Source organism: Arvicanthis niloticus, chromosome 4 (assembly GCF_011762505.2).
Source record: "Arvicanthis niloticus isolate mArvNil1 chromosome 4, mArvNil1.pat.X, whole genome shotgun sequence".
NCBI lineage: Eukaryota > Metazoa > Chordata > Mammalia > Rodentia > Muridae > Arvicanthis > Arvicanthis niloticus.
Genome location: NC_047661.1, coordinates 77822156 through 77894244, shown reverse-complemented (window position 1 = coordinate 77894244; position 72089 = coordinate 77822156). Strand labels below are relative to the sequence as shown.

Below are 72089 nucleotides of genomic sequence, written 5' to 3'. Positions count from 1 at the left end.
AGATGTCCTGCCTGCAACATATGCTGGTACAGTAGTAGCAAAGGGCTTGTGGGAGTAACAAAACAGTGTCTGCTTTGATTTAAGACCCATTCCATAAGCTGGAACCATACCCAGAGCTCATATCCAGAACTGCTTGAGTGACCAGAACAAAGGCTTGTTAGTAAAGAGACCTAAGGTAAAACCAAATATTACTGTTCTGAAAGGGGAAAAAGAACCAATGAAATGACTCCTAAAGACATAGTGATATTTCTAAGATCAGTGCATGGCTCAACCACCATTAGAGAAGCTTCCTCCAGCAGAAGTGGGAACATATACAGAGAACCACAGCTAGACACTGTGCAGAGAGTGAGAGACTTTGAAACACACAGTCATAAATGGGAGGTTTCTATCAAATTCCTCCCCTAAGGGCACTGGAAACCCCATGGAAGAGGAGGCAAAATGAATGTAGTAGACAGAAGGGATGGATGACAACAAGAAAACAAGGCCCTCTAAAATCAACATGATCCACACACTTACGAACTCACAGGGACTGATGCAGCATGCACAGGGCCTGTACAAATCTGCACCAAATCAGGTCCTAGAGCTGAAATAAAGAGTATAAATATGCTACCATTCATAAGACAGAAGCAATCTCCAATTGATGCACTTGACAAAGAAAATTTACCTTGATCTAAGGGAGTGTCAGTATCACAGCTAATATACTGAAAGAACACTCTTTGCCTGGGAATTGATTAGCCTTAGTTTTACATTTGACATAACCTAGAGTCATCTAGAAAGGGGAAAACTCTATTGGATAATGGCTTTCATTGAACTATTAAGCATTGTCTTCATTATTAACTGATGGAGAGTCCAGCCTCCTAAGCTTGTCCTTAGATGAACAGTTAGACATTCCTAGAGGCTGGTACATCAAACAAGGGAGTAGAAGTCTTGTTTTCCTTTCTCTTTCCTCAGCCTGTACATCTCTTCCTCTGTATCCTTTGAAATATCCTCCATAGGAAGCTGATAAATGTGAGCTGGGGTTCCTGAAGTCAGAGCTCTGAAGCCAAAAGACCTAATCATATACAGAGAGAGTTTGTAGAACTCCTAAGTATAAAAAGCATCTCATAATCACAGGTAAGACAATGCAGAATTTGTAATTGGCATTGAAGGTTAGAGGGACAACCTTGGAGCACAGTCTGATGCAGCATCTCAGTGACAAAGATAACCTAAGACAGAGATTATACATATGGTGTCTGATGCAAATGGGTTTTGTTTTTATTTTATTTTCTTGTTTCATAGAGAACATCCCACAAGATTTGGCATCAGAGAAGTGGAGACTTATAAGAAAAATGTTTAAAATTAGTTTCAGGGCATTTTTTCTACTATGTAAATATAGTAAGAATTCCATGTCTCTGTACACATTGAACCACTCTTTCTAGCCCTCCACAGGACCACCTTCCATCAGTCTGCTCCCTCTACTATCTGCTTCCTGTATTGACCATGCCTGGGTGGAGCTGCCTGGTGACAGGAGCAGGAGGGTTTCTGGGCCAGAGGATCATCAGGATGTTGATGCAGGAGGAAGAGCTGCAGGAGGTCAGATGCCTGTTCAGGACATTTGGTCCAAAACATGAAGAGGAATTATCCAGTAAGTGATCTAGGAACTGGGGGACATGGAATGGGTGTGGGGAGGGCATCGTTATCTAAAACATAAAAAACAGGTGGATCTATAGACAATATTCACCATTGGCATGGCACAAAAGTCACTGCATAGTTGGATAAAGTGAATTCAAGCCTGACCCACAACTGGAGAGGAGGGCTTGGGCAGGCCCCAGTCCTTCAGGTCTCTCAGCATTCCACTTCTCTGCCATTTATTCTCAAAGGAAGTGACTGAGCACTTTGCTGGAGAGGGAATTTATTATTTTCTGTTGTCTCTGCCCAACCCCAGGTCAAGGGCAAGCACTGTGTTGATAGTATAGGTTTCCAGCTGCTCCATTCTCTCATCCCTCTGTGGAGGTAGCTGTGGAAGGGCCTCAGCTCCTAGTGGGAGGCCATACGAATGCCACCTCTTCCTCCATACCCTACTGAGTTCATTTGCACCCATTGTTTAGATCCCACCCACCATCCCTTGGCTTTGTCAAAGTGAGTCGATCATATCACCTATCAGAAATCCTGTTTTGATTTTGATTGTCCCTCCTTCCCAAGATGATCCTAATCCTGGAGGTGATCAGACTAAGTCCTATGTAGAAGAAAGGAGATGGAGGTGTTTCTTGCTTACTTTTCTGCTTTTAGGATAAGACACTGTGCGAGGCCGTTTATAGAAAGAAGAAATTATTGGAGACTTTCAGTTTCAGAGAGTTGAAGCCTATGACCATCGCAGCAGGGATCATGGCAGCAGGCAGATGGGCATGACACTGTGGCAGTAGCTGAGAGCTCATATCTAGATCTACAACCACAAGGCAGAGAACTAAGTGGGAATGATCCAAGTCTTTAGAAGCCCCAATGGCTCCTCGAATGTCAAACATCGTCCAACAAGGCCACACCTCCTAGCCTTTCCAGCAACTTGAGACCAAGTATTCAGAGATATAAACCTACTGCATTGAAAACCCTCAAAATAGATTTGAGGTTTAGAAAGACTGGTTCTCTGTTCACAGTTATCGGGATTCCATTGTCAAGGTTAGTTTCATCTCTATGTAGGAATGATTCACATCTCAAGAATCTGGGCCAGTATTGTTGGGTTAAAAGTAAGATTCTTCAGAGTTTTGAGAAGCAACAGTTGCAAAATTTTAAAAGAAACACACAGGCAAAAAAACCCAATAATAACAAAAGAAATTCTATTTTTATAATATTTTAAGTCACAATACCCTAAATTTTTTATACAATTCATTTTTTCTTTGAGGAAATTATAAAATAAATAATTTTATTATTTTTAAAGTTTCTCATAATGTTGTATCAGCATTATAATTGATGACATACATTCAAACATACCAAATATCCTGAGACTTATAAACCCTTGGAATATATACAAATGCATATGTTCAAATATAGGTCTAACGTACACATTCCCTGGATTTGCAAGACCTTCTGAAATCCCAAAGTCAATAGTAAATCAAAAGGGTTTAGTAGGTAGAGAGATGTCTCAGTGGTTAAGAGAACTGGATGCTGTTCATGGGACCTGGGTTCAATTTACAGCACCAATATGGCAGCTAAAAACTATCTGCAACTTCAGTTCTAGGCAATACATCTACGCACATAAGACAAAGTGAATTAATCTTTTCTTAAAACATAAAAAAAATAATTTTTAGTTTGTAAAATATAGAAAAGGTTAAAATATTTGGTAAAATTACACAACAAAATAATTACAAGAACATAAAAAATAAATAAATAAAAACACAAAGCACGAGAGATTTCTGAAGCTGGATTGGCCACCTGAACCAGAGAGGAGGCAGAGAATTGTCACAGTTCTCCACTAAGATGAGATGTAAGAAACCTCAGTGTGTTTTGGTTTTCTCCCAAGTAATGGGGATTGAACTCAAAGAAATTTTATTACTGGGATAACTCAATTGGAAAATGAAGAACCTAAGATCTGAGTACAGAGCCAAAGTTCCCTGATATCTGTTCAATGTCTATAAAAGTCATCACTGTTTGATCTCATATGCATATGTCTCAGAAGTCACAGGAGTCACTTAGACCACAAAATCTAAAGGGTGACAATCCATGATGCACAGGAAGGCCATTTGGTACTACACAACTAGATAGTAGGTGTTGGTTAGGATTTCTGGAGTCTGATCCAAGTGATTTAATTTAAGCATAACACAATTTGGTGAAAATATTCCTAGTGATAATTAACACAATTTCATGTGTACAAAGAACATCAAATCAATCTGCTTGAGGAACAAGTAAGATAAATAAAGATCAGACATGACCACATTGAAACACATTGTAAAGTCCATGTGATACCTTCCATAAAGATGGGTTCAATAGATTAATTAACAGAAATAACCTTTTGTTAACAGTCTGGAGTGAGGGAGGTGTCCAGTGTGGGCTCAAGACACAGAGATTGTACGAAGTTCAACAAGCTAGAGTGTACATGTGCTCCCAGCCTTCTGGGCAGATACCTGGTTATGCATTCCTTCCCTTAAATGCACCACTCTGTGACTACATTCCAGAGTCATCTGTTTGGATATTTGCCCATAAAAAGTAGCATTATTACAGTGTGTGACCTTGTTGGAGGAAGTGTGTCAATGGTGGGCTTTGAGAACCCTTATGCTCAAGCTATGTCCAATGTTGTAGACAGTCTCCTTCTACTGCCTGAGGGTCAAAATGTAGAACTCAATACTCTACCAGCACCATGTCTGCCTGCATACTGCCATGATGATAATGGACAAACCCTCTGAAACAGTGGACCAGCCCCAAATGAATGTTTCCCTTATGAGAGGTTCCCTGGCATTGGTGTCACTTCACTGCAATAGAAACCTTAACTAAGACATGAATCTTTCTCTACTTCAAGGCTTTCTTGGGGTTGCAGACAGAGAAAGAGCCTACAGTAGACAAATCCAGCAGAGACTTTTCATCTGTCCAAAGAATTTCTCCAGCTCTGGATTTCTACTTCTCCCTCTATAAAACTATTCTTCAGTTGTGTTTTAAATTCAGTCGACCTGACTCTCACAAGAGTTGATCCCAGCCAGCCTTAAGCTTAGAGTTCATGGAGAAGTGAGCATGTATTGGAAGGAGGCAGAGGGACAATAGAGCCTTCACTAGGCAGATGTGTGTCCTGACACATGTTCCTGAAGCTTTCTGTGGTTCCCCAACCTATACCAGGAACATCAGAATCGGAGATATCATGAGATAGCTGGCAAAGGAAATAGAAAATATAGAAAATCATCTGCAAAATGGGAAGCTGCAGCCAGTGTGGGGAGTGGTACAGACTGCATGGAAACATGTTAATTTTGTGAACTGATTTGTATGACATTGTGATTGCCTATATCATTCAATAAATTTCATCTTTGTGTCTACCTCTTCTGGGTCCTCCACACTGGAACTCCAGGAGACATAATCTGGTTAACCTGTTGCTTGTCCATATTTCTCTCATGTTTTCACACCTGTGCAGTTTATAACCTATGCCCTGACTGCTGTTACAGCTTCCCAAGAAAGGACTCTGGCTCTGTTTCTTCTTCATGATTTCCACATTTCCTATCAATTAAATCCTATTCTTCCTCCTTACATTTCTGTGCCTCTCCAGCTGCTTTAAGTAATGTAGGAGTTTCCCATATTTCTCTGTTTATGTGCAAGGCAAAAATGGCATCTTACTCCTCAAATGCATTTCTACAAAAAAGATGGGATATATACAAATGCTTCTTCCTTCTCTACAAATGCTACATTCTGATTTTTGAGCATTTATGCTTCCTTCTTTAGAAAGGCCTCCCCAGTGTCTTCTCCATGACTGCCCTCGAAGGCTTAGGTAACTGACACCTGTGTCAGGAAACTTCCATCCCATGCAGAAAGCTTTCTAAACCATGTTGTGTGTCCACAGAGCTGCAGACAAAGGCCAAGGTGACAATACTGAAGGGTGACATTCTGGATGCCCAGTGCCTGAGGAGAGCCTGCCAGGGCATCTCTGTTGTCATGCACACCGCTGCTGCTGTTGACCACTTTTGTACTGCTTCCAGACAGACCATCCTAGATGTCAATCTGAAAGGTACAGTACCTGAGGAAGAAATGGAGCAGGTTGGAAATGAAAACCATAAGACAGGTTGGGGAGGGAAAACACTAGTTTGGAACATCTGGAAGAAGAGTTGGAGAGGTAGGAAAATTAGGTTGTCCCAACAGGATTAGGACAGAAAGAAAAAGGCCAACCATGGGATACCTGTTATGCTCAGGATATATCAGATGCATCTGCTCAACAGCCCACCTGGCAGATCTCAGTACTATTGTCTTAAGTGTTTATAAAAAGAAACCAGGCAGAGAGAGGAAGAAACAGTGACATCAGAGGTAGTCAGTAGGACTGAAACGTTATAAAGCCACACACAGAACACTCCAACTGCCAGGAATGATCTCTAGCCTCTCCACACCAAAGTGACTGGACTCCATCTCCTAATACTTGATGTCCATCCACCCACTACCTCTATGGACCAGACACTGACCTTTCCCTCCCTAGAGAGCCTTCAGTGCTGCTGTGTATGACCTGCCTGGAAAAAATGAGCTTGTTTCCTTTTCTTTTCTTTTTTTTTTTTTTTTTTTTTTTAAATTAATTTTTTATTGGATACTTTTTTACATTTCAGATGTTAGCCCCTTCCCCCATTTCAACCCCACCCAGAAACTTCCTATTCCATCCCCCTTCCTCCTGTTTCTATGAGGATGTGTCTTCACCCACTCACCCACTACCACCTCCCAGCCCTCAAATTCCCCCACACTGGGGCATTCAAACCAAGCTCTTCCTCTCCCACCTATGCCCAACAAGGCCATCCTCCCCTACATATACAGCTGGAGCCATGGGTCCATCCCTATGTGCTCCCAGGCTGGTGGTTTAGACCCTGGGAGCTCTGGTTGGTTGGTATTGTTGCTCTCCGGGTGGGGCCACAAACCCCTTCAGTTCCTTCAGTCTTCTTTCTAACTCCTCCAATGGGAACCCCTTGATCAGTTCAATGGTTAGCTGTGAGCAGGCTCTGGCAGATCTCTAAGGAGACAGCTATATCAGGCTCCTGTCAGCATGCACATCCTGGCATCCACATCAGCTTCTGCACATGGGATCCATTCCCAGGTGGGGCAGTCTCCAGATGGCCCCTCCTTCAGTTTCTGCTCACACTTTGTCTCCATATTTGCTCCCATGAGTATTTTGTTGCTTCTTCTGGGAAGGACCAAAGCACCCATACTTTAGTCTTCCTTCTTCATGGGCTTCATGTCGTCTGTGAGTTGTATCTTGGGTATTGCAAGCTTTTGGGGTAATATCCACTTCTCAGTGCATGCCATGTGTGTTCTTTTGTGATTGGGTTACCTCATTCAAAATGATATTTTCTAGTTCCATCCATTTGCCTAAGAATTTCATGAATTCATTGTTTTTAATAGCTGAGTAATACTCCATTGTGTAAATGGAGCTCATCTTCTGTATCTATTCCTTTGTTGAAGGACATCTGGGTTCCTTCCAGCTTCTGGCTATTATAAATTAGGGAAATGAGCTTGTTTTCTTAACAGCAACTGTTTTCTGATTCCCACATTATCATCTCTCTAGCTCAGCATTAGTCTATTTTTGAAGAGCAATCCTAGGCAGAGCTTAGCATCCCCTCCTTAGATTTCCATCCCTAAATGCTTAGTGCCTCAGAAGGTAGATTTCCATTCAAGTTTAAATTAAGGACGTAACTATATAAAATAACCAAACTGACTCCTGACACCAGTCTTATTAGCACCATGATATTGCAAGGTCCTGCCTGCCATGTGTCCTCTGTAGGACCTCCAGTGAAGTGGCTGGGTTCTTTTCGTAAATCAGTGAATTGTTTGGGTATGCCCATGACCAAATACAAGAATCCTTTTAGTTCAACATAGCTACCTCTCCCTCTCATCATCACTGTAGGTGGTGCTATGGGTAACCAGATTCTCATTTCTGTATTAATTCTTACTTCATGACATAAATACACCACCCTTAGATGTCTAATAATAAAAGTGTGCTGCATCCCCAGCTGTAGTGGTACACATCTGTAATCCTAACACTCAGGACTCCTGATCTGAATAAGCATGCTTTCAAGCTCAGTCTGGGCTATATACTAGGACTCTATCTAAAATAAAATACAATAAAAATACATATTGTCCATACACTATGAGCAATACATCTGAGTGAGCATGATGAAGATTCTGAACTACATCTGACAATATGGTACATTGCATTTTTTGAATTAAAACCCCACTGTACTTTAATCTAATGAAATTCATAAAGATTAGTAACTCTTTCCTTTTATTTGGTGAAAAAGTCTTTATGAAATGAAGTTTTGTTGTTTCTGAGAATCAAAGTAAAGGTTCAATCACTTAGCAATATCAGCAAACTAATGTAGTGATATCGATTTTTAGAATGCATAAAGGAACACTTTTATAGAATAAAAATCTAGAAACATACTTTCCAAGGTAAAAATGCTTGTTACTTTTTGGTCAGCTGGACACATAGTAGTGACCTAAAAAGAGGAACCTCAACTGAGGAATGTCTCCCATAGATTGGCCTGTGGGTGATTCTGTGGGTTATTTCCTTGATTAGTGATGGGTAAGAGAGGGCTAGACTGGATATGACACTGCCCACTGGGCTGTGTCAAGGATGAGCAAGAGGTCCTGGCTTATATATGTAAGCAACAGGAGCAGCCATGGGAAGCAAGGGAGTGAGTAGCATTGGGACTTCTGCCTTTGTTCTTGCAGTGACTGTTCTGTGATGAACTGGAATTCTGACATATGAGCCCTGCAAACCCTTCCCTCCCCAAGTTCATTCAGTCATGGTGTTTATCACAGCAATAGAAAGCAAACTAGGACAGTTTCTCAGTGGTAAGGGCCTTGTCTAACATGTAAAAGAGCCTACGTTTGGTCCATAGTATTGAAAAAGAGTATAAGCACATAGACATACAGAGAGAGAGAGACAGAGAGAGAGAGAGAGAGAGAGAGAGAGAGAGAGAGATTTATAAATTAAGTAACCTCAATTTGTAAATCTTGAAATCCCTACTTTCCAGAATCTACCTGCCAACTCTAATAATTTTGGAGTTAAGTTTGGCTAGAGAATGGTAGGTTTGAGTCAAGATCAGGTGAGAATGTATTTAGCCTTTAGTAACCCTTCCACTGGGGAGATAACTAGAGACCAACCTGACCCCATTGCCACAGTGGCCCTTTGGCTTACTTCCTAGCACTGACGGTGATCTTCCTATGAACAGGTACGCAGCTCCTATTGGATGCTTGTGTGGAGGCCAGCGTGCCAGTCTTCATCTACAGCAGCTCAGTATCTGTGGCTGGACCAAACTCCTACAAGGAGATCATCCTGAATGCCCATGAGGAAGAGCATCATGAAAGCACATGGTCTGATCCATACCCATACAGCAAAAGGATGGCTGAAAAGGCAGTGTTGGCAGCCAATGGGATCATCCTGAAAAATGGTGGCAGGTTGCATACTTGTGCCTTAAGACTCCCACTCATTTATGGGGAAGAAAGCCAAGTCATTTCAACCATCGTGAATAGAGCACTCAAGAACAACAGCACATATAAGAAATATGCCTCATTTGGCGTAGTCAACTCAGTGTATGTGGGCAATGCAGCCTGGTCACACATTCTGGCTGCCAGGGGCCTACAAGATCCCAAGAAATCCCCAAGCATTCAAGGACAGTTTTATTACATCTCAGATGACACCCCTCACCAGAGCTTTTCTGATTTATATTATACCCTGGTCAAAGAATGGGGCTTCCGCCTTGATTCCAGGCGGAGCCTTCCTTTGCCCCTGCTCTACTGGCTTGCCTTCCTGCTGGAAACTGTGAGCTTCCTGCTACGTGCAGTCTACAACTATAGGCCATCCTTTAGTCGTTTCTTTGTCACAATAACAAATAGCGTGTTCACTGTCTCCTACAAGAAAGCTCAGCGAGATCTGGGCTATGAGCCACTTGTCAGCTGGGAGGAAGCCAAGCAGAAAACCTCAGAGTGGATAGGGACACTAGTGAAGCAGCACAGAAAGACACTGGACAAAAAGTCTCAGTGATGGGAAGATGGCAGGACATGACCCTGGGTGTTATCAGGTCCTCCAGAAAGGGACTTAGAAACAACCCAACTCTTACAATTCCATTTGACACACTGTCCACCCTGTCTTCAGGTCACCAAAGTCTTGCAAGTCCCTGGCCCAGTCACAACCCTTCAGCACTAAGTGCTTTCCCAGCAATGCACAAGCTGTTCCTCCTCAGCTGCTGTAACCAAAGGCTCAGGTGCTCGTATTGCATTGTCTGGAACCTCTTGTAGGTTAGAATTTCATCAGGGCTTCCAGTACCCCTCTCCATGTCCCAAAGCTATTCTTGTCTGAGAAAATTCCCATTCCTTTATGAAGCTCATAGAAAAGAACAATAAAATGTTTTAATGGTTAATCTGGAAAAGGTGTGTGTTTGGTCACTTTAGTATCCAGCTTTCTTTTCTATATCCTGTTAAGTCTATAGTCAGATCTGTAGAATCTGACTCCTACTTAGTCAGGTCCAAGCATTGGCCAAACATGTAATCTACAGCACTTCAGTTCAATACGTGTATTCAGCTTGAAGAAGTTACGAGGAGTCTGCTTCCCAATTCCCTGGGTTTTGAGGGCTGGAGGGGGTTATTATTAGGTTGTCTTTCTAGGGAATTTAGAAATGGACTTAATTGGAACAGGGAGGAATAGTTAGAATTGCTCACATAGCTGTAATCTATTGGTAGAAATTTTTATAATTGTAACTAAGCTGAAGTCATAATTTCTTATTATGGCACAGAATTTATTTTGATGCAAAATCAAGGGTTTCTTTGGTATAAATTTCTTCTATTGATACAACATTTTGAAAGTACAAGGCTTAAACCCAGTTCTTCTTAACTGTTATTCTAAACTGATCTGAGATGTTTGGCCTGTGAGTTAAGGGCCAAATAGCAAATACATGGCTCTGAGATTATTGTTATGGTCTTTTCTAGATTTTCATTAGAAATAGCTGAGAGTAGTTAGTGGGACAACAGTCCAGATTGCTTTACATAGATAGTTGTTTTTCAAAAATTTCAGAAGTCCACAGAATATGATGTTATAAACATTTCTCTATTAAGGATCATTTGACTAGAGACCTGTCTGCTCCTGACAGCTTCCCTTTCTTGGATTCAAAGAAGAAACTGAGCATCTATGGATTTACTCTAGTAGTGGTGAGACAGCCACTAGACAAGAATTGCTTCTTTTCATCTACAGACGAAATACTGTCCAGAAAAAGGACACACTTGTGGAATAGTTGACTGATAATCTCTGCCAAGACAGAGTAGTCAGCTCTTAAAAATTCTGCATTACTAGGTCTGTTAGATGATCCTGAGCCAGAATGCTGAAGACCAGATGCTCCAACATTTTGTAGTATAAAGGACTGTCCAGGTGATCAGAGGTCTCCATAAATAGGCTATGTTTTGGAAACTATGCTTTGTGCTTTCCATATTTTCAGTTAATTCAGTCATTCTTGGATTTCTGAAGGGGTCGAAGACTTACAGTCTCATAGCCAACCCAAGCTATTTACTTGGAGAGAACAAATTTGAGAGGATAATTTTCATATGGCATTCAATGTAAAGTCAGGACAAAAGCCAGGTGCAGAACTATAGGCTTATAAGTTAGGATACATGACAATGATCTTTTTATTGACAGTAATGTTGAAATGGATATTAGATTGATCTTATACCTTACAAGTACAAGATGTTAATAGCCATGCTCAATGTATATTTTGAGACAAAGTTGGTTGTTTTTTCTTTTAATTCTGACAGAATGGGTGAAATGTGGCAGAAATTTTCCTATCCTCTCTATTTGCAGTTGTAGGCCTATGATTGGATAAGCAAAGGGGAAGCAGAGCTAAGGGTGGCAGAGACAGGAACACAGGGAGAGATGCAGGAGAGAAAGAGAAAGGCAGTGGAAGATGGAAGCTGACATTAACAAGCTTGGCTTTAACCAGCCTTTGGCAGAAATGATATGAAAAGGTCAGGACAGATGGGATAACTTGTCTAATCTGTGTGGGCATCTTGTGATCTGAGAATTTGCTGATATATAATCTGATTGGTTAATCTTAAGCTTTAGAGTTTTACTTTACTGGGTTACTGGGAGGTGAGTCTGCTGACAACCAGGTGGTTATGGCTATGATGGAACTAGCAGAAACAGGGACAGGCAAACCAAAACTGGAAGCACAGTAACTGGTTGCTACATGGGCAAGCTAGTGAGAGTAGCCCATAGGAACACACTCAGGAGCTCTGGGCCCACCAGAGAGCTTGCTGAAACAAAATGGACTTAGTGTGGGAACTTGGTGGTTGATCCAAGAGCAAGCCAGACATATCTTTTCTAATACCTCCCACTGCATAGCTTTGCCTCAATCATCAACATTCCTTGCTCCATTCCCCATCAAGGCCTTACTGCCTGGGTATGCATTCCTGACATCCTTGTCCCATCCCTAAAACGCTCAGTGGGATGGTTCATCAATACTTGATGAACTTGCAACTTGAAGCTTCCTACACACTGCTTTTCCAGATGGGCATGGCAGGACACAACATCCCTTCTGCTTACAAGGTGCCCAGCTGGCCTGACAGCACATCCTCCTCATTCCCCTGACTGGCTAGAAAGTTTCTTTTACCTACCCTCTATCTTGTGCATATCTAATGACTTTGCCCATATTGATTCTTATATTACACTGCTCCTCTGCATAGCCCTGTGCCGGGGGTAAATTCACCATATATGCAAGGTAGGTGTGTGTGTGTGTGTGTGTGTGTGTGTGTGTGTCCCAAATTATATGTATGTCACCAATGCTTGACATAAGCATACAAGAAGGAAGGGAAGGGAGAAGAGAGGAAGAGAGATGGGAGGAGAGGGAAGGGAAAGGGAGCAGGAAAAATGGGGAAGGAAGTAAAACAAATTTAAAGAAATAGGCAGAGGCAATACAATAGAACAAATGAAGAAAGGAGAGAGAAGCAGACAGTTTTGAGTGACAAAGGAAAAGATGACTTCAACAAAAGCAACTTCAACATCTCAGTGCACCTGAACAAGTCATCACTGTGAGAATCGGAGCCATGAAACCTCACTGGAAGCATGGTGAAAGGAAGTATTCATTTACATTACCTGTGCAGGAGGGAGGGAGGGGGAAAGGACGGAGGAGGGTGAGGGCAGGAAGGAAAGAGAGGTGGAGATACAAAGGGAAGTAGACAGACCTGAGAAGAAAATGAGATTTCCATGAAGGCAAATGACGGCTTCAAAGATTATAAGGGGGATAAAAATTTGATGCAGTTCTGAAATAAAGCAATGCATATGGCATTGCTAATCTGTTTTAGAAATGAGGTCTGTCTTTAAAAAGTGACACATTTTAAATACTCTTCACCTCAGGGACATGTTCAGGGAAGTCAGTCTTTCAGGAGCAGAGTACTTTCCACAATACTGACAATCTCTGGAGAAGCTGAGAGAAGATTCTTCCCCCTTCTCTCCCCAGTCTCTCCCAGTCAGTGTCTCTCTAAATGGACCTGGCTACCCTGGAACTTGCTATGTTCACAAGGCTGGCCTTGAGCTCACAAAGATTCATCAGCCTCTGTCTCCCAAGTGCTAACATTAAAGATTTACATCACCAGCCTGAAAGTTCATGTTTTTAACTGCCAAGATCTCAAGATCTCAAGATAAATATAATGGGCCTAGAATAGAGGCAGATTTCTGAGGCCTGAAGAGTGAAGAAGAAGGGGTTAGAGGCTGAATACAAAGACAATGGTCACTGTCCCCAAAGGCAGGGGACTCTGAGTCACTGTACCCAAAGCCTGTGGAATCTGGGACACTGTCCCCAAAGGCTGGGGATGCTAGGTTACTGTAGACTGTCATAAAACTACTCTGCAGCCTTGAAGCCCCCTCTCAGGAACCTGCATAGTAGCTCTTCATCTGTTACTACAAGGTCCTGCACCAGTGAACTCAGCCCAGCCAGCATGGTTGCTGGGGCCTGCAGGAGAAACCTGAGGGCCTCTGGATTGTAGGTATTCTGTCATGGACGCTGGCCATGAACTCAGAAGAAGTCTCTAAAGTCCTTGCTTCTTCCTGGCCAGAGACTGGACATCACTGTGTAATTATTAGGAGAATATTCTCGTGGGCACAGGATCAATGTGCAGGGTCCTGTGCTTGGCTTAAAGGTCTATACAGGACCCCAGACTTAATTTTTCATTTAGTGGCCAATGTGTGCCACCAATGCTGTCTGTGATCATTGTTTCCAGCTTGATGCAATGGGCTCCTTCAAGTCCCTATTTATCAATATGGACACTGAGAATTTTGAAGTGAAGGAACTGGCCTAAGCCTACCCAAGCCATGGACACTGCATTGATTCCAGTTGGAACCTTCCACTGCCCCTACATTTCAGGCTTGCCTTCCTGCTAGAAACTGGTAGCTTCCTGCTACATCCAATCTACAACTATAGGCCACCAGTTAGTCTTCTTGGTCAGAGTGCTAAATCCCTTATTCAGCATCTCCTACAAGAAAGTTCCGTGAAATCTAGACTATCAGTCACTTGTCAGCTGAGAGGAAGCCAAGCAGAAAACCTCAGACTGGATCTGGACACTAGTGTAGCAGCACAGGAAGACACTGGACACAAAGTGTCAATAATGGAAAGGGGGAGGGACATGACCCTGCCTGTTATAGGTCCTCTAGCAAGGACAGAGGCACAACCCAGGCCCTACTTCCTTCCTTCAATACAGAGCATCTTAGAATCCTAATCAAGTCACTGAAAGCCTTGCCAGTCACTGACCCAACCACAAACCTTTCTGGAATACCTGCCCAGAGACACACAAGCATCTGTGCCCCAGCTCCTGGGTCCAAGCTCCTCAGCACCTCTTGTACCCCAGAGCTCTTTCCATGTTTTTCTCTCCCCATTCAAAGCACGTCTAGCCTTCAGAAAATTCTGCTTGCTTTATGAAATCCAATGGAAGTAACAATAAATATTTGTCAATACTTCAACTGTGGATTGTGTTTTTCAGTAAATAAACAATTCTATGTCCCTTCTGTGTCCAGACATGGCCATGCTGGAATCAGAAAGGGATCATGGATCTGAGGTGGAGTGAGAGAAAATCAGGACAGAGGCAGATGTGAGACTAATCCCAACCCATTGTCCTTTGAGTGTGCACTAAATGACTGCAATATTTTATTCTTTGTTCTAGGGACACTGACAGAAACAATCCTACATACAGAGTTACAATTTCTTCCAGAGATTCCCTCCCTGCTCCATACAGGAGGGGCCACAATCTAAAAGAAAGACCATTCTCAGAGTTACACATTTTCTCAGAGCAAAATCTTCATATGTCTTTTTGATGATTTTTGTTACAGCTTTTTCATAAAATTGTAGCACTGGTATGAGAAAAGTGGAGAGAAGTGAAGAAAGTCACTCTCTAGTCTAACTAGAAATATAACTAAACCCAATCCCTTTTACAAGCTACTGCCTGTTAGGTTGTTTTTTGTAAAGCATAGAAAATGGGCCCTTAGATCCCAGATTCTACAACCAGGTTCTGAGATTCTGACAAGCCTAGCCAGTAGAGGATGGCTTTCTGTAGATTCAGGGAGCTTCCAGCAGTTTGTGGGATAGGGAGATCCTACCATTTCAGAGCATAGTTTTATCAACTGTCTATAAAGAGATATTGGTTAAGACTTGGCATTGGGTTCCAGCCTGGCCTTATTTACAGGGAAGCTGTGCTATTGGGTTCTGAGGCTGGAAAGATCTTGTAAGGCCACCACGAATGGAGGACCACCTCCCTCAAGCTTCAGGAATTCACAGCAACCCAATAACTCACAAGACACTGTTCTTAGTGTAAACAGCAAGAGGAATATTTCAGAATCAGTCGACTAGGCCGAGACTCATAACCCATGAAAGGGCAGAGGAGTGTTGACCCTGAGGCAGGGGAGTACTGGATATATAAAGGAAAAAAAACACAAACGGGGGGGTGGGGGGGAGTGAGGGGAAAAACCAAGGAAACATAACATAAAAATAGTGGAAAATCTCAAAGAAAGTCCCAACCCATAATTTAGTCAGAGTCATATGGAAACATCTTGTACACTCATCTTTTGAAAGAATATAACCTTGTCCAACCATCTGTGCTTTGGGTCTTCCCCACCCACAGGTGGGTTCTCCTCCCTGAGGTCTGAGGAATGTTAATCAGCCTCTCCCTTCCTCTCCTCAATGTTAATCCAGCAAGTGTCCTCTGACTCAGGGATAATTTACCCCTCCCAGAATGTAGAATGTATCCCATGTATTCTGGGGCAGTGAAGGCCTAAAATCTTACATTTAGTTCTGCTTTCTTGGTGGAACTAGTATTTTTCATACGTTTTCTATACCTTTCAATCTCAAAAATCTGTCCTTAAAAATGTTCCTTTCTTCTCATTCACTTTATCCAAGAGTGCTTGTGAAAGGGTTAAAAATTTTCAAAAACTCCTAACAGACTGAACAGAACCAAGAGTGCCGGTGAGCTTGGTCATGATCTCTGTGTTTGAGGAACTTGGCTAACCACAAGATAGATGGCTGATTATGTACAGGCTCTTAGAGAATAGCCTATACAAAATGTTCCCCATGACTGTTTCTTGGACCCTGTCACAAACTGAATAATGGGCTGGGACTTTCCACAGGTACTCTCCAATAACCCTCCTTTACTCCCCCTGGGTTGTGGTTTCCCCCCCTGAGTTGTGGTTTTTTACTTTAAATTCTCTCTGTCTACAAAGCCCCAGGGAAAGACCCCATTGCCCCTGCATGGGCTACAGGTCTTGACCTCAATTGTTGATGGAAATATACCTCTTGCTGATTGCATCAAGTTTGGTGTCTTGTGAGTTAATGGGTGGCTGTGAATTCCTGAAGCTTGGGTGAGGTCCTCCCTTTGTGGGGTCCTTACACTTGCCTCTCAGAACCCTTGGCTTAGGGATAGCCAGTGCATTTAAACCCAATTTGTAAAGAGGTTTGGCTAAGAAACATGTGCATTTAGAAATGATATCATCTGGAAGTATCTTCTCTCCACACCTAGAATTAAATTTGTTGCGTGCACCTCTTCTGTGTCCCCTTCGCCCGCGAATAAGGACACGGAGGCAGTAATCGGGTAGTTACTACAGACGAGGCTTTACTTCTTGTAACAGCAAAAGCGGAAAAGACCCCAAGCCCAGGAATGGCACTGCTATATATACCCTAGAGTGGCGTGTTCACTTCTGATTGGCTGTTCACTCATCACCCCATATTACGCCCCGGGATGGGCAGTGACTTTGGCGCGCCTTTTGCCTTTTGCACCTGCGCAGTCAGTTGTTTACAAGTGGGAGGACAGGATGTCCGCACCATCTTGGCACTTCGGCTCCCAACATAAATTGACACCTGATTTGGCATCTACTGGGGAATTAACATTTTTCACCTGAAGTGAAGAAAGACAGAAAGACAGAAAGACAGAAAGACAGAAAGACAGAAAGACAGAAAGACAGAAAGACAGAAAGAAAGAAAGAAAGAAAGGAAGAAAGAAAGAAAGAAAAGAAAAGAAGGAAAGGAAGAAAAAAGGAAGGAAGGAAGGAAGGAAGAAAGAAAGAAAGAAAGAAAGAGGAAAGGAAGAAAGAAGATGGGAGGGAGAAAGACAGAAAGAGAGAGAGAGAGAGAAGAGGAAGGAAGAGACATGACCTAACTCTCAAAGGATATTAAAGAGGGAAATATGTTAATTAAACTCTCAGTGTTGTTTTGCAAACTCAGTGAGTTAGAGATTTGCAAAAAGAGTAGAAGATCCCATTTGAAAATAGATCAGAGCTTTCAATGGCCTCCCATGCTACACCACCTCTTCCATTCCATGGAACTCCTGGAGCCTTGCAGCAGACCCAGCTTTCCTCTCTCCTGCCATCCCTTGGTGAGAGTAGCATATGTCTAGAAACACTCTATTCCTTGGACTCTGAGTGGACACAGCTGTCTAGTGCTCAAGTAGGTGATTTGCATTATACTTGCAAATTCCCATTCAGGAATTTGTGGACAGGCTGCTGAAAACATCTGGTAGAATTTTTTGAGATCCTCAAGCAGGAGTTCCTTTTGTTACACAATTGGCTTATGAGAATGCAAATATAGCCTGCCGCACAACTATCAGACCATACAAAGCAAAGACAGACTTACATGGATACATTTGTCTTTGCACTGAAATTGACCCTCATACAATCAGGGTCTGGCCATGCCTGCTGCCTTACAAGGAACCACGGTACAAGCAATGCTTGCAGAGAACCGTAAAGACAAAAGCAGGCATGGTCATCTAGCCACACTTTACTCTAGATGGGATGAAATCTTGGACCCCATCTAGCTGCTGGCACTGCTCATCTTTAAAAAACTAAAAAGGAGGAATTGTGCCTTTCCACCAGCCTTGAGCAGGCCTGAAAGACCTTGGTTTATCACAATAGACCAAGTGATACCATCTAGGTGGAATTACCCTCATTGGTTGCACGGAACTTGAGAATAACTGCCCACTGGACTTGCCTTGAGATATCTCTGGCTGTGACCAAGGATGGATTCCCCCACCCATCTCTGGCAGAAATAAGAAAGTGTTTGTTTGGGGCCTTTTCCTTAAATTGAGAGCTGAACATTAAACTTTGAGCCTTGATCAGAGAACTTTGTCTTGGCTTCATCTTTTCTTGCATTCTGTCCCTTTCTTCATTTCAAGGCCCCCTTTCAGGAGAACCCAGTTGATCCATGGCTGCAGGCCACTACATTAACTTGACAATTAAAAGAACCTTAACACATGTGCTAACACCTGTTTGAAATTCAGATCCTGTCCCAACTTTATCTCTTGCTAACATAACATCATAGAGAAATATAGCTAACTTCCATATATATCTCTGAAAATGTTCAGGTCTCCAAATGAAGAGTGTTATTTCTAACACTGGATTGATTTATATACCATTTAATGATTGAATCTGAATAACTTGTCATGTTTAAGAACAATCAAGAGTCATTATAACTTCTCCTTTGGACTCTTTGTTCCACAAGGTCTAAAAACTTGAAGCAAGGCAGCTTGTCCCATCAGGGTATATGTAAGCAATGGTGGGTTGGGAACACATGTCCAATACTGCTTCGAAGTCACCATTGTCAGGACACTCAGCAAGCTCAGTCAGCATCATTCTTTGTCCTGGCATCAGCAAAGGACACTGTCAATAGGACAAAATGCCAACAGTCAGATTGGGAAAAGATCTTTACCAATCCTACATCTGATAGAGGGCTAAAATCCAAAATACACAAAGAACTCAACAAATCAGACTGCAGATAATCAAATAACCCTAAAAAATGGGGTACAAAGCTAAATGAAGAAAATTTAGCTAAAGCTAAATTTTAATCTGAGGAATATCGAATGACTGAGAGTCACCTAAAGAAATGTTCAACATCTGTAGTCATCAGGGAAATGCAAATCAAAACCACCCTGAGATTCCACCTCATACCAGTCAGAATGGCTAAGATTAAAAACTTGGATGACAACAGATGCTGGTGAGAATGTGGAGAAAGAGAAAGACTCCTCCATTGCTGGTCGGAGTGTAAGCTGGTACAACCACTCTGGAAAGCAGTAGACAGTGTGAGGAGCGGGTGCACTCGAGTGCCTCTTCTTGGCTCAAAATTGTGAGGAGCAGGTGTGCTCGAGCGCCTCTTCTTGGCAGTTTGTGCACCGCACGCTTTTCCCTAACTGAGCCACAACTGCAGAACCACTGTGCAGACTCGCTGCCACGCAGGATCAGGCTGTTTGAGGTGCACCAGTGAGGCATGACCATGTGGCAGGTGCTGATTGGGACAGGCAGGGGTATAAAAACGACGGCTGTTAAGAAGCTGAGACAGAAGGGCATCCAGAGAGAGGGGAGGACAGAAGGGCATCCAGAGAGAGGAGAGGACGGAAGGGCATCCAGAGAGAGGAGAGGACAGAAGGGCATCCAGAGAGAGGAGAGGACAGAAGGGCATCCAGAGAGAGGAGAGGACAGAAGAGCTTCTAGAAAGAGAGGACAGAAGGGCTTCCAGAGAGAGAGGAGAGAAGGGCTTCCAGAGAGAGAGAGGAGAGAGGGGTTTTGAGAAAGAGAGAATGGTTAAGGATCCTGAATAAATTGCTTTGAGAAGAACTCCAAGTTGCATGTTCCTGTCTGCTGGTCAGATAGAAAAGCAACAAGTGGTGGCCAGTACAGGGAGTTCAGAACTCAACGCAATCAGGGCAGCTAGCTGGTAAGTTCCCAGGTAAATGGGACAAAAGAAAGCTCTCAGTTCAGAGACTATAAAGTTCTCAGGCAAGTGGGACAAGTTAAGTTCTCGGATAGGAGACAATATAAGTTCCAGGTTTGGGGACGAGTTAAAAGCGAAAGAAAGCGTTCTTACAGGCCGTGGATAAGGTTTCGGTTTTGGAAAAGGACCTTAAGACGGCCGAGGAACGAGAGGTACTAGTCACGAGAGTAAAAGGCACTCAATACCAACCACAGTTTTTCCAGAAGTATGAAACCATCTTTGCTTCTTCCCCCCACCCCCCATTAGTATCTATCGAAGGAACAAGGTCAGCAAAAGTTTGGGTGTTTTTAAATTGACTTAAGAAAGGGTAGTGAATTGATGCATACTTCTTAATTTTTAGTAAACTTTGGTACTAGCCTAGCCCTTAAATAAGAAGAACACACAGTATTTAAGGGATTTCTTTTTAATTGCATTAAAAATAAAAGGCCCTTGTGCTTCTAATACAAACATTGCACCAAGCAGAATGGGAAAGTCATCATCCTCACAGTCGCTGCAGCATGCTCTTTATGACTTGCTAAAAGCGAGAGGGGTTGGTCTTAAAAGGACCACCATGGGAAAATTTTTACAGGATATAGATGAGGTTGCACCCTGGTTTTCAGTTTCGGGGCACCTCACACTACCCAGTTGGGAGAAGTTAGGAAAAGATCTTAAATCGGCTGAAGAAAAGGGAGAACTAGCCAGCAGAGTAAAGCCTATGTGGAAACTGGTGAGATCTTGCACTGAGAATAGAGAAGGGAAATGCACTGTAGAGTTAGAGAAGGGTAGCGATGCACTAGAGCAACTGAAAGAGGAGCGATCTCAAAAGTCTGAGAACGAAGAAAGTTCTGAGGAAGAAGAGGTTTCCAAAGCCGAGTTAGAGAGGCTGGCACAAGACCTAGAGGAAGATATAGAACCCTCTGCACCAGGCCGTCTCGGCCACCTATGTACGCTCCTACTGGAGAATCAGGACGGAGTTTTTGCCCTGAAGCCTGGAGGGAACTATGGGCTCAGTGTTTCCCAGTATTTCAAGACACCCAAGGCAATCAGCACCATAAGCTTCTTGATTGGAAGGTTATCCAAAGACTGGCCGAGGGGGTCAGAGCATCCGGCATTAGTGCCGCTTTTGTGGTTTCTCAACTGGAGTCCCTCCATAGATATTGCATGACACCCAGTGATTGGCAGAATTTGGCTAGAGCTTGTTTATCCCCTGGCCAATACTTAGATTGGAAGGCCTACTTTACAGAGTTCTCAGTGGAGCAGGCTGCTGTAAATGCCACTAATGGCCAGCAGGCCTGGGACCAGGACATGTTGTTGGGCCAAGGCAGATTTCCAAATCAACAAACAAATTACCCTTTGCAGGTATATGAGCAAATCAATTATATAGGGACTAGAGCATGGAAATCTCTTCCCAATAGAGGTGAGGTGTCAGGAAACCTAACAAGATTATTCAGGGATCAGCAGAGCCATTTGCCGACTTTGTGGCTAGAATGGTGGAGGCAGGGGGAAGAATATTTGGGGATCCTGATGCAGCCATGCCACTATTAAAGCAACTGATTTTTGAACAATGTACTAAAGAATGTAGGCAGGCTATTAATCCTTATAAGAGCAAAGGGCTAGAGGGGTGGACAAAAAATTGTAGAGAGCTGGGGGGGGGTCTTTCTAATGCCGGGTTGGCAGCCACTGTTATGCAGATGACCCAAAGTCAAAACAACCTTAAAAGTGGAAAATGTTTTAAATGCGGTCAACCGGGACATTTAAAACAACATTGTCCCCAATTTCAAGTCCCAGATGGCCCCAGAGCAAGGGTGCCTGGTCTTTGCCCTAAATGTAAAAAGGGGAACCACTGGGCAAATGAATGCAGATCTGTAAAGGGTATCAATGGACAGCCTATCAATGCTGGATATAAAGGGGTCAGGCCAAAAAACTTGCCACGGGGCCCTCAAATATATGGGGCAATAGCTGAGAGTTGGCCAAGCCTGAGGCCTCCAATGCAGTGGGATCGCCACAGCGAGCCACAGCGGGAAGCACAGGACTCAACCTCTGTTCCACCTCCAGACTCGTATTAACACCTCAAATGGGCCCTCAATTGGTTGACACGGATTTTCAGGGACCGTTACTATCCAGCACAGTGGGTTTGATTATAGGAAGGAGCTCCATTCACTTTGCAGGACTTAATAATTCATCCTGGGGTGATTGATCCAGACTATACGGGAATAGTAAAGATTATGGTGTCCTCCCCTAGAGGAGTGTCCGCCATTTCTCCTGGAGATAGAATAGCACAGATGTTACTATTACCCAGTTGCCATGATCAATTTCCTGCAAAGAATGTTGAGCGAGGACCCAAAGGTTTTGGCTCTACTGGAACCAATTCCATATTTTGTTCCCTGAATCTTGATTCTCGGCCCTTAATAAAATTATTTATAGAAGAAAAATCAATTTCTGGCCTTTTGGATACTGGCGCTGATCGCAGCATAATCAGTATTAAGGATTGGCCCAAGGGGTGGCCTAAACAAAACTCAAATCAGATGTTAAGGGGATTAGGATATGCCAAGGAGCCTGAGATGAGCTCTCGATTGTTACACTGGAGAGATGATGAAGGACGTTCTGCAGTTTTCCAGCCTTATGTTATGGGCTTCCTGTTTCTTTATGGGGAAGGGATCTCCTGAAAGAAATGGGCTATGTGTTAACTAATGAGAAGGAATATAGCCCACAATCTCGTCAAATAATGTCTGGCATGGGTTACGTTCCAGGAAAAGGTCTAGGGAAAAGATTGCAGGGATGAACGTCACCCATGCCCGTAAAACAGAAGCAAGATAGAACTGGAGTGGGTTTTTCATAGTGGCCACTGAGGATGTTCTTCCCATGTCGTGGAAATCTGAGGAGCCCATGTGGGTTCCTCAGTGGCCACTCCCCTCAGAAAAATTACAAGCTGTACAAGAGCTGGTAAGAGAACAATTATTGTTAGGTTATCTGCAGCCATCTACATCACCTTGGAATACACCTATTTTTGTGATAAAGAAAAAATCTGGGAAATGGAGGCTTCTACATGATTTAAGAGAAATTAATAAACAAATTATTTTAATGGGACTGGTACAACGAGGTCTGCCTTTACCCTCTGCATTGCCCAAAAATTGTCCTACCATAGTTTTGGATATTAAAGATTGTTTCTTTTCAATCCCATTGCATCAAAAGGATACGGCTAGGTTTGCCTTTACAGTCCCTTCCATGAATCATGCAGAGCCAGATCAGTGATATGAATGGGTTGTATTGCCACAAGGCATGGCTAACAGTCCCACTATGTGTCAACTGTATGTTGATGCCACCTTGAAAGAAGTCAGACAGAATTTTTTGAAAATCAAATGTTATCACTACATGGATGATATTCTTATTGCTGCCCCTACCGAACAGATGCTTGATGAAGCCTATAGAGCTGTTGTATTAAGTTTAAGAAAGAAACAGTTAGTGATAGCTCCTGAGAAGGTACAAAAGGGCTCTGTGGTTAATTATTTAGGAACAAATATATCTTTAGGACAAGTAATTCCTCAAAAAATCCAGATTCGCACAGATAATTTGCGTACCTTGAATGATTTTCAAAGATTGTTGGGATATATACAGTGGCTTAGACCCTATCTCTCATTGTCTAATAAACAATTACATCCATTATATGATATTTTACCAGGTGATTCGGACCTCAACACCCCTAGACATTTAACTAATGAAGCTAGAGCAGCATTAACATTAGTGGAAAAGGGCATACAAGATGCAGCCTTGAGGCATAGAGATGAATCCCAGGATATTACATTATGCATATTGCCAACTGAATGTCAGCCTACAAAGGCAAGGGGCCCCTTTACTTTGGGTGCATCCAAAAATTTCTCCTGCTCAGACACTCACTCATTATCTAACTGCAGTAGCCCAAATAGCCATGCTTGGAATTCGTCAGAGTGTTCAACACTTTGGCATCCAACCTACAAGCCTAATTGTACCATATACAGCCGCTCAACTTGAAGTATTGATGGCCACTGTGGATGATTGGGCAATTTTGAGATGTACTTTTAATGGGACAATGGATAATCATTTTCCAAAGGACCCTATATTACAATTGATTAATGCTCATCCTGTGGTCTTTCCACGAATCACCCATAGAAAGCCTTTGTTAAATTGCACTACTACTTTTACAGATGGTTCTAAGACAGGATGTGGATTGTTTTTGGTAGCAGGATCGTTGCCTGTAACCATCCAATTTCCTCCAACGTCCCCTTAAGTTATAGAATTACAGATTGTGATAAAGGTTTTTGAATGATTTTCTCGTTCCTTTAATTTGATATCTAATAGTCAATATGTAGTAAATGCTATTAAACAATTGGAAATTGTAGGTAAAATAAACCTAAAGTCCACCATAGGAGAGTTGCTTACCCAATTGCAATTTCTTATTTGGAATAGGGAACAAACCTTTTTTATTCAACATATTCGTGCCCATACTGGTTTACCTGGTCCATTGACTGAAGGAAATGATATTGTTGATAAAGCTTCAAAGACCTGTTTTAATGTTGCAAATTTTGTGCTCCATGATTCCCTGGAGTTAGCAAGACACTTTCATAGCCAGTTTCATGTAAATTCTAAAACCCTATCATCTCGCTTTGGCATTCCTCATGCTAGAGATATAGTGAAAGCTTGTCAAGCTTGTGCCCCATTGTTACCCTAAATGGGAATTGGGGTTAATCCCCAAGGCCTATGCCCCCTATATTTATGGCAAATGGATGTCACCCATTTCCCTGAGTTCAGACGATTAAAATATATTCATGTATCTATAGATACTTCTTCTGGAATTATGTTTGCCTCCCCATGACGGGTAAGGAGCATTGCTTGAAAGGGGCAACCTAAGACAGGCACTCTCTGCCAAAATTAATAAATAAGGGGGAATTGTGAGGAGTGGGTGTGCTTGAGCGCCACTTCTTGGCACAAAATTGTGAGGAGCGGGTGCACTGGAGTGCCTCTTCTAGGCAGTTTACACACCGCGCACTTTTCTCTAACTGAGCCACAACTGCAGAACTACTGCACAGACTCGCTGCCACACAGGATTGGGCTGTTTGAGGTGCACCAATAAGGCATGCCCATGTGTCAGGTGCTGATTGGGACAGGCAGGGGTATAAAAATGATGGCTGTTAAGAAGCTGAGACAGAAGGGCATCCAGAGAGCGGGGAGGACAGAAGGGCATCCAGAGAAAGGAGAGGACAGAAGGGTATCCAAAGAGAGGAGAGGACAGAAGAGCTTCTAGAAAGAGAGGACAGAAGAGCTTCCAGAGAGAGAGGAGAGAACTGCTTCCAGAGAGAGAGAGGAGAGAGGGGTTTTGAGAAAGAAAGAATGGTTAAGGATCCTGAATAAACTGCGTTGAGAAGAACTCCGAGTTGCATCGTTCCTGTCTGCTGGTCAGATAGAGAAGCGACAAGACAGTTCCTGAGAAAATTGGACATAGTATTACCTGAGGATCCAGTGATACCACTCCTGGGCATATACCTAAAAGATGCTCCAACATATAACAAGAACACATGCTTCAGTATGTTCATAGCAGCCTTATTTATAATAGCCAGAAACTGGAAAGAACCCAGATGTCCTTCAACAGAGGAATGGATACTGAAAATGTCGTACATTTACATAATGGAGTATTACTCAGCTACTAAAACAATGAATTTATGAAATTTTTAGGTAAATAGATGGAACTAGAAAATATCATCATGAGTAAGGTAACCCAATCACAAAAGAACACACATGGCATGCACTAATTGATAAGTCAATATTAGCCCAAAATCTCACAATACATAAGACATAAGTCACAGACCACATGAAGCCCAAGAAAAAGAAAAACCAAAGTCTGGGCACTTCAATCCCTCTTAAAAGGAGTAACAAAATACTAACAAAAGCAAATATGTTAAATTCTTCATATGTTTTTTGTATTAGTCCTCTATTTGTTATGTAGTTGGTAAAAATCTTTTCTCATTCTGTAGCCTGCATCTTTGTAATAGTTCTGGTGTTCTTAGTCCATCAGAACACTTTCCCATTAGCTTTTATTGATTAATTATTATTGATCTTAGTGTTCGATCAACAGTGTTCTGGTCCCAATATATTTATCTGTACCAATGAGTTCACCCCTATTCCCCACTTTCTCTTCTATCATCTTCAGTGTATCTCATTTAGTGGCAAGGTTTTGATTCATTTGGAGTTAAGGTGTTGTTGTTTGTGTGTGTGTTTTTTTTGCAGAGTGATAAGTATGGATCTATGTACATTCTTCTACATGCAGCCATCCAGTTTTACTAGTTCCCAATGTCAAAGATGCTGTCTTTGCTTTCCGGTATGTACTTCTGTATTACTTATTAGGACTCAGTTGTCCATGAGAATGTGGATTGTGTCTGGGTCTTCAATTTGATTTCATTGATTGTATCTTCTTTTGTTCTAATATCATGCTGTTATTATTACTACAGCTCCATCAAACAACTTACAATCTGGAATATTGATATCTCTAGCAATTCTTTATAATTCAGGAATGTTTTATGTTTTTCATTTTTATAGGTATGTGTATTAATAGAGGATATTTGAAGAATTATATTGGAGTTTTGATTGGGACTGCATAGAACCTGCAGATTGCTATTGGTAGCTTTGATTTTTATTAGGTTAATTCTACTGACCCATGAGCATAAAAGCTTTTTTCATTTTCTAATACTCTCCTCAATATCTTAAGGTTTTTATCATACAATTTTTCACTTGTTTGGTTACAGTTACTCTAAGATATTTTATATTATTTAAGGCTATTGGGAAGGATTTTGTATTCTAGAATATTTTTCTCTGTTTATTTGTCATTTGAGTATAGGAGGCTACTGATTTTTGTGAGATAATTTTGGAAATTATCTCACAAAAATATCCTGCTATTTGCTCTAAGTGTTCATCAACTCTAGTCGTTTTACAGTGGAATTTTTCACACTTCACTATTCAATTATATTATCTGCAAATAAAGACATTTTGACTTCTTCCTTTTTAATATGTATCCTCTTGATCTCCTTTGGCTGTCCTACTGCTCTAGCTGAGACCTGTAGTAGTATACTGAATAGGTATGGAGAGCATGGGCAAGCTTGTTGTGTTCCTAATGTTAATGAAAATGCATTGAGTTTTTCTCCAATTCAGTTGGTCTTGGCTATGAGCTTGAGATTTTGTAGTCGTTCCATTGAGGTATGTTCCTTGTATCCCTCATCTCATCTATCTTCTTTGTATCCCTCATCTCCCCAGGACTTTTATCATGAATGATTGTTAGATTTTGTTAAAGGCCTTTTCAGCATCTAATGAGATGATCCTGTGGTTTTGGCTTTCAGTTTATTTATTTGGTGGGTTACATTTATTAATTTACACATGTTGGACAACCCCTGCTTTTCTGGGATTAAAGCAATGTAATCATGGTAGATTATCTTTTTGATGTATTCTTAGATTCAGTTTGAAAGTATTTTATTGAGAATTTTTGCATCTATATTCATAAGGAAAATTTTTCTGTAACATTTGCTCTTTGGTAGGTCTTTATGTGGTTTGTGTATTAGGGTAACTGTGACCTTATAAAATGAATTGAGCACTTTTTTTCCTTTTGTATTTCGTGAAATGATTTGTGAAATATTGACAGTAACACTATTTGGAAAATATGGTTGGAAAGTCCTTTGTTGAGATCACTGTCAGTTGGGACAATTTTAATGACTGTGTCTATTTTACTAAAGGTTAGAGGTATTTTTAAATTTCTTACATGATCCTGATTTAACTTTAATAAAGTGTTGTGTATTCAGAAAATTACCCCTTTCAGTTTGACAGAGTACAAGTTTGTAAAACATGTTCTTATGATTCTCAGAATTTCCTATGCATTTTTATATCCCCATTTGAACTCTACCTTTGTTAATTTAGTTTCTCTCTGCCTTTTACTTAACTTGTATAATGATTTGCTAATGTTATTGATTTTGTTAAAGAATAAACTTCGTTTGTCAACATTTTTTGTTTATGTTTCTATTTTACATATCCCAGCCCTGAGTTTAGTTCTTGTTGTCCACTCCTTGTAGGTGTATTTTTTCCATTTGCTCTAGAGCTTACATATGTGATATTAAGTTAGTCATGTGGTATCTTTTACATGGGTACATCTGTGTGCACCAGAGGTGTGCCTGGTGCCTTTGGAGACTAGAGGAAAATAATATTCGGTTTCCTAGGACTGAGATTGTACATGGTTGTGAAAATAAAAATTCCTGAAATGGAGCTGTGCCTAGTTATGAACCAAAAACTCCTGGAAAGAGTTACTGTGTAGGCAGTGACTGCTGGGCCCACTGGAATTTTAGTACACTGGAGAGACTGCTGTTTTTGTTGGGTCAGGATTAATTACTTTATCTTTGTCTCGTTGGCCTTATGGAGCATCCATTCTTTGCCCCACTTTGTATCTGAACTAACACCTCTTGATAATAAATAAGCGATTAACTTGGAACTGATTTCTTGTGATAATAACTACAAACATCCTAGAATCAGTTCACTTAGAAGAATATTAACTTCTACCAGTCCAATTGCCAAGAATGCCATCAGCTAGAATCTTAGGTCTATAGAATACTTTCCCACATCTTGCTACATCTGCCCTTCTGGTGAGCTCACCAATGAATGTTAACATTGCCTTGATTTATAACTTTCTTGTTCTGTAAAGTGAAAACAATCCTGTGAAGTTGCTTTTATGTTGGAATGTGTCATTTGGAGCTATCTAAATCTGTGTTCCCAGTCATGGTGACTCAAAATGGCTTCAGATTCAGCTTCCTCTTATTTCTTTTAACATAAGAACTGTGGTCCCCCTCCCTCACATATATGAATTGCTATCTGTGTGCTGGTGACAGGACATGGGTCTTCTGAAAGAGTACCAAGTGCTCTTAAAAACTTAGTCACCTCTCCAATCCCACAATTTACTTAGGACCCTGAATCTTAGAGTAAACCTATCTAAGAGCAAGTAGCAATTGTCAGTGCCACCAACCTGAAAGCCAGTGATGATATTGGGAAGCTGTAATAGTGTGGCTTTGAAGTCAACAGTCTAGCCCTGGTTCTACTTGTACTGTCTGATTCATGGTTCAATGTGATGTGAACAGGCTAGAGATTTTTATACTCTAGATTCAGGCAAGAGAACTCCCACAATGTCACAAGCATTGTGTAGCATGAGGTTAGTGGGAAAGTAGAATATCAGAATTCCAAATTTGTGTTGAGAGTAAACACTCCATTTTCAATGTAAGCAGTGACATTTCAAATGTGAACAAGATCTCACAAGTGGGCCAGAAATCGTTCCTGTTAGGCTTTGACAACAAGTTTGTGTCTGTATCTCTTTTCCTCTCCGAATTCCAAATAAAGCTCAACTCTAATGTAGTGAGCTAATTAATCAGGGAAAGGAAACTCCAAGGAACCCTCTGCTGCTTGATCCCAGGCTCCATTGTGTAAAACTGCACAGTGCATCTGAGTCCTTTCAAAGACATTGCCTCAGGGTGCTGGAATCAAATGTGGATGCTGAGAGAAGAGCTCCTGTCAGTAAAACCACTTAGAGGTCATTGGTGCTTTGGTCCAAGAGAATCTCACTGCTGCTTGAATTTGAGCTGAACTTGGCATTGTAAAAGTACCTGTTATTTGCCTGGTGCCATTGTTGTCTCTCGGGCTTACTGCCTCACTGTGCTTACTCAGGCCTTGTCCTGGAAGCTTCTAGCCTTCTTACAATCTACTCTATGCCTAGAATGTGTTCATCCTCTTAGACATGGGGCTGAATGAGCTCACCCTTCCTAGTTCTTTGTGATCTCTGGCTGGCTAGTTCTGACTCAACTCTCTCCTGGTGACTGATTCAATCGAGCTTTCCTTGGCCCCTGACTTTTTGCTCTGCTTGGCCTCAAACTAAATCTGGCAATCTCTTCTAATCTTCTGGGTCATCCTTCTCTGGCTAGTTCTGTCTTCACCTGTGTCTAGCTTGTTTTCTCTTTAACTTCTGTAAAACTCATTCAGTAAAGCTGCCACCTTCTCTTCTCCCTCTCTCCTCTTTTTTTCCTGGGTTCTCCCTTAAGCAGTGGCATTTTTCTGTCTGTTTTCATGAGAGGTGGCGTATCCTATCTTTTACTCCTCCTGTCAAATGAAGATTATATCACTCATCTCTTTATCATGACTGATAAAACAAAGTATTAATCTCCTTTAAACATTTTAAAAGACAAATCACTCCAATATTCTAATAAGAGAAAAAGCCCTACTAACTGCCTAATAATATGGACAGGAAGTTTTATTTCAGGAGAAGCTTTGTTTATATGTTTTCACAGGACTCTGTGGATGACAGACCAGTTGATTGTGCCTGGATTCCCCCATGGACATGGAGACAGAGACTTTCACAACTTCAAATTCATCTGCCAACATCATCTCTAGGTTTTCGACCTGTGTCAGACACCACATCAAAAGAAGACACTGAGGATATGGCTTCTGATGTACCAGATAGACTGTGTGTTGTTCCACCAAGTATATAAAAATTGATAATTATGGGTGTATCAATAACATTTTCTATACAATTTCTTTGAGTAATTGTATAAATTGCAGCCTGAGAGTTTTGTTTTATCAATGTATGCTAACTACCATATGTTATGCTACCTGCTAATTTCACACAGCCCTGGAGTGAAGGTCATACTATGAAGGCACTGATGTAGGCTACTAATTTCATTTTATGACCTAAAGGATTTATAGTTGAGTTCATCCTAGGCATTACATCAACAGTTTTAGGTACCTAATCATGGATGACACAATGTCAGGGTCAGATTATCAGGAAATCTTTATGATTCTAGTTTATTTCCAAGCAAATACCAATTCCCTAGTGCAGTCTTTACTGTTCCTGGATAAAGAGAATCATGTCATGAACACATGGACAATAAAAAGAGAATTGGGTGCCTTTTGATATCTTGTAGGCAACATTTCTATCCTGCACTTTAAACAGATCTCCGTCTCTCTGACTCTGTCTCTGTGTGTCTGTGTCTCTGTTTCTCTGTCTCTCTCATCTTGACCATGCATGTTGATTCTACAAAAGAACAAAGCTTGTACTGTATGGTTTGTAAACACATTTTTAAGAATGACAATTTGTCATTTTGTTATACAGAAGCAGTTTCTTTAATGAAATAAAAAGCCTTCAGTTATATTCAAGGACAGTTGAGAATCCATAGGCTTCAGATTCACACTCACCTGTAAACAGACAATTGGCTGGTGAGACAGACTTCATAAAGTTGAGACTGTTTTCCCGTTGTAAGGGCAATAAACATTGGAGAGGACCGTCCTGAGTGACTGAGCTATGATTGCTGAGCTGTGGAGAGGTTTAACATTTCCTTTGACTGAGATATCCATGTCTCCTGTCTTTTCTCCAGCACCTAAGATACTCTTTTCCATGTCTTGTACATTTTTCTTTTGACTCCCTAATTTTTTCATTTTTAGTTTTATCTCCAGTTGAATTTTCTTTAGAAATTCTATTTCTCCTTTTATATTTTGCACTTTCACCATTTCACTCTCTGTTCCTTTGTATTTTCATAAACTTAATTAAGGGATTTTTTTTCCATATGATCTTTAGGTTTCTAAAACATATTCACAATTGCTGTTTTGAAGTCCTTTGCAAAAATAATTTTAATTTTAATAAGTTTTCCCTTCCCAACCACTGTTCCCGGGATGATGACTCTGAGACTAATTATTAAGAAATAAATGCCTTGGCCATTAGCTTTGGTTCATTCTCTGAGTAGCTCTTAACTCTCTTAACCATTTAAACTATTCTATGCCTACCACTTGGTTAGTTACCACTTCTTCAGTCATGGCCTAATTCTTCATTTGCATCTCCTCAGTGTTTCTCTCAGCAATTCCCAGAGTTCATCTACCTGATGGTTTCTATCATGGTGTCTAGGCATCTAGGTTTGGGAACACTGAGGGGATTCTAGATGTTGATATCTTTGTTGGATGGTTATTCTTTCTTGGTTTCTGTAGCCCTTTCTTAATCTTAGGAAAGTGTGTTTTCTGTGGGTTGTCTGTTAGAGAATGCTTCTGCAGGTTGGGGGAAGGCAAAGAGGACTAGAGGTGTGCTAGGAAAAAAGCTGAGAGGGGCTTGTTGCCCTGCTACCCAAGGTCAAAAGCTACTATTGTCCATCAGCCCTCTGAGCTAGGAGCAAAAAAGGGCACCCCTTTCTCAGCAGGGCTTTTCCTTCTCTGAACTTGTCTGGGGAGCTGGAAACCTGCATACATACTGTGTACCCGAGGAGTTTTAGGTAGTCCTGTTGCTGAGATTCCTGGAATGCCTTCCCATGCTAATGAGGCACCTTAGTTCCTCACTTTTCATCCAATGACCTTTGCCATCTCTGGATATTTTTACCCCCTTAACCAAAATCATATAGCCATTTGCTCACCCAGAATAAAGTATATGTGGTATTATTAGTCAGGGTTCTCTAGAGTCACAGGACTTCTGGAATGTCTCTCTATGTTTGGGGCATTTACTGTGATAAATTTCAGTCTGTAGTCCAACTACCCCAACAAGGGTCAGCTGTGAATGGGAAGTTCAAGAATCTAGTAGTTGCTCAATCCCATGAGGCTAGTTGCATCAGCTGGTCTCCAGTAGAAGTAGGTTCCAGCAGATGTGCTGGTAAGTAAATGCAAACAGGCCAAAAAGAGCAAATGTTCCTTCTTCCAATGTCCTTATGTAGGTCTCCAGCAGAAGGTGTGACCTACATTCAAGGTGTGTTCCATCACACCTGGATCTGGGATTTGCTTTGTCCCAGGCTGACCTTGAACTCAGAGATCTCTTTGCCTCAGTCTCCTAGGATTAAAGATGTGTACTACCTTTTCTGTACCTACGTTTTTATGGTCATTTCACCTCAAGATTTCCATGCCAAGATCTAGGTCAGAAACTTTTGTCTTCCACCCTCAAGATCTGGATTACAGGTGAGCCCTCCAATTCTGGATTGTAGTTCATTCCAGATATAGTGAATCTGACAAGTGGGAAAAGCAATTACATGTATATAAGACCACCCCAAATAAAGGTATGTGCATATGCTAAGATAGACTCAGAGAACTGTTTCATTAAAAATCATCCAAGAGACCTTTGCCTGACAAGGCTGCACCACTAAGATTCTTGGAGAATGCTTTCTGTCTTCCTGCCCCTGGGGCACTGGCTCCCAGCCTGAATGGAAATCTGCTGATTCCATTCTCTGCTTCATCCTTCCAGCCCTGTGTGCAGCGGTATATGGACACTCTGAGAAGGAGAGAGCAGAAGGCAGAGAGCCACAGGGCCTTTAGGAAAGAGCCAATGGGATCCTGTCTACATCAAGAGATAGGGTCCCCAGGGAATTCGACCTCCCACCTCAAATGTTTTGCAATAGGATAAAGATCTGGAGAGACAGGGTTTCACTGGCTAGTGGGAACTGGGTCTGAAGCATGAGATGGATTCTCCAGTGAAAGGAGTTAAAGAGGGAGGAGGGCACTTGTAAGTCAGTTGTTACCAATCTGAGGGAGAGTGTGGAGTGATCATTGTGGAGGACAGGTAGAAGAGAGTGATTCTGTATCCCAAGCCTCTGCCAGATGTGACTTCTGGTGTTCCATGTAGAAAGTGCTTCTAGATATTGGAGGTCGAAAGAAAGAATGGGATTAGGTGGTTGGCTGTGCAGGGTGCAGGGGGTACAGGCAGAGAGAGGGCCCACAGGAATGAGAAAAGATTGGTGTTGTGCAAGGTTTGGAATGGTCCCCGGGACTAGAGTTGGGATAGCAGATCAGGTCCTGTAAGCTGGCTGTTAAAGGGTTGGTGGTGAGGCTGGAGAGAGTGTAATGAAGGACAGAAAGGATAATGCAAATCACCTACTTGATCAGTAGACAGCTGTGTCCACTCAGAGTCCAAGGAATAGAGTGTGGGGGAAGGTGTTGGTTCCATATTTGGTTCTTGATTGTGTCAATAAAAGAGGCAGAAGCCAATTGCTGGGCAAAGGGAAACCAGTGGTCCCAGGAAGAAGAAAAGGGACATGGAAAAAGGGGAATTTGGATCCTGGTCGGAATGAGAGGATGTAACAGCCATGTAAGATCTTGGAGGGCTGAAAATGGAGGCCTCCACCACTTAAAGTTGACTGCAATAGGCTAGCTATTAAGAGTTCATCAATTGTGCTATCTGGCTAATTTTAAAATATTTGAACTGTCTAGTGTCTTCCATAGGTAGAGCAAAGGTCAGCAGAAAAGGAGCACAGCTGGGGCAGTTGTTGAAAGCTTTGCAAAGCTAAGTATAAGAAGCTAGGGGAGCAATCACAGCTCCCAGAAGAAAAGGCCATTGAAGCAGCTGAGACCAGCAATGGCTGATCTCAGAGCCTAGCCAAGAGTGTGGGGAGAGCTCCAGAAAAGGCAGAAGAGTGTTTTTAAAAATTGCATTCAACATGAGATAATAAAAGTCAAATAGCAATTTTTAAAAAGTTTTGTAGTATAAAGACATTGTCTGTTTTTGAAGCCCGTGGCATTCCCTAAACTCCGTTATAGTAAAGCAAATGATGTATTACATCTTTGAAGGCTTCCCAGGGTAGGCAGAGGCATAAATAACATGAGAATAAGTATCCATACTTATTTTAAAAGGGGACAATTTTTCAAAAGATATAATATGTGTAATGTCTATCTGCAAAAATCACAAGGATGCAGACCCATCAGGGGTCCCCTTCATGAGGAGGGAGAGCTAATGTCTCCTGAGCACATAGGGACTCTTTGTTATCTGCCAATGTTTGCTTAAGCACATTCCAAATAATAACCACTATAAGGGGCATGCCTGATCTACCTTTCTACTTAAACCACTTCCTGATATCTAACCCTACCTTCTCCCATTTTTCCTCATCTAAAGTTCCTCAGTGTGGAAACCAGGGACTAATTGCCTGTACAAACTGAAGAAAACCAATCATCTGACTAGTGCTAAATCTTAATGCCTTTTTTCTTAAGAGTATACTTAATAACATCTGTAAGGAAGATTCTGAAGCCTACTTCCTTGTTCTAGCTTAAAATTTAGATTCCTGCCTGAAATTACTTCTTTGTTCTAGCCTAATGTCAGATTCTTGCCTGAAGCCCATTTCCTTGTCCTTGGCCAATGTCAGATTCCTGCCAAGCAGCTGATTTCTTCGTCCTTGGACCATGACAGATTCTTGCCAAGCAGCACCAAAAGCTCTCTGCCTATCCCCCTTTTTTATTTCAAAAACAAGACTGAGCCTGTCTTAGGTCGTTCTGCCAAGAATGCCCTCCTTACCCATTGTATTATATATTATCAAAAGTTAGGCTAGAACAAGGAAGTAATTTCAGGCAGGAATCTAAATATTAGGCTAGAACAAGGGAGTAGGCTTCAGACAAGAAAATTATTTTGGGCTAGGACAGAAAAGTTGGCTCAGATATTTTGGTCATCCTGATAAGCCCTTAGAAAGAGTTTTGTTTATTGCCTTGTTTGTTCTTTGACTATTTGTGTTTATTGTCTTGCTTGTTTCTTGACTATTTGCATGTATGTATTACTAGTTCCTCACCCTAGAACTGACCTTAATACTTGCAGGTAATTAAAATGGTATAAAAGCAAAAAGGACAAAGGGGGATGGGGTAGGGAACTTCAAGGGAGGGGAAATGTGGAAAGGGGATAACATCTGAAATGTAAATAATTAAAATATCCAATAGAAAATGAAAAATTAAAAAATGTTGAAAAATATCTCTAAATCAGTCACTTTTAGCCTGGGTATATCTTATAGCCACAGCAATATATAAACATTTATCAAACATAACTTATTCAGCAAAATATGTTGTTTTTCAAATACTATTTTCATAAACCTTATTTTTATGGTTCTGTGCTAAATTTTTATTTTAACTCTCAAAATAAAAATCATCATACAAAAGTCCATTTTAATCAAAAAAAAAAGTTCTATCTCTATATTACCTTGTTCCATCCTGAGGGATACCCACAAATGCACACAAATCAGAGCTGATGGCTCTATGTGTATGATGGGCACTGTGGCACCTTGTGTCAGCCTCTGCTGATGGCAATAGGAATCTGAACTCCAATTGCTCACCCTTGTTAACCCCACACTCCCTGTCTGAGGGGTTTGCAAGACCAATGTGAGAATTCTTCCTCTGTCGAAAATTATCTTTCTCAGGTTCCTGTTCCAGAAGCCAGAAACCTGCCAAGGACCCGTGAACTATGCCAGGAAACTTGCTAAGGTTCAATGGCTTCAGAGTCCTCTTCACCCAGGCACCCACCTAAAATGGCAGTTGGCTCCCTGCTCCATACCAGATTCCTGGCCTGGAACATGTGCCATACTTCCCACATAGAAAATGTAACCCAGAATAGAGTTCACCATGCAAATGAGGTATCTAGAGGCCCTGTGTGTTTAGCCAATGAGCGTCCCTTCTCACACTTTCCTCCCTGCAAAGGGAAATTAATCTCTGGCCCAACCAGAGAAGGTGAAATGTACCCATTTTCCATGAAAAATCAATAAACAGTTTAGAATCAGGAACTGTCTCTTTCTTCAAGAACAGCCATAGGGAGCATGGAGAAAGTCTTTATCTAGAGAGCCACCCTATCTAAGCCTCCCAAAGAATGACTCTGTGCTCCCAGACAACCTCTGCTAAGTTAAGGTCTTCCTTTGTTTAAAATGTTATTTTTTTATTAGATATACATTTTAGATGTTACACTTTTCCCCACCCCCTCATAAACCCTCTATCCCATCTCCCCTCCTCCTTTTTGCTTTTATACCATTTTAATTACAAACAAGTATTAAAGCCAGTTTAAGGTTGAGGAACTAGCAATACAATAGATGCAAATAGTAAAAAACAAAACAAAACAAGCAAGACAATAAACACAAACAATCTAAGAACAAACAAGGCAATAAACAAAGCTCGATGATCACAAAAAACTCTCACTGATGATCTAAGCTAGAGTTCCCCTCACCCTACCCCAGGCTCATCCTCAGCCCATGGGCCTCTTCCATTCTCTGCTCTTCCATGACTTTCCTCATCATGGTCCCAAGGACACCAGACCCTTCATACTTGAGTCCATGGCGTTTCCAGCAGTGACTGCATGCCCAGGAGCTTGGGAACCCCACCTTCAGCCTCCCAAGTCCTAGTCTGTGTTTTTCCCATGCCCTGAGTGGTGTATCAGTGCTTTGCTAGAGCCCAGCACCTGACAGCAGTAGCACAAGATAAATGCAGTCTAGCATCTCCATATTCTGCCTCCCCAAGTGGCCATTCCTACACCCCAGTGTCAGGCAGGACACAAAAACCACAGGGGCCAGCCCTGACAGGTCAGATACTGAGGTTTGCACACCATCAGACAAAGACCAAAGGCTGAAGATCTCTGACCTGGTAACTCTCTCTTACTGTTCCGGGGGCCAGAAGCTGATGGCAAGTAACTCCTGCTCACAGCAGCAGGGAATTAAAAAACAAAAGTTAGTTGCTTGGGCTGATATCTCTTTGACTCAGAGGCATTATGCTGATCAGAAGTGAAACTCAGAATTTATTAACTATTTGTCAGAGAAAGAAAGAGAACAAGAGTTAGACATGCAGAAAAAAACACTCACTCACTCTGGATGAAGCAGAGACAAGAAGTTTCAACAAACTTTCATTTCTGTTCTCACTATTTATATTTTCTCTAAAAATTACCTTATACAATTACCAGGTAAAATTATTATAGCAGGATAATTGATTACATGATTTTCTAAACACTTTACACCCCATAAATTCATAGTAAGTTTATAGAAATAGTTCATGTCATTGACTGATAAGACTTAAGGAATTACAGCAGAATTGTTTACATTTCTTGTCGTTAGTAATAGTACCTGACTAAACATTCATTATCTGTTACTAATATCATAATTTCATTATGAGTTCAAAGAAATAATTTTTCTGTCATGAGTTAGCATGGTTTTGTCAAGGGAAAATCATCAGCCTTCTATCTTATTATTTTAAATTTTGGTATAGATAAACTAGCCAATATTTCATTTTTGATACTTACACCTACAATATATTGTCCATTCTTAGTGTGTAGTGTTTAGGTACCAGATAGTGGCCTTGTTTCTAACCTACAAGAAATGTTTTCCTTGATCATAAATTTGTTCCAAGTCTGCTTACCGTGTCTACTGCAATTAGTACATGACACATAAATGTTCATAGAAATGTATTTGCAGCTTTTATTCTGTAAGGGTGAAGGTGCAATGACCAAAGCAACACCTTTCTCTAACTCTTCCCCTACCATTTGCTTTATATTGTTATAATGCCTTCAAAACAGATATAGTATCTTGTTGATTTTGACAGCTTCATCAGTTATGTTCCCTATACAGAAATGATGCATTGCACTCATAATTTCAGTTTGAATGAGTGGTTTTTATTAAATACATAGCTAGCAAAAGCAAAATTACCATGAAAAGACACAGAGAGAGACAGAGAGATAGAGACAGAAAGACAAAGACAGAGAGAAAAGAGAATGAGTTTTTTTATTAAATACATAGCTAGCAAAAGCAAAATTACCATGAAAAGATGCAGAAAGAGACAGAGAGACAAAGACAGAGAGAAAAGAGAATGAGTGGTTTTTATTAAATACATAGCTAGCAAAAGCAAAATTACCTTGAAAAGATGCAGAGAGAGACAGAGAGACAGAGAGACAGAGACAGGGAGACAAAGACAGAGAGAAAAGAGAATCAGTAAATAGCATTATCAAAAAAGGGGCTCACACTATCCAGCAGAGAAGACTAGAGTAGGCTAAGTCAGAGAGTAAGCAAAAGAAACTTTAAATAAGACCCATAGTACATTCAGTACAAATAACTAAACAGGCCCTACTGAAACAGTCCTTCTGGAGAGCCAGAGGTTCATGGTGATTGGACACATTCGCATAGGATCACATGTTTTAACCTGTAGTCCCTAGTGCTGGAAGTACTGCAGAAGCATTAGGAGGTATGGCCTTGTTGGAAGAGGTATTGGAGGAGGTATGTCACCGGAAGTGAACTTTTTTTAAATTTTATTTTATATTTTATTTACATTTAAGATGCCATCCCCTTTCCACATTTCCCCTCCATAGAACACCCCTGTCCCATGCCCCCCCCTTTCCTTTTTGCTTTTATACAATTTTTTTTAATGTTAATCAAAGGATTTATAAGTTTGGTAATGCTCAATCAGAAGCGTAACCCAATACCCAACCTAGATATAAAAACTATCTTTGACTGGTGGAGACATGTGAACATCTGCCTCCATGCCCCCTCTCTCTTTCTTTCTCTCATCACCTAGATTCTCCTCTTCTTCATCTTTTCTCCTTGCTCCATCTCTTCCTCTCAGTACTCCTTCCCACTTAGCTCCTCCTACATATCACTCTTCCTGTTAAAGTAGAACTTTTCTCTCAAAATACAATTAGAGCATACTTATTCCTAATTGTACCAGTGAGGTACAAGATAGTCCTAATACCCAGTCCATCATTCTGTTGAGTAACCAGAACCTCTGTCATCTCTTCTAACTAAAACACTTACTTTTGATCCTGGCTTTTTGGCTTTAGAATGAATGTCAGCTGAAAACCATCTACTCAGATCTTTTCTCTCAAAGTAAATAGCCAGGATTGGTTATGAGACTATAGGTCTTCAACCCCATCAGAAATCCAGAATGACTGAGTTAACTGAAGTTATGGGAAGCACTAAACATAACTTCTAAAACTTAGCCAATTTATAGAGACCGCTGAACACCTGAAAAGCCCCTATACTACCTAACTTGGAGCATCAAATCTTCAGCCTTCTGGCCCAGAATCATCTGACAGACCTTAGTGATGCAGGATTATTAAGGGCTGATTACTCTGTCTAGGCAGATATAATCAGTCGACTATTCTGCATGTGTGTCCTTTTCTGGACAGTAATTGGTCTGTAGATGGAGAGAGGCAATTCTTGCCTAGTGGCTGTCACCACACAACTGGAGTAACTCCAAGGATGCTCAATTTCTTCTTAGAATCCACGACAGGAAGCTGTCAGGAGCAGACAGGTCTCTAATCAAAATGAACATTAATATATAAATATTTGTAGCGTCAGTTCTATGGACTTCTGATGTTTTGAAAACCAACTATCCATGTAAGGTAACCTGGACTGTTGTCTGTTCACTCCTCTCAGCTATTTCTAAATAAAATATGGAAAACACCCTAACAATAAACTCAAAACCATGAATTTGCTATAGTCCCTTAACTCATAGGTTAACTGTCCCAAATCAGTTAAAAAAGTTAAAAAAGGGCTGGGTCTAGACCTTGTATTCCTAAATGTGTTATACAGGCACAATGCCCATGAGAGTATCAATATTCATCTCATTTTTATATTAATAAGACGCTCTTACCAATGAAAACCTTAAATTTGAAATCAAAGTAAATTTTGTACCATTTAAGAAATTATAACTGCATCTTGATAATAATTATACAGATTTCTACCAATAGGTTATGGCTATGCAATAAGTCCTAGCTAATCCCCCCTGTTCCAACAAAACCACTACTTTTCCCTAGAAAGACAGACCATTATTAACCACATTAGTCCCCAAGCTCAGGGAATAGGGGCGCTGACTCTTCTTTAACTTCTTCAAGCTGATTAAGAGCCTTGAGATTTTAGAAGAGGGGTTGGGGGGAAGAGTAAGTTGATAAGCCTCTGATGCTGTGTCTTCACTGAATCCAGATGGAATTCCAGGACATCGGAGGTTTGGGCAGGTCTGCTCAGTATGCTTGATGAGTAGATACACCAAGGCTGTGTATTCTGCAATATACAATTCTCAGAACAAGTTTTAGTATCAAGAAAAAAAAATTCCCCCCCCCCAAGGGGCTGACATTTTTTTTTTAAAGGTGTTGGTTCTGACAACTTTTTTTTTTCCGCTTGTTAAAATTGGTTGTAGTATTTACGTTTCAGATTTTATCCCCTTACCCTACTTCCTCCCACCACCCAGAAACCTCCTATCCCATCCCCCTCTCATGCTTCTATGAGGCAGTGACCACACCTACTCCCCCCAGTATCCCCTCCCCACCCTCACATTCCCCCCCCACTCTGTGTTTATTTTTTTATGGGACCAAGAAACTCCTCTCCCACCTATGTCCAACAAGGCCATCCTCCCCTACATATACTTCTGGGGGCTTGGGTCCCTCCCTATGTGTTCCCAGGCTGGTGGTTTAGACACTGGGGGGCTCTGGTTGTTTGGTATTGTTGCTTTCCACCTGGGGTCACTAACCCTTTCTGCTCCTTTAGTCCTCTCACTAAGTTCTCCATTGGGAAACCCCTGATCACATCAGTGGTTAACTGTGAGCATTGTCCTCTGAGTGTGTTAGTCTTTGGCAGACCTCTAAGGAGACAGCTATATCATGTTCCTCACAATATGCACTTCCAACCATCCACAACAGTGTTTAGCTTAGGTGGCTGTACATGGGATGAATACCCAGGTGGAATGGCCTCCTGATGGCCCCTCCTTCAGTTTCTGTCCCATGTTTTGTTTCCCTATTTGCTCCCTTGAGCATTTTTGTTTCTCGTTCCAAGTAGAACTGAGGCATCCCCTTTTGGTCTTCCTTCTTCATGAGCTTCATGTGGTCTGCGGGTTGAGTCTTCGCTAATCCAAGCTTTTGGGCTAACATCCGTGGAGATATGTTTGTGTAGCTACCTTCTTTTACAGTTTTTGAAAGATTACTTTCTTGCTTTTTCTAGGTTGTAGTTTCCCTCCTTGTGTTGGAGTTTTCCACCAATTATTCTTTGAAGTGCTGGATTTGTGTTGAGATACTGTGTAAATTTGGATTCATCATGGAATATTTTGGTTTCTCCATCAATAATGATTGACAGTTTTGCTGGGTATAGTAGTCTGGGCTGGCATTTGTGTTCTCTTAGGGTCTGTATGATATCGGTCCAGGATCTTCTGGCTTTTATGGTCTCTGGTGAGAAGTCTGGTGTAATTCTTATAGGTCTGCCTTTATATGTTACTTTACCATTTTCCCTTACTGCTTTTAGTATTTTTTTCTTTGTTTTGTACATTTGATGTTTTGACTATTATATGGCGGGAAGTATTTCTTTTCTGGTCTAAACTATTTGGAGTTCTGTAGGCTTCTTGTATATTTATGGACATCTCTTTCTTTAGGTTAGGGAAGTTTTCCTCTATAATTTTGTTGAGGATATTTACTGGTCCTTTAAGTTGGGAGTCTTCCCCCTCATCTATGCCTATTATCCTTAGGTTTGGCCTTCTCATTGTGTCTTGGATTTCTTGTATATTTTGGGTTAGTAGCTTTTTGTATTTTGCATTTTCTTTGACAGTTGTGTCAATGTTTTCCATGGTATCTTCTGCACATGAGATTCTCTCTTCCATCTCTTGTATTCTGTTGGTGATACTTGTGTCTATGACTCCTGATCTTTTTTTTTAGGTTTTCTATCTCCAGGGTATTGTCCCTTTGTGATTTCTTTGTTGTTTCTACTTCCATTTTTAGATCCTGCATGGTTCTGTTTAATTCCTTTTCCCGTTTGGTTGCATTTTCTTGCAATTCCTTAAGGGATTTTTGTGTTTCCTCTTTAAGGGTTTCTATCTGTCTACCAGTGCTCTCCTTAAGTTCTTTGAGAGTGTTATTTATGTCTTTCTTAAAGCCCTCTATCATCATCATGAGAAGTGATTTTAATTCTAAATCCTGCTTTACTGGTGTGATGAGGTGTTCTTGCTCTGATGGGGGAGCTGGGTTCTGATGATGCCATGTAACTTTGGTTTCTGTTGCTTACGTTCTTGCTCTTGCCTTTTGCCATCTGGTTAACTCTAGTGCTGCCTGTACTTGCTGTCTCTGACTGAAGCCTGCCTTTCCAGTTATCTAGCTTGTGTCTGATCTCCTAGGGGTCCAGATGTCTCTGTGATCTTTTCCAGCTGCACTGATTACAGTGGTACCTCTAGGATGCCTCAGGATATGGTGCCTCCAAGGTAGCAGTCCAGCTAGGTGTCTGCTGTTCTGGGTGCAGTGTCTCCTCTAGAATATCTCAAGATATGTTGTCTGACTCTCTGAGTTCAGTTTTTCCTCTGTGGTTCTGGATTGAGTGGACCTTCTAGTATGTCTCAGGTGGAATCCAGGGTCCACACAACAGCAGACCTGGCAGAGGTCTGATCCAGGCCTCAGATCCGAGAACTAGTTTCTAAGCCACTGTCCAAGTTAGAGCACCTGGGATCCCCACTTCCTCTGGGTTCTTGGAGGTTGGGGGCAGAGCTGCCACCCAAGATCTGCTCAGTGCTCTGGCCCAGACCGGAAGGAACCAGTGTTCCGGGCAGGGAGTGACTTCCTGGGTCCTTGTGCGTCCCAGTTACTCCCTGTTTAGGGCGGGCCCTCCTGTCTGCTTACCTAAGATATTGCCTGAGTTTGAGTGCCTGGGATCCCTCCTTCCTCTGGGTTCTTGGAGGTTGGGGGCAGAGCTGCCACCCAAGATCTGCTCAGTGCTCTGGCCCAGACTGGAAGGAACCAGTGTTCCGGGCAGGGAGTGACTTCCTGGGTCCTGACCGGAAGTGAACTTTAAGCCTTCCAAACATTCCCACTGCCCTCTGTTCTCTGCTGCCAGATCAAGAAGGGAGCTTTGCCTGTCATCAGGATCTCCAAACCTTGGAAACAAAATGTAAGTACAATTAAATGCTTTCTTTTATAAGTTGCTTTGGGTGTAGTGTTTTGTATCAGCAATACAAAGTAAAGAATATGCTGCCTGGTAGGGAGCTTTCTACTTCCTTGGAGGAGCTGCCCCACATAGGTAGATTTCTACCAAGAAAGAAGCAATACTAATTTCTGTTGGCAGTGTTTGTTCTAGTAGTTGTCAAGAACAAAAGGTTTCAAATAACCTTTACTCTTTTCTGTACCTTGTCTCAATATCAGAAGGGTGAAGGAGTGGAAATATTTTTGAGGAAAGGGTCTTAAAGGACTTTGAGATCAACATGCTTAAGGCTGACATCAGAGGACTAGTCTGCATCTCAGACTTGGCTCTCAATATGTGTAAACAGTGCTTGGGCATTTACCACTAGAAGCAGTAACAGGACATGCCTTCTGCTACTACATTCATCTCCATGTCTTAGCCACTCACTATAGAAGGCTGCTCACAACACCCCCTTGTCTTATCCATGACTAAGAGCACTGCCCTTATAAATATGTTGAGTGTCATTTACCATATTTCTGTGTGATGGATATGTCATACGTAACCTCTATGTCAACAGGCTTCAACTAGGAAGGTGACTCAGAGTGATTGAAGCGAATATAGGTGGACAGCATAAGCAGATTTTATCAAATAGCTACCAAAAGGAGGAAAGGTGAGGCAACAAGCTGAATGATTTGAATTCCCTCATTACATTTGAGTTGTGCTTTATTTGAAATTCCTCTTAAGAGGAAAAGTGATATAGAAACAAACCTAAAAAGATTGATTTTTGGCCCACTTGTGAGATCTTGATCACATTTGACATGACACTGCTTACATTGAAAACATAGTGTTTACTTTCAACACATCTTTGGCATTCTGGTCTTCTGCTTTCCTACCAGTCATATGCTAAAATATGCTTGTGACTTTGTAGGAAATCATTATCCTGAATCTAGAGTTTAAGAATCTCTAGCCTGCTGACATCACGGTGAACCATGAATCAGAGGGCAAAGGTAGTACCAGGGTTGGACTGTTGCCTTCAAAGTCACCCTACTACAGCCTCCCAATGTCATCACTGGCTTTCAGGTTGGTGGCACTGACAATTGCTACTTACTCTTAGATAGCTTTACTCTAAGTTTCAGGGTTCAAATAAATCATGGGGCTGGAGAGGTGACTAAGTTGTTAAGAGCACTTGGTAGTCTTACAGAAGACACATGTCCTGTCACCAGCACACAGATAGCAATTCATAAATGTGGGGGAGAGGGGACCACAGTTTTTATGTTAAAAGAAATAAGAAGGAGCAGAGTCTGGAGACATTTTGAGTTACCATGACTGGGAACACAGATTTAGATAGCTCCAAATGCCACATTCCAACACGAAAGCGGTTTTACAGAATTGTTTTCATTTTACAGAACAAGAAAGTTACAAATCGAGGCAATGTTAACATTCATTGGTGAGCTCACCAGAAGGGCAGGTGCAGCAAGATGTGGGAAAGTATTCTATAGACCTAAGATTCTAGCTGATGGCATTCTTGGCAATTGGACTGGTAAAAGTTAATATTCTGCTAAGTGAACTGATTCTAGGATGTTTGTAGTTATTGTCACAAGAAGTCAGTTCCAAGTTAATCGCTTATTTTATTATCAAGAGCTGTTAGTTCAGATACAAAGTGGGGCAAAAAATTGATGCCCCATAAGGCCAACTAGACAAAGATAAAGTAATTAGCAGCTCAAAACAGCAAAACAGCAGTCTCTCCATTGTACTAAAATTCCAGTGGGCCCAGCAGTCACTGCCTACACAGTAATTCCTTCCAGGAGTCTTTTGGCTCACAACTAGGTACAGCTTCTTTCCAAGAGATTTTATTTACACAACCATCTTCAATCCCAGTTCTAGAAAACAGAATGTCCTTGTCCTCTAATCTCTACAGGTACCAGGCACACCTCTGGTGCACACAAATGTATCCATGTAAAAGATAACACATGACTAACTCAATATCACACCTGAAAGCTCTAGAGCAAATGGAAAAAAATACAACTACAAGGAGTAGACAGCTGTTGCCTCCTGAACCGACCAGCAGACAGAAGACAATGGACACGGGATCTCCTTCCCCACACGGTTTATTCAGGAACCTTGAAGTATCTCGAAAGGCCTGAGCTCTAGCTCCCAGCCCTTAAATCTCTGTGTCCTCTCCAATCAGAACCTGCCACGCAGTCATTCTCGATTGGTGCTGAGCACATAAGTCACATGGTCTGATCTTATGTAAAGATGAACAAGCAAAATGCATGTGCAGTAAAGCCTAGCCTACATGCCACCCAGGCTTCCTGAAATGGTGAATCAACACGCCAGGGGCATCTGGCACCCAGCCAGGCACCATCTTGAGTTCTGCTCCCCACAGACAGCAAGAACTAAACTCAGGGCTGAGATATGTAAAATACAAACATCAACAAAAAATCATTGACATATGGAGTTTATTCTTTGACAAAATCAATAACATTGGCAAATCATTATACAAGATAACTAAAAGCAGATAGAGATTAAACTAAAGTTAGAGTTCAAATGGGGATATAAAAATAAACTGGAAATCAGAGAATTATAAGGGCAGGTTTTACAAATTTGTACTCTGTCAAATTGAAATGAAAATTTTTCTGAATACACAACTCTTATTAAAGTTAAATCAGGATCACATAAGAAATTTAAACAGACCTATAACCTATAGTAAAATAGACACAGTCATTAAAAGTGTCCCAACCAACAACAATAATCTCAACAAAGGATTCTACCAGTCTGTCCAAATAGGGTTAATGCTCTCAAATTATTCCACAAAATAGAAACAGAAGGAACCATGCCTAATTCGACTCATGAGTCCAGTTACTCTGATACACAAATCACATAAGGAACTAACAAAGAGCAAGTGTTACAGAAAAAAAAATTTTATGGATATAGATGCAAAAATTCTCAATAAATAATTTCAAACTGAATCCAAGAATATATCAAAAAGATATATCCAGTCTGGGCCTGAGCACTGAGCAGATCCCAGGTGGCAGCTCTGCCCCCAATCTCACAGAACCCAGAGGAAGTGGGCCTCCCAGGAGCTTTAACCTGGGCAGTATCTTAAGCAAGAAGACAGCAACACCCACCCCAAACAGGGAGTAACTGGGACTCACTAGGACCCTGTGGGGCAGAAATCTCGCGGGCGGGGGGGAAGGGAGGGAGTCCGGCGACAGAGTCTCACGGCGGTCCGGCACCAGAGCTTCCCGAGCTGCCAGCGGAGGATCTCACATTCATGCAGCTGTCGGTGGGCGGGCCGGCGGCTGCATCAACAAAGTTCCAGGGTTCCAAAAGCTGGGAATCAGGCGGAGAGACCATGGACACGTGGAGTCCGGTTTTCCAAAGCTTTTATTGTTCATGGCATGGTGAATTGATGCAGGTGTTGTGCGCTTCCCCCCCCCCCAAAAGCCAGGGGAGACCAGTCTTATAGGGAAGGGAGAAAGGGGAGGGAATAACTTAATTAGCTACGCCCCTGGCCTTTTGATAATTCATTAATATTTAAATCTCTGGAGGTAGAGACTTGTTAATCATGCCCTCTACCTGTCCTATGTGACCAAAGGTAACAGATTAAATGGAGTTACCTCGTCCAAGGCCCAACATCCCACCCTCTTTTCTTTCATAAAAGGAGGGGCAACTCCGTGTTAATGAGAGATGTGGAATACGTGGAAGTAGTCTGGAGTCCCAGAGCTCGGGGAGATAATATGCCGTCCCTGACAGGCAATGTCCTGTTGGGTCTCCTGGCTATCTCAAACCCAGCGCTTTATCAAGGGGGCCTAGGAACAGGGATAAACATCCTACCGTCCCTAAAAGGGTCTCCGGGGTTTAAAACCCGTTCAACCAGGCTATGTCCAAACCATGTCTCCACGGCCCAACATCTCACTGTTTTTAGTGAAAATTTTGGATGAGGTGGTCAAAATAAAACACTATGTAGGCCAGAGGGTGTAGCATAACCAAGTCAAGGGTAATGGGAATTGAGGGTAGGGTTTGGAAGGCAGGGAATCATTGAAACAATTAAATACAGATTGTACAGTTTGAGGGTAATGACATCTGATTAATCTAAATAGACATGTTTTTCTCACTAACATGTAACTTTAGCTATGTGACTTTGGCAAAAGAGTTCATTTGTAGCTGGAAGGTCTGGATCTGTCTTCTGTAGTGAGCATCTCTGGTTTCTGGCGTGTATCTCTGGAGCCTGGTGTGGGTCTCTGGATCTCAGCATGTTCTGGGGTCTTCAGTCAGATGAGACGGCTGGAAGAAGGCAGCTTGGCAGGTTCCAGGAGGTGGCGCTGTCTCTGGATCTCAGCGTGTCTCTGGAGTCTGCAGTCAGATGAGGTGACTAGGAGAAAGCAGCTTGGCATCTCAGGCAGGTTCCAGAGGATGGCTGGACTCTGTTGGATCTGTGGGTATACCTGTAGGATAATCACAGGAAGGAAGGAGCATCTCCAGTAGGGAGATGTCTGTAGGCTGGATATGGAGCATTAAATTGCTTGGGAACAAGCACCTTATGGCCTGTTGTTAAGATCCTGGAAAAGCAAAGGTGTTTGAGGAAAGTTTAGTCTTAGAAGGTATCTTTGAGTCTGTTTTTGGATGGCTGAGGGAGAAAAACAATGTTAATTTTGTATCTGGGATTGGCAGCAACAGTTTGCCTGTAAAAGAAATTAGTTGTTAATTAAGACTCAAGAAATGGTGATCAGCACGCTGACTTAACTGTGGAAGGAAATTAGATGGCTTTTAAACCTTGAAGAAATTATAAAGGTTGAAAAATAATGTTGGACATCTATCACGAGTATTAGAGAGAAAAGGCAGCATTAAAATAGAAAAAATAACAAATTTTTGGTTGAAAAAAACACAAGCATTGTTGTTCTAGGTGTTCCTGTTAGGAAGAAAAGGAAACGTTTAAAAATTTTGGTTGAAAAACAAGAACGTTTGTTGCAGGTCCTCCTGTTGGGGAGAAGCAGTAATGGCAGGTTTAGAAGCAGTGGGGAGAGGGGCCTAGCTCTGCCATGTGGTGTCTGGGTGCACTGGCAGAGAGGTTCTGCATTCCCGCTTTTCTTTTTCTTAACTGGTAAATTTTAAATGTAGATAAAAGTAAAGACCAACTTTAAAAAAAGTTTAAGGCAAGCAAGAAGTATTGGGGAGGGCTAAGAGTCAGAAAGAGTGAGAGTCTGTGTCTATGGGAAAGACACGTGGAAGCTGGATTGGAGTCAGCAGCTTTGAAAGAAACTGGCAGGCAGCACAGGGGGCAAAGGGTGCAGGCAGGATTTTAGATCCCCTGCTTCAGGCAAGCTGGCTGAGTTAAGTAGCTTTAGTCAGCTGCAAATGACTGAGGGTGAGGGGCAGCATAGGCTGGCTAAGGAACACTGGGCTGGGTAGCAAGCAGGGTTCCGCCCTGTTGCTTCAGGCAAGCAGGCTAAGCCAGATACCGCGGGAAGGGTAAGCCCCGAACTCTTGAAACAAGAAATCTGTTTTTTCCTCCTGTGTTTCAGTTGGAAGCCATCGCGCGGATTTAAGTAAGCCAAGGAAGCCTTTGCTACCTCCTGGCCAGGGCCACTCTCTGGTGCTGGTTCAAAGCTTCCCTGGCCTCTGCTTAAATCCCGACAGCCCGCAACAGGCGTTGGCAAAGACTCTATCTAGACTCTCTCTAAAACAAAAAGAAATCTGGTGACGCAGCAGCCATTTAAAAGCCATAAGGGCGGCTGCCAGTTCTTAAATCTGCGGGAAGGCTTGGCGCTCTTGGACCATTGTGGAATCCCCCAAAGCCAATAGGCCAAGGGAACGTTCCCATTGGACAAGGCGTTTCTCCTCTTTTTCTATCATGGGAAACTCCACCTCACGTAAATGTTCACCCCAAGCCAGGCAAATATATTCTTTACTAAAGACCCACGGGATAAGAATAGGCAAAAAGCAAGCCTCCTTGTTTTGGGAGGAAGTCCTTCAGACAGCACCATGCATCGCAGAGGATAATATTTACAGTCCAGATTCATGGAGCAAAGTAGCTTCCCTTATCAAAAACAGAGATAAAAAACCCCCTCGTGAGTTTTTGCCGATCTTAGCTGCAATTCGGCAATGTATAGGACCAACTAAAATTGGACAAACTGAGAACAACAACACAGCTCCCGGGGCCCCTCAGTTAAATGAACCCAAAAACATGAGCCCCCAAAATCACCCCTTTTCAGACCTCACAGCCCTTACCCAGTTAATAAGAGAAATAAAATCAATCTACCTACCCCTTCCCCCTTATGCCTTGGAGGAAATGAAACCATGTGCTCCTCCTGTCCCTCCCTCCCCCATCCAAAGGCAAGGCTCCATTAAAATACCAAAGGAGCTTTCCCCTGCCTCCCCACTTACTTCCCAACCAAAGATAAATCCCCTCCCCCTTCTCCTAGCCACAAAAGTGAGAGACCTCCAGAATCTGCAGATAAAGCCCTGCCAAATTCCGTAGTCCCTTGCAAACAACCATCAACTACTCAACAACTCTGCAATCTCAGGGACTCTCACATAAAAACTAACCCCGCCTCCCATACTACTCAGGAATCTGATGCAGAACTCAAAACTCAAACTACCTGAGCATTTCCAGTTAATATCAACCCCACCCGAGCTAAGCCACTTAATTGGTATCCACTCCAGGCCTCAGACCTAAAAGAACTCAGGCAAGCAGTGAAGGAAGATGGCATTCATGCACCGTTGACAAAATCCCTCCTGCAGAGCCATATTGCCAACTTAAACACCCCCCAAGACTGGAGAGATATTTGCCGTTCTGCTCTTCCTGGTCCAATGTTTCTAGAATGGGAGGCTTATTATCATGATGAGTGTCTTCAACAAGTCAGGCAAAACCAGGGAAGGGAAGATGACACTCCATGGGGTTTTAAAGAACTCTTTGGCCAGGAAGATTTCTCTACTGGGGCACAACAGGCAAGTCAGCCAGCAGGCTACTATGACCAGGTCCGCCTCTGTGCCATTCAAGCCTGGAATAGGCTTACTCCACCTTCAGGATCTCAAGACCCTGCCCACTCCCTACTCTCCCTTCATCAGAAGCCTGGAGAATCCCTGTCTGATTTTATCCTCAGAACTAAAATGAGCTTAGAAAGAAAAATCTCCAATCCCACAGCTAGAGACCTTCTTCTTAAAACCATTGTTTGGGAAGGCATGACTTCTGAGTCTAGACTAGCCTGCCAGGGTCTCCGGGAAGAACATCATGATAGGTGGATTGTGGCAACCAGAGAAATAGGAACTGCATCGCACCAGGTCACATCCATAGCTCAGGCATTTGTGGCAGCAGTAAAAACAGAGGGAATCTGCTTCAAATGTGGAGAGGCAGGACATTGGAAGGACGAATGCCCACTAAACTCCCCTTCTATAACAGATTCCAATCCCCCTAAGGTTCCCTGTCCCCGCTGCAGAAAGGGTTTCCACTGGAGGAGGTTCTGTACGGCTCGATATGATAAGGATGGTAACCGACTAGAGCCTTTAAACTTCAAACGGGGCAACCCTCAGCCCCGACAGTAAGAGGGAAAACTACTCCTGTAGAAGCCTTATGGGTGTCCAGCATCTCAGAAGGCTCCCACCCAAAGTTAACCATTAAAATAGATGATAAACCATTCAAGTGTCTTATTGACACTGGAGCGGACCGGACAATTCTGAGACAGCAAGAGGTCCCACAGAACTGGCAGTTGACCCCTGGGCCCAAGCTCTTAGGCATAGGGGGTACCTCTCACGCATTCATCACCAGAGAGACCTATAAATGGGAAGACCCAGATGGGGCTACCGGCCTTATACGCCCCCTGGTAGCTCAAGTAGCCACCAATCTCTTGGGAAGAGATATCTTACAAGCCTTAGATATGGTCCTCACCACGAAGCCAGAAAGAGACCACATTAAGATAGAGGATATTACTTATGAAGAAAATAATACCCAAGGAGACCCAAATAACCCCCCTCCAAATCACCCCCAATTCTAGGGGCCACTGTTAAATTTAGTACTCCCTGCCTTGACTGGCTCTCTGATGAAGCTGTCTGGGTCCCACAGTGGCCCCTATCAAGGGAGAAACTTAAGGCCCTCAGAGAACTTGTAGAGGAGCAGCTGTCTCTACAACACATCCGCCCCTCCCACAGTCCATGGAACACCCCTGTATTTGCTATAAAAAAGCGCTCAGGGGGGTGGAGACTATTACAAGATTTGAGGGCAATTAACAAAACCATGCGAATCTGGGGCTCCCCGCAAAGAGGGCTACCCCATATCTCAGCCATTCCTGCCAAAGTTCCTCTACTAGCAATAGACATAAAAGATTGCTTTTTTTCCATCCCTCTCCACCCTCGGGACTGTGAACGCTTTGCATTCTCAGTGCCCCCCATTAACAACTCTGGCCCAGCCTTACGATATGAATGGACGGTTCTCCCCCAAGGAATGGCTAACAGTCCTACCATTTGTCAGGAGGCTGTAGCCACTGCATTAAAACCCTACTTAGACAAAGGACTCAACGTCTATCATTACATGGATGACATCTTGGTCTGGGGAGATGCTTCTACCTCTCCCGCCCAACTTAAGGACCAGCTAATACCTTCCCTATCTGCCCTAGGATTCAAAATAGCCCCCTCACAAAATCCAACTTATTCCCCCCATTACATTTCTAGGAACAGAGATCTCCCTTACTTCAATACGTCCCCTCAAGCCCACCCTCTCCTTCCCTCAAAAATTAACTCTTGCCTCGCTACAGAGCTTCTTGGGCAACCTCAATTGGCTTCGACCCTGGCTTCACCTCCCCACAAGTACCCTTCAACCTCTCTTTAACCTCCTGAAAGGAGATAAAAATCCCTCCTCCCCAAGGACACTGTCCCCAGAAGCAGTCCAAGCCCTAAAATCCGTCAATTCAGCCCTAAATGATATGGCTCTTGCTAGATATGACCCAACAGTACCTGTACATCTCCTTATCTTTAATTCCTCCCCCACCCTTGTAGGAGCCCTTTACCAACCACAGGGGGTGCTAGAATGGCTCCATACTCCGATGGGTGGTGCACCCCGAATTCTAAATGAAGTGGATGCACTTGCCAATATGATTAAAAATGGCAGAGATAGGGCCCTACAGATCCTGGGAAAAGAACCTGACGTTCTTGTCACGCCCTTCTCCCTCTCTGATGTTCAGTGGCTGATCAAAAATCATACCCACTTCGCTATCAGCTTAATAGGATTCCCAGGACAAATTGACAACCATTATCCTGATGAAAAATGGGCCTCTGCCCTCCCTCTGTTGCGATGGCTACCCCCCAAACTATTCTCCAGAGAGCCCATAACAGGAGCCCCCTCAATTTTTACTGATGGGGGAAAGAGGGGAGCTGCAGCAGTAATATACTACTTCCCTGAAGATGAACCCCCTATCCTCCGATTCAAAGAGCTCCCCCACCACTCCCCCCAATATAAAGAACTATATGCCATTTACCTAGCTTTAAAAGAAGTCAAAGGCCCCCTTAACCTCTTTTCAGACAGCGTATATGCTGTCAATTTGCTTCCTTGGTTGTCAAGGTCATTTATCAAATTAGATGACAACCCACTTTCCCCTCTACTCTTAAAGGTTTCTGCCCTCCTACAGGAGAGAGCCTCCCCCATCTATATCCAACACATCCGATCCCACAGTCCCCTACCAGGTCCTATATCTGAGGGGAATGCACTCGCTAACCAAACTGCCTCAACCGGAACATTCATAGCCTCCACTGAGCAAGCTGACCAATTTCACTCACGCACACACGCAAATCTGAAGGGGCTTCATGCTCGCTTCCCCCACATCCCCCTTGCTCAGCTTCAAAGGATAATAAAAACATGTGCCTCTTGTGCATCCCTCATTACTACCCCAGCTTTGCAAGCCATGGGCACCAATCCCCGAGGCCTCAAATCTAATGCCTTATGGCAAATTGATGTCACCCATGTTCCCCAATTTGGTAAACAAAAATATGTTTTTGTCACCATAGATACTTACTCACATTTCGTATGGGCTACAGCCCAGACAGGTGAAAACTCAAAAAGGCTGATCTATCATATGCTCTCTACCTTTGCCATCATGGGCATTCCTCAGCAGATAAAAACTGATAACGGCCCCGCCTTCACTAGCTCTCAATTTAAAACCTTCTGCACACACTGGGAAATTACCCATCATACGGGAATTCCCCACAACCCTCAGGGTCAAGGAATAATAGAAAGGACGCATCAGACCCTGAAGGCCCAACTCCTGAAACAACAAGCCACCACTTATCCCCCTAATGTACAATTAATGATGGCCCTGACTACCCTAAACATATTTAACATCTACAAAACCTCCAAATACCCTTCTATCTCCCTTCATTGGCACACGCCAAAATTAGCTCCCCCTATCCTAGTACGATGGCGAGATCCTTTGGATGGAATTTGGAAGGGACCAGACCCCCTCCTCACAACCGGGAGGGGTTTCGCTTGTGTTTTTCCACAGGACCAGCCCAAGCCTATCTGGGTCCCTGCCAGAAATGTCCGACACCAACCCGCCAACCAAGAAGATGGCCCGCCTCTCACTGACAGATCAAGGACCAAGGATGAAGAGGAGAAGGCAAAGGAGTCGCCATGCCCAGAGGAGCAGTAGGATCTCCTGGAAGGACATCCATGACCTGATAACAGCTGCCCAGGCCATGTGCCCTCCACAAGCCCCCCTCTCTTCCATTCTCTTGGCAGTTTTCACCATCCTTCATGCTAACTCTGCTACCGCCCAGCCTCCCCCTAGCCTTCCCAACACCTACCATTGGAGATTCTATGCTAGGGAAACCTATAACGGACACAATAAAGTTATAGGAACCCAGGACTGCCCACTTGAAGGATGTCGAACCAAGATTGAGATCCCCCTACACCCGGAATCCATCTCCACTATCCCCAGCCCTTTTCTCTGCTTTCCTTACCGAAACACAGGTGAATGTCTCCAGGAGGTCTCCACATATGGAGGTTGCAGATATTGGAGCTGCAGAATGGAATCCACCAGTCGCGGTGGCACCATGCTCACCAACCTTAAAACTCATTTTCAGCTTTCCATCACTGATCCATGGAATGAATGTTGGCGAATCAGAGTCGTGGGTAAACTTTACCCCAATGGCTATGCCAGACACCCGGTAGCTGACCTACATGTCTCCCGTGAACTTGTCCCTGCCCCCAAATCAGCCTTTACTCATGCTAATATTATCCAACAGGAAAACCAGTCTCAGGAGGAACTACAAGCTACCCTTTCCTGGCTGCAATACATCCAATATGCAGCAGACCTCCTTCCCCTGACGACCCATCCCAATTCATCCCAATGCTTTTTCTGTGCCTCCCTCTCTCGACCATTATTAACAGCCGTTCCCATTAACTTTTCACTTCACGACCTCCATGGACCCCTGCCCACGAGGAAAACACAGGACATTCCTCTCTTTGACCTACCCCTGCCTCTTTGCCTTATAGGACCCTCCTCGAAACCCCATCTCACATGTGCTCATGACATCACCATTACCAAATCAGTATGTGTCAACCCTCCTGCCCTGCTCTGGTGCAAGGGCACTACAGGTGCCTGTATCAGCCCTCATTTTCAAGGCTCCTGTGCCCCCGTGATTGTTGTTCCTCAAGTTTATCTCTATGAACCTGAAGAGCTCGCCTTGCAGATGAGAGAAAACCGAAAGAAGAGAGAGATCTTCATCCCTCTGCTCATTGGACTAGGCCTTGCTGTCTCACTTGGAGCTACTGGAACTGCTGGAGCAGCTCTTGTCCAAACGCAGCATCTGGCTGGTGACTTCCAGGACAAGCTTGACCAGGCAATGGCCTCTACGACAGACAGCCTTGAATCTCTTCAACGCCAGATAACCTCTTTAGCAGGAGTTGCTCTCCAGAACCGGAGGGCCCTGGACTTGTTGACTGCTGAACAGGGGGGGACTTGTGTTTTGTTGGGGGAGGAATGTTGCTTCTATGTCAATGAATCTGGGCTGGTAGAACAAGATGTACAGATGCTCAAAGAGCTCCGGGGGAACCTCCGGGCTCGCTATACTCCCAACACCCCTACCCCTTGGTATTCAAACCCCCTGATGGCTTGGATCCTCCCCCTCCTTGGCCCCATACTAGCCATTGGAGCCTTGCTTCTCTTGGCACCCTGCCTCATTCAGTTTCTAAAACAACAGATGAGTAGCATTGCAAAGGTAACCACCAATCAGGTCTTAGTTCAATATCAAACTGTTTCTGACATAGGAGACATTTATTCCAATGACACCTCTACTTTATAAAAGAAAAGAGAGGGAATTGTAGGGCACTGAGCTGAGAGACAACCAGGTGTCTGGTTGAACGAGTTTCAAACCCCGGTGACCCTTTTGAGGGACGGTAGGCTGTTTGGCTCTGTTCCTGGCCCCCTGGTGCTCTCAGCTTCTGCCCTTTACCGCTTCACAGCCCCTCCCTCAGAGAGGTTGAGGTCTACGACCATCGGGTCACGTAGGAATGGTGCCCCAGGCTCTCCTCACATGCATATGAGGCATCCCCAAAACCTAGACCAAGCCAATGAGGTTACCTGTTGCTAAAACCTTCACCCACCCCAAACTGTATATATTGAGCCTAATTGACAAGTAAAACACACAAGAACCATCCAGGCGTCCATGAACTTCCTTTCGTCGTTGACCCGCCGCCACTGCAGCCCTTCTCTATTACCTGGCCGGCACTTCCCGGCTTGAGAGCTGTAACACTTCAGAGACTGCTAGGCTCTTCTGCTGTCTAGCCGCATTCCCCGGCTAAACAAAGAGCTGTACCGCTTGTGACCGCCGGCTCTCTCTGGAGCCTGCCTGGAGCGCCCGGCTGCCTTTCCGTCAGCTAGACTGGCTCCTTATCGGCCTGGCCCGAGCCTGGACCAGTTTAGCACGGAGTAGCAGGGCAACACCTGAAGAAGATTAGCCGGTGGACGCCAGCGGCCGGGGCAGGCAATCCCCCCCTCCCCACTCACGCCCTGCCACCAGCCGGGAGACCGCCGTGGGACATCCGCAGGACCAGGTCCCCACAGGACCCAGGAATTCACTCCTGGCACAGAGCACTGGTTCCTTCTGCTCTGTGCACAAGCACTGAGCAGATCCTGGGTGGCAACTCTGCCCCCAACCTCACAGAACCCAGAGGAAGCAGGCCTCCCAGGAGCTCTAACCTGGGCAGTATCTTAGGTAAGGAGACAGCAACACTCATCTCAAACATGGAGTAACTGGGACCCACTAGGACCCAGGAATTCACTCCTGGCCCAGAGCACTGGTTCCTTCCTGTCTGTGTCTGAGCACTGAGCAGATCTTGGGCCCCAGATCTAACCCCAGTAGTAACACCCAACCCACACAGTTCTGATACAACCAAGATAATAGGAAAGACAGGCTCTAGTCAGGGACAGGGCAGGTAGCACTAAGGAGATCCAGATGGCAAAAAACAAGCGCAAGAACATAAGTATCAGCAACCCAGGGTACTTGGCATCATTAGAACCTAGTTCTCACACACTAGAAAGTCCTGAATTTCCCATATCACCAGGAAAGCAAGATTCAGATTTAAAATCTCTTTGAATGATGATGATGATAGAGGACTTTAGGAAGGACATAAATAAGACTCTCAAAGAATTTGAGGAGAACACAAGTAAACAGGTAGAAGCCCTTAAAGAGGAAACACAAATATCCCTTAAAGAATTACAAGAGAACACAACCAAACAGGTGAAGGAATTGAACAAAACCATCCAGGACATAAAAATGGAAGTAGAGACAATAAAGAAATCACAAAGGGAGACTACCCTTGAGATAGAAAACCTAGGAAAGAAATCAGGAGTCGTAGACACAAGAATCATCAACAGAATACAAGAGATAGAAGAAAGAATCTTAGGTGTGAAAGATACCATGGAAAATATTGACACAACTGTCAAAGAAAATGCAAAAATGCAAAAAGTTCTTAACATAAAACATCCAGGAAATCCAGGACACAATGAGAAGACCAAACTAAGGAAGACCAAATTAAGGATAATAGGTATAGATGAGAGTGAAGATTCCAAACTTAAAGGGCCAATAAATATCTTCAATAAAATTATAGAAGAAAACTTCCATAACCTAAAGAACAAGATGCCCATAAACATACAAGAAGCCTATAGAATGCCAAATAGACTAGACCAGAAAAGAAATACCTCCCCTCACATAATAATCTTAACACCTCTCTGGGTGTGTTAACTTTGCAGACTAAGATTATAAATTTAAAGAATGCTGCTCTGTTGACCTTGGATGCTGCAGATAATGCCAATAAAATTATCCATGGCCTGAGGTCAGTATTTCCATTTTGGACAAACCTCAGGAATCGTATACATAGCTTGATCAGGCTAGCCCTTTTTGTCCTGGGAATACTCTTATTCCTGCTCATCATGTTAAAGCTTATCTTTAACAACATCAGCATGTTGGCAGCCAAAGTACATGGCTTTTACCTGAAAATGGACCCCCAGACAAAGTTATTAAATTAACAGGCTGGCAAGCCAAGGACAGGTAAGATTCTGCACAGAGCCTTACCAACTTAAGACAGAAGTGCTTTGCCTTTGATAATGCATATTCCATGACAGATAATGAAGCCATTCTTGTCAGAATGACCTAAGACAGGCTCAGGCTTGTTAATGAAACATAAAAGATTGAGAGGTGAAGAGCCTTTTGAGCTGCTTGGCAAGAAGCTGACATGGGCCAAGGACAAGGAAAGGGGCTGCTTGACAAGAATGTGACATTGGCCAAAGACAAGGAAGTAGGCTTCAAGCAGGAATCTGACATTAGACTAAAACAAAGAAGTAATTTCAGGTAGGAGTATAAATATTAGGCCAAAACAAAAAAGTAATTTCAGACAGGATTGTAAATTTTAGGCTACAACAAGGAAGTAAGTAGGCTTCAGACATGAAAATGACCTTGGGCTAGGATAGGGAAGTAGGCTCAGATACTTTGGTCATCCTGAAAAGTCTTTAGAAACAGCTACCAAGGGAGTGTTCATGTAACTAGGTTTAGTGCCTTGCTTTCTCTTTGACTATTTGTGCTTATTGTATTGATTATACCTTGACTATTTGCACCTATTGTATTGCTAGACCCTCAACCTAGAACTGACCTTATTACATGCATATAATCAAAATGGTATAAAAGCATAAAGAAAAATGGGGGGTATAAGATAGGGAGATTCTAGGGAGGAGAAATGGGGAAAGAGAATACATCTGTACTGTAAATAAATAAAATATCCAATAGAAAAAAATAATCTAGCATGATTAAGTTGCTTTAATCTCAGAGATGCAGAGATGATTTAACATATGTAAATCAATAAATGTAACCCACCAAATAAACAAACTGAAAGCCAAAACCACAGGATCATCTCATTAGATGCTAAAAAGGCCTTTGACAAAATCCAACAGCCCTTCATGACAAAAGTCCTGATACAAGGGACATACCTCAACATAATAACCACAGATTACTTCAAGCCCATAGCCAATACTAGCTTAAGTAGAGAGAAACTCAATGCATTTCCATTGACAACAGGAACAAGACAAGCTTGCCCATGCTCTCCATACCTATTCAATATACTACTAGAAGTCTCAGCTAGAGCAGTAGGACAGCAAAAGGAAGTCAAGAGGATACATATTAAAAGAAAAAAGTCAAAATGTCTTTATTTGCAAATAATATAATTGAATACTGTAGTGATGTGAAAAATTCCACTGGAAAACTGATGAAAACTTAGAGCAAATAGCAGGATAGAAAAATTGACCCACTAAATCTGTAGCCCCCTATATTCAAATGACAAATAGTCAGAGAAAAATATTCTGGGAAACAAAACCATTCTCGATACCCTTAAATAATATAAAATATCTTGGAATAACTCTAACCAGGCAAGTGAAAGGAGTGTATGATAAACCTTGAAACATTAAAGAGAGTACCAGAAGATGAAAGAGCTTCCATGCTATGGGTCAATAGAATTAACCTAGTGACAAGGTCAAACCTACCAAAAGCAATTTGCAGATTCTATCCAGTCCACATCAAAACTCCAACATAATTCTTCAAAGATCCTCTACACACACCTAGAAAAAAACTGAGATACGTAAAAAATTGCTGAATTATACAGAATAGCTGGAGGTACCACTACTCCCAAGTGTTAAGTTGTTTTATGGAGCTGTTGTAATAAAAACATCATGGTACTGGAACAAAAGCAGACACAATCAATGAAATCAAATTGAAGACCCAGACACAATCCACATACTCATGGACAATAGAATCCCAATAAAAAATACAGAAATACACATTGGAAAAGAAAGACAGCGTCTTTGACATTAGGAACTAGTCAAACTGGATGGATGCATGTAGAAGAATGCACATAGATCCATACGTATCACTCTGTAAAAACACACACACAAGCAACAACACCTCAACTCCAAATGAATCAAAACCTCACCACTAAACAAGATATACTGAAGTTGATAGAAGAGAAAGTGGGAAATAGGGGTGAACTCATCAGCACATGTAAATATATTGGGAACTGAACACTGTTGCACAGGAACTAAGATCAATAATGAACAAATAGGAGCTAATGAAACTGAAATGGTTCTGGTGGGCTAAGAATACCAGAACAATGACAAAGATGCAAGCTGAAGAATGGGAAAAGATTTTACCAACTACATACCCAATAGAGGACTAATAGCCAAAACATATAAAGAATTCAACAAACTAGATAACAGGAAAACAGCCCAATTGAGAATGATGTACAGGTGTACATGAAAAATTCTCAAAAGAGGAAACTCTAATGGCTTAGAAACACTTAAAGAAATGTTGCTCTTGCCTAGTTGTGAAAGAAATGCAAATGAAAACTACTTTGAGATTTCATGTTACACCAGTCAGAATAGCTAAGTTCAGTAAAACAAGTGATAACTTGTGGGAAGCCATGGCAAGGCCTTACTCTTGGCAAACACTCACCCTTGGCTCTCCTACCTACTATTCTTCTTTCTGCTTACCTTCCATGATTCACTTGTCAGTTCTTAGAACTTCAACAAGGCCTCATAGCAACCCACCTTCCTCTTGATCTCTAGATTTAGCCAACATCCTGCTAGATAGATGCTTTTAGAACCCCTGGTAATGGAAAGGCTTTGTGAGAATAACTTAGTTAGACCCGGCAGCTGCAGCTAGCTTCCTCCACCTGCAAAGCCCTCTTTCCTTTCCTACCCCTCCCCATATCTTGTTTTTAGAGTATATAACCTGTGTGAACAATAAAATTTTGCCAGCTTTTGATCAGACTTCTTGATTTGCTGAGCCTCTGTATTTTCTCATGCATCTCAGTCCCCTCCACAGGGTTTAAGGGGCCCACTTGATTGTCCAGCTGGCTGGGACAATAATTCATGTAAGTGAGGATATAGAACAAGGAGAAGATTATTCGTTGCTGGTGGGAGTATGAATTTTTAAAACAATATAGAAATCAGTGTGGCTTCCTGGGGATGATGGAAACTGACCTACCTCAAACTCAGCTATACTATTCTTGAGTGCATGCCTTAAAAAAAAACTCATTCTAATTCACAGACACTTCCTCAGGCATGTTGACTGTTGTGCTCTTGATAATAGCCATAATTTGGAAAAAAGTTAGATGTCCATCAACCAATGAATAGATAGCGAAAATGTGGGAAAGCCATTGGGAGGGGAAATGATATAATGAATTTTGTAGGAAAATCACTGGAATTAGAAAAAACAATCATCCTGAGTGAGATAACATTGATCCAGAAAGACAAATATGGTATGTATTCACTTGTATGTGGATATTGGCTGTTAAGTCATTGATAAGAAACCTACAAAATTTAGGTATACAGGAAGGAAACTGGGGGCGGACAAATAGATCTACCTATAAAAGGAAAAGGGGATGATCAAATATGGACAGATGGATAGAAGATTCTAGAGTGAGAGAATTAAGGTTAGAGCTACAGGTAAGAAGGGGAAGAGGGAGGGAAGACTGGGTGAGAGCTAAATCAAAGACCACTGGAGGGGGAGTGGGGAAATCTAATACAGTAGAAACTTCCTAAAGTAGATACATCTGTGAAAGTGGTCTAAATAAAATCATCAAATAATAGAAGAAACTGAACTAAAACTGGATATCTATTCTTGCCACCTGAAGCATCCAACACCAGAACTGGGTCAAATCTAACTGGATTGTTGGTAAAAGGGTTTCATGGGAGCCATTGAACAACATAAGCTGCTGCCAAAATGTAGGTGCTCTCCACAAACTGAAGCAAGGCCCCATAGCTGAAGTAAACCTCTACAAACCCATGAAATATGGAAAAGCCTTCGTTTCTGTGTGCTGGCATCTTTCCCATTGTTATGTATCCTTATGTTACCAAAGTAGAAATAAAAATACCAAACCAACCACAAATCATTTAATCTACAAAGATGTCCTGCCTGCAACATGTGCTAGTAGTACAGTGGCAAAGAGCTTGTGTGAGTAACAAGACACTGTCTGATTTGGTTTAAGGCTCACTCCATAAACTAGAATTCATACGCAGAACTGCTTGGGTGACCAGAACACAGGCTAGATAGTCCAGAGACCTAAGGTAAAACCAATTATTACTCTTCTGAAAGAGGGAAAAAAGTACCAATGAAATGACTCCTAAAGACACTCAATTGCTCATAGATCAGGACATGGCTGAACCATCATTAGATTAGCCTCCTCCTGCAGAGAATGGGAACACATAGAGAGAACCACAGCTAGACACTGTGCAGAGAATGAGAGACCTTGAAACACAGTCTTAAATAGGAGGTCTCCAACAAATCCGTCTCTCCAGGCATGGAAAAACCCATGGAAGAAGACGCAAAATGAATGTATGAGACAGAGCCAAGAAAGCAAGACCCTCTAAATCAACATGAGCCAAACACTTATGAACTCAGAGAGAATGATGCAGCATGCACAAGGCCTGCACAAATCTGCACCAACTGGAGACCGAAAGATGAAATAAGAAGTATACATATGTTCCCATTCATAACTCAGAACCGATCTCCAATTAATGACCTTGCCGAAGAAAATTTAGCTTGATCTAAGTGAGTCTCCGTATCACACCTAACATACTGAAAGAAAACTCTGGCTGGGGATTGATTAGCCTTGGTTTTACACTTGAAAGAGGAAATCTCTCTAGGAGAATGGGCTTCATTGAACTATTAAGCATTGTCTTCATTATTAACTGATGAAGGAGGGTCCAGCCTCCTAAGCTTGTTCTTAGCTGAACAATTAGACATTCATAGAGGCTGGTACAACAAACAAGGGAGTAGAAGCCTTGTTCCCCTTTCTCTTTCCTCAGCCTGTGCATCTCTGCCTCTGTATCCTTTGTAATATCCTTCATAGGGAGCTGATAAATGTGAGCTTGGGTTCCTGAAGTCAGAGCTCTGAAGCCAAAAGAACTAACCTATGCAGACAGAGTTTGTAGAACTCATAAATGTGAGAGGTTTCTCATAAGCACAGGTAACACAGCCCAGAGTTTGTAGTTGGCATCTAAGGTGAGAGGGATAACCTTGGAGCACAGTCTGGTGCAGTGTCTCGGTGACAAAGTGACCTAAGATAGAGATTATACATATGGTGTCTGCTGCAATTGGTTTGGGTTTTTATTTTATTTTCTTGTTCCATAGAGAACATCCCACAAGATTTGAGATCAGAGAAGTGGAGACTTATAAGAAAAATGTTTAAAATTAGTTTCAGGGCATTTTTTTCTACTATGTAAATGTAGGAATTCCATTTCTCTGTATACATTGAACCACTCTTTCTAGTCCTCCACAGGACCACCTTCTATCACGGCTGCCCCCTTCACTATCTGCTTCCTGTATTGACCATGCCTGGGTGGAGCTGCCTGGTGACAGGAGCAGGAGGGTTTCTGGGCCAGAGGATCATCAGGATGTTGATGCAGGAGGAAGCACTGCAGGAGGTCAGATGCCTGTTCAGGACATTTGGTCCAAAACATGAAGAGGAATTATCCAGTAAGTGATCTAGGAGCCAGGGACATAGACTGGGTGTGGGGAGGGCTTCATTGTCTAGAACATAAAAAAAAAAAAAAAAAAAAAAAAAAAAAAAAAAAAAAAAAAAAAAAGAGTGGATCTGTATGCACCGTTCACTGTTGGCAAAGCACAAAAGTTCCTGCATAGTTGGATAAACTGAATTCAAGCCTGACCCACAACTGGAGAGGAAGACTAGGGCAGGCCCTGGTCCTTCGGGTCTCTCTCCTATTCAGACCGTAGAGATCAGCTTTCTCCTTTGCTAGAAGCTCTTCTATGTCCTAAACAGAATGGACTTGTCAATATTTGCAATGTTGTGCAATATTGTGTAATGCTAACAAAAGATTATTAAACTAGAGACCTTAGCAGTGGGTCTCTGCCTGTTTTATATGTTACTCATCTGCTTCATAGATTATTTTTATTAAAGACTTGAGACAGACTGCAGTTCATAGCAGGAAGTACTTATACTATTAGGGTACATTTATGAAGACTGTAAGGAAGGGACAAGCACTGGGTTTATAGTGCAGGTTCCCAGTTGCTCCATTCTCTCATCCTTCTGTGGAGGTAGCTGTGGAAGGGCCTCAGCTCCTAGTGGGAGGCCATATGAATGTCACCTCTTCCTCCATACTCTCCAGAGTTCATTTACACCCATTGCTTGGATCCCACTCACCCATACCTTGGCTTTGTCAAAGTGAGTCGATCATATCACCTATCAGACATCCTGTAGTTTGATTTTGATTGTCCCTCCTTCCCAAGATGATCCTAATCCTGGGGGTGATCAGACTAAGTCCTATGAAGAAGAAAGGAGATGGAGGTGTTTCTTGCTTACTTTTCTATTTTTAGGATAAGACACTGGGCTAGGCCGCTTATAGAAAGAAGAAATTATTGGAGACTTTCAGTTTCAGAGAGTTGGAGCCTATGACCATCACAGCAAGGATCATGGCAGCAGGCAGATGGGCATGGCACTGTGGCAGTAGCTGAGAGCACATATCTAGATACACAACCACAAGGCAGAGAACTAAGTGAGAATTATTCAAATCTTTAAAAGCCACAATGACTCCTCGAAAGTCAAACATCCTCCAACAAGGCCGCACCTCCTAGCCTTTCCAGCAACTTGAGACCAAGTATTCAGAGATATGAACCTTCTGCGTTGTAAACCCTCAAAACACATTTGAGGTTTAGAAAGACTGGTTCTCTGTTCACAGTTATCGGGATTCCATTGTCAAGTTTAGTTTCATCTCTATGTAGGAATGATTCACATCTCAAGAATCTTGGCCAGTATTGTTGGGTTAAAAGTAAGATTCTTCAGAGTCTTGAGAAGCAACAGTTGCAAAATTTTAGAAGAAACACACAGGCGAAAAAAAAAACAATAATAACAAAAGAAATCCTATTTTTATAATAGTTTTCAGTCACAATACCCTAAATTTTTTACACAATTCATTTTTTCTTTGAGGAACTTATAAAATAATTTAATTCTTTTTAAAGCTTGTAGAAATGTTGTTCTAGAATTGTAATTGATGACATATATTCAAACATACCAGATATCCTGAGACTTATAAACCCTTGGAATATATACAAATGTATATGCTCAAATATAGGTCTAATGTAACATTCCCTGGATTTGCAAGACCTTCTGAAATCCCTAAATCAATAGTAAATCAAAAAGATTAAGCAGCAGGAGAGATATCTCAATGGTTAAGAGTACTGGATGTTCTTTATGGGACCTGGGTTCAATCTACAGCACCAATATGGCAGCTAAAAACTATCTGGAACTCCAGTTCTAGGCAATACATCTATGCACATAAGACAAAATAGATTAATCTTTTTTAAAACATAAAAAAAAATAATTTTTAGCTTGTAAAATATAGAAACAGTAAAATATCTGGTAAAATTACACAACACAAAAACATTACAAGAACACAAAAAATAAATAAGTAGAGACACAAGGCACAGAGATCTCTGAAGCTGGATTGGCCACCTGAACCAGAGAGGAGGCAGAGAAGTGTCACAGTTCTCCACTAAGATGAGATGTAAGAAACCTCAGTACATTTTGGATTTCTCCCAAGTAATGGGGATTGAACTCAAAGAAATTTTATTACTGGGAAAACTCAATTGGAAAATGAAGAATCTAAGATCTGAGTACAGAGCCAAAGTTCTTTGATATTTGTTGAATATCTACAAAAGTCATCACTGTTTGATCTCATATGCATCTGTCTCAGAAGTTACCGGGGTCACTTAGACCACAAAGTCCAAAGGGTGACAATCCATGAGACACAGGAAGGCCATTTGGTACTACACAACTAGATAGTAGGTGTTGGTTAGGATTTCTGGAGTCTGACCCAAGTGATTTAATTTACACACAATACAATTTGGCGAAAATATTCCTAGTGATAATTAACTCAATTTCATGTGTACAATGAACGTTAAATCAATCTGCTTGAGGAACAAAGTAAGATAAATAAAGATCAGACATGACCACATTGAAACACATTGTAAAGTCCATGTGATACCTTCCATAAAGATTGGTTCAATAGATTAATTAACAGAAATAAGTTTATGTTAACAGTCTTGAATTGGGGTAGGGTGTCCAGTGTGGACTCAAGACACAGAGATTGTACCAAGTTCACCAGGCTAGAGTGTACATGTGCTCCCAGCCTTCTGGGCAGATAACCTGGTTATGCATTCCTTCCCTTAAATGCACCACTCTGTGACTACATTCCAGAGTCCTATGTTTGGATGTTTGCCCATAAAAAAGTAGCATCATTACAGTGTGTGACCTTGTTGGAGGAAGTGTGTCAATGGTGGGCTTTGAAAACCCTTATGCTCAAGCTATGTCCAGTATTGAAGGCAGTTTCCTTCTACTGCCTGAGGATCAAGATGTAGAACTCAAGACTTTACCAGCACCATGTCTGTCTGCATATTGCCATGATGTTAATGAACAAACCCTCTGAAACTGTGAACCAGCCCCAAATGAATATTCCCCTTATGAGAAGTTCCCTGGTCATGGTGTCAGTTCACTGCAATAGAAGCCTTGACTAAGACACCAATCTTTCTCTACTTCAAGGCTTTCTTGGGGTTGTCTGACAGGGGAAAGGAGACTACAGTAGACAAATCCAGCAGAGACTTTTCATCTGTCCAAAAAAGGATTTCTCTGGCTCTGGATTTCTACTTCTCCTTCTATAAAACTATTCTTCAGTTGTGTTTTAAATTCAGTTGACCTGACTCTCTCACAAGAGTTGATCCCAGCCAGCCTTAAGCTTAGAGTTCATGGAGAAGTGAGCATGGATTGGAAGGAGGCAGAGGGACAATAGAGCCTTCACTAGGCAGATGTGTGTCCTGACACATGTTCCTGAAGCTTTCTGTGGTTCCCCAACCTATACCAGGAACATCAGAATTGGAGATATCATGAGATAGCTGGCAAAGGAAATAGAAAATATAGAAAATCATCTGCAAAATGGGAAGCTGCAGCCAGTGTGGGGAGTGGTACAGGCTGCATGGACACATGTTAATTTTGTGAACTGATTTGTATGACATTGTGATTGCCTATATCATTCAATAAATTTCATCTTTGTGTCTACCTCTTCTGGGTCCTCCACACTGGAACTCCAGGAGACATAATCTGGTTAACCTGTTGCTTGTCCATATTTCTCTCATGTTTTCACACCTGTGCAGTTTATAACCTATGCCCTGACTGCTGTTACAGCTTCCCAAGAAAGGACTCTGGCTCTGTTTCTTCTTCAAATCCACCCATGATTTTCACATTTCCTATCAATTAAATCCTATTCTTCCTCCTTACATTTCTGTGCCTCTCCAGCTGCTTTAAGTAATATAGGAGTTTCCCATATTTCTCTGTTTATGTGCAAGGCAAAAATGGCATCTTACTCCTCAAATGCATTTCTCTACAAATACTACATTCCGATTTTTGAGCGTTTATGCTTCCTTCTTTAGAAAGGCCTCCCCAGTGTCTTCTCACCATGACTGCCCTCGAAGGCTTAGGTAACTGACACCTGTGTCAGGAAACTTCCATCCCATGCAGAAAGCTTTCTAAACCATGTTGTGTGTCCACAGAGCTGCAGACAAAGGCCAAGGTGACAATACTGAAGGGTGACATTCTGGATGTCCAGTGCCTGAGGAGAGCCTGCCAGGGCATCTCTGTTGTCATACACACCGCTGCTGCTGTTGATCCCATTGGTGCCAATTCCAGACAGACCATCCTAGATGTCAATCTGAAAGGTACAGTACCTGAGGAAGAAATGGAGCAGGTTGGAAATGAAAACCATAAGACAGGTTGGAGAGAGAAGCCTCTAGTTTGGAACATCTGAAAAAGTTGGAGCAGGTAGAAAAATTTGGTTGGCCCAACAGGATTAGGACAAAAAGAGAAGGGCCAACCATGGGATGCCTGCTGTGCTCTGGGTAGGTTAGAAGCATCTGCTCAACAGCCTAGCTGGCAGAACTCGGGACTGTTGTCTTCAGTGTTTATAAAAAGAAACCAGGCAGAGAGAGGAAGGAACAGTGACATCAGCTGTAGCCAGTAGTACTGAAATTTTACAAACTCACATCCATGACACTCCAACTGCCAAGAACGATCTCCAGCCTCTCTACACCAAAGTGACTGGACTCCATCTCCAAATCCTTGATGTCCATCCACCCACTACCTCTATGGACCAGACACTGACCTTTCCCTCCCTAGAGAGCCTTCAGTGCTGCTGTGTATGACCTGCCTGGAAAAAAAATGAGCTTGTTTTCTTAACAGCAACTGTTTTCTGATTTCCACATTATCATCTCTAGCTCAGCATTAGTCTATTCTTGAAGAGCAATCCTAGGCAGAGCTTAGCATCTCCTCCTTAGATCCCCATCCCTAAATCCTTAGTGCCTCAGAAGGTAGATTTCCATTCGAGTTTAAATTAAGGACTTCATGATATAAAATAACCACACTGACTCCTGAAACCACTCTACTGAGCACCATGATATTGCAAGGTCCTGCTCACCATGTGTCCTGTATAGAACCTCCAATGACTGGAGTTCTTTTTCTAAATTAACTAATTATTTGGATGTGCCCATAACCAAACTACAAAGATCTCTTTTAGTTCTGCATAGCTACCTCTCTCTGTTTCATCCTCAATGTAGGGTGGTGCTATGGGTAAGCAGATTACCATTTCTGTATTAATTCTTAATTCATGACATAAACACACCAGCCTTAGATGTCCAATAATAAAAGGTTACTGCATCCCCAGCTGTAGCAATACACATCTGTAATCCTAACACTCAGTATTCTGGATCCAAACAATCATGCCTTCAAGCTCAGTCTAGGCTATACACTAGGACTCTATCTGGAAAATAAAATACAATAAAAATACATATTGCCTGTACACTATGGGCAATACACTTAAGTAGACATGATGAAGACTCTGAACTACATCTGACAATATGGTACCTTGCACCTTTGAATTAAAACCCCACTGTCCTTTAATCTAATGAAATGTAGGAATATTAGTGACTATGTGCTTTTATTTGGTGGAGTCTTTTTTTAAATAAGTTTTTGTTGTTTCTGGGAATCAAAGCAAAGGCTTGGTCACTGAGCAATATACCCAAACTACTGTAATGATGTCAGGTTTTTAGAAAACATAAAAGAACACTTTTCCAGAAGAAAAATCTAGAGACATACTTTCCAAGGTAAAAATCCTGGTTAGTTTTTGTCAGCTTGACACATAGTAGTCACCTAGAAAGAAGAAACCTCAATGGAGGAATGGCTCCCATAGAATGGCCTGTGGGTGTTTCTGTGGGTTTCTCTCTTGATTGGTGATGGGTATGAAAGGGCTGGAATGGATATGACACTGCCCACTGGGCTGTGTCAAGGATGAGCAGGAGGTCCTGGCTTATATATGTAAGCAACAGGAGCAGCCATGGGAAGCAAGGGAGTGAGTAGCATTGGGACTTCTGCCTTTGTTCTTGCAGTGACTGTCCTCTGTGATGAACGGGAATTCTGACATATGAGCCCTGCAAACCCTTCCCTCCCCAAGTTCATTCAGTCATGGTGTTTATCACAGCAATAGAAAGCAAACTAGGACAGTTTCTCAGTGGTAAGGGCCTTGTCTAACATGTAAAAGAGCCTACGTTTGGTCCATAGTATTGAAAAAAGAGTATAAACACATAGACAGAGAGAGGGAGAGAGAGAGAGAGAGAGAGAGAGAGAGAGAGAGAGATTTATAAATTAAGTAACCTCAATTTGTAAATCTTGAAATCCCTAGTTTCCAGAAACTACCTGTCAACTCTAATAATTTTGGAGTTAAGTTTGGCTAGAGAATGGTAGGTTTGAGTCAAGATCAGGTGAGAATGTATTTAGCCTTTAGTAACCCTTCCACTGGGGAGATAACTAGAGACCAATCTGACCCCATTGCCACAGTGGCCCTTTGGATTACTTCCTAGCACTGACGGTGATCTTCCTATGAACAGGTACGCAGCTCCTATTGGATACTTGTGTGGAGGCCAGTGTGCCAGTCTTCATCTACAGCAGCTCAGTATCTGTGGCTGGACCAAACTCCTACAAGGAGATCATCCTGAATGCCCATGAGGAAGAGCATCATGAAAGCACATGGTCTGATCCATACCCATACAGCAAAAGGATGGCTGAGAAGGCAGTGTTGGCAGCCAATGGGAGCATCCTGAAAAATGGTGGCAGGTTGCATACTTGTGCCTTAAGACTCCCATTAATCTATGGGGAAGAAAGCAAACTCATTTCAACCACTGTAAATGCAGCACTCAAGAACAACAGCACAATTAAGGAATACGCCTCATTTGGCATAGCCAACTCAGTGTATGTGGGCAATGCAGCCTGGTCACACATTCTGGCTGCCAGGGGCCTACAAGATCCCAAGAAATCCCAAAGCATCCAAGGACAGTTTTATTACATCTCAGATGACACCCCTCACCAGAGCTTTTCTGATTTATATTATACCTTGGTCAAAGAATGGGGCCTCCGCCTTGATTCCAGGTGGATCCTTCCTTTGCCCCTGCTCTACTGGCTTGCCTTCCTGCTGGAAATTGTGAGCTTCCTGCTACGTGCAGTCTACAACTATAGGCCACCCTTTGGCCGTTTCTTGGTCACAGTATCAAATAGCGTGTTCACTGTCTCCTACAAGAAAGCTCAGCGAGATCTGGGCTATGAGCCACTTGTCAGCTGGGAGGAAGCCAAGCAGAAAACCTCAGAGTGGATAGGGACACTAGTGAAGCAGCACAGAAAGACACTGGACAAAAAGTCTCAGTGATGGGAAGATGGCAGGACATGACCCTGGGTGTTATCAGGTCCTCCAGAAGGGACTTAGAAACAACCCAACTCTTACAATTCCATTTGACACACTGTCCACCCTGTCTTCAGGTCACCAAAGCCTTGCAAGTCCCTGGCCCAGTCACAACCCTTCAGCACTAAGTGCTTTCCCAGCAATGCACAAGCTGTTCCTCCTCAGCTGCTGTAACCAAAGGCTCAGATGCTCATATTGCATTGTCTGGAACCTCTTGTAGGTTAGAATTTCATCAATGCTTCTACTTCCCCCCTCCATATCCCAAAGCAATTCTTGTCTGAGAAAATCCCCATTCCTTTATGAAGCTCATGGAAAGAACAATAAAATGTTTTAATGCTTAATCTGGAAAAGGTGTGTGTTGGTGACTCTAGTAACCAGCTTTCTTTTCTATATCCTGTTAAGTGCATAGTCAGAGCTGTAGAATCTGACTCCTACTTAGTTAGGCCCAAGCATTAGCCAAACATGTAATCTACAGCACTTCAGTTCAGCATTACAAGGTCACAGACACTGCCTGGTCTACTCCTGTGTGGACACCGGATCCCAAGACATCCTAGAGGGACCACTGAACCCAGAGCGACAGGTAAGAACACTCACACACTGCCCTATGAATGTCCCAGACCCATAACTGAGTGCAGGCAGCTCAGGTTCCAGCAGACACCCAAACCCACTCCCCACCCCCACCCCACCCCCGTGGAATACCACTCCCCGTCTGCTCCTTGCCTGGGCCTGCTACCTGGAGCAGACACCCACCTGGTCTGCCCCTGTGTGGACACCAGATCCTGAGACATCCTAGAAAGACCACTGAACCCAGAGTGGCAGACACCTGCCTGGTCTGCTCCTGTGTGGACACTGGATACCGAGACATCCTAGAGGCACTGCACCCAGAGACATCCTAGAAGAGCCACTGTACTCAAAACAACTAGAGATCAGGATTAAAAGATCACAGAGATACCTGGACCCTGAGGAGTTCAGACACAAGCAAGATAACTGGAAAGGCAAGCTTCAGTCAGAGACAGTGAGTACAGGAAGCACTAGAGTTAAATAGATGGCGAAAGGCAAGTGCAAGAATGTAAGCAACAGAATCCAAATTATATGGCATCATCAGAGGCCAGATCTCCCATCATAGCAAGCCCTGAACACCCCATCACACTGGAAAAGCAAGATTCAGAATTAAAATCACTTCTCATGACAACGATAGAGGATTTTAAGAAGGACATAAA

The 72089-nt window shown here is 42.4% G+C and overlaps 2 protein-coding genes across 3 annotated transcripts in view; both read left to right on the top strand.

The window, feature by feature from the left end:
* LOC117707246 (NADPH-dependent 3-keto-steroid reductase Hsd3b5-like) overlaps positions 1 to 10061 on the top strand; it is an 18267-nt gene extending 8206 nt beyond the window's left edge. The window contains exons 2-5 of one of the 2 annotated variants that reach the window (XM_076933014.1): positions 952 to 1113; positions 1419 to 1624; positions 5510 to 5674; positions 8874 to 10061. In XM_076933014.1, the coding sequence (XP_076789129.1) occupies positions 1480 to 1624; positions 5510 to 5674; positions 8874 to 9685 (1122 nt within the window). In that variant the 5' untranslated portion in view covers positions 952 to 1113; positions 1419 to 1479 and the 3' untranslated portion in view covers positions 9686 to 10061. The remainder of the gene's footprint in view (positions 1 to 951; positions 1114 to 1418; positions 1625 to 5509; positions 5675 to 8873) is intronic. The other variant, XM_076933013.1, reaches the window with a different exon arrangement.
* A 33204-nt stretch (positions 10062 to 43265) lies between these two features.
* Positions 43266 to 71210, top strand: LOC117707523 (NADPH-dependent 3-keto-steroid reductase Hsd3b5-like). Its single transcript, XM_076933012.1, has 4 exons — positions 43266 to 43537; positions 63350 to 63556; positions 67640 to 67804; positions 70025 to 71210. The coding sequence occupies exons 2-4, from the start codon at positions 63412 to 63414 to the stop codon at positions 70834 to 70836; spliced, it is 1122 nt and encodes a 373-aa protein (XP_076789127.1). The 5' UTR covers positions 43266 to 43537; positions 63350 to 63411; the 3' UTR covers positions 70837 to 71210.
* The last annotated feature ends 879 nt before the right edge of the window (positions 71211 to 72089 follow it).

What these genes read in the sequence shown, in the direction of transcription:
- LOC117707523 (XM_076933012.1), top strand. Translation starts at nt 63,412, where the DNA reads ATGCCTGGGTGGAGCTGCCTGGTGACAGGAGCAGGAGGGTTTCTGGGC. An exon ending in ACATGAAGAGGAATTATCCA is followed by an intron (nt 63,557 to 67,639) that starts GTAAGTGATCTA and finishes GTGTGTCCACAG; the next exon opens with AGCTGCAGACAAAGGCCAAG. An exon ending in CCTAGATGTCAATCTGAAAG is followed by an intron (nt 67,805 to 70,024) that starts GTACAGTACCTG and finishes TCCTATGAACAG; the next exon opens with GTACGCAGCTCCTATTGGAT.